At 35.5% G+C, this 72,089-nt stretch overlaps 4 protein-coding genes across 8 annotated transcripts; 2 read left to right on the forward strand and 2 right to left on the reverse strand.

Moving 5' to 3' along the window:
* Positions 1–6,929: 6,929 nt before the first annotated feature.
* LOC142554563 (pectinesterase inhibitor-like) lies at positions 6,930–7,475 on the reverse strand. Its single transcript, XM_075665225.1, has one exon. It carries the CDS (start codon positions 7,473–7,475, stop codon positions 6,930–6,932), a length of 546 nt encoding a protein of 181 aa, XP_075521340.1.
* A 15,643-nt stretch (positions 7,476–23,118) lies between these two features.
* Positions 23,119–50,843, forward strand: LOC142553724 (uncharacterized). 5 transcript variants are annotated; one of them, XM_075664172.1, is made up of 13 exons: positions 23,119–23,620; positions 24,173–24,330; positions 25,163–25,254; positions 25,800–25,913; positions 37,461–37,791; positions 38,533–38,712; positions 38,890–38,970; positions 39,136–39,354; positions 43,243–43,385; positions 48,820–48,986; positions 49,561–49,778; positions 50,004–50,096; positions 50,320–50,843. In XM_075664172.1, exons 1-13 carry the CDS (start codon positions 23,440–23,442, stop codon positions 50,515–50,517), a joined length of 2,175 nt encoding a protein of 724 aa, XP_075520287.1. In that variant the 5' UTR covers positions 23,119–23,439; the 3' UTR covers positions 50,518–50,843. The 5 variants fall into 5 exon arrangements, with proteins under 5 accessions (XP_075520287.1, XP_075520288.1, XP_075520290.1 ...); XM_075664173.1 differs by having other exon boundaries at positions 24,179–24,330; XM_075664175.1 differs by lacking the exon at positions 23,119–23,620 and having other exon boundaries at positions 25,163–25,243.
* Positions 32,886–36,576, forward strand: LOC142553725 (uncharacterized). Its single transcript, XM_075664177.1, has 3 exons — positions 32,886–35,486; positions 35,604–35,722; positions 35,804–36,576. The coding sequence occupies exons 1-3, from the start codon at positions 35,240–35,242 to the stop codon at positions 35,951–35,953; spliced, it is 516 nt and encodes a 171-aa protein (XP_075520292.1). The 5' UTR covers positions 32,886–35,239; the 3' UTR covers positions 35,954–36,576.
* Positions 50,844–67,229: 16,386 nt separating the features above from the next.
* LOC142554564 (dirigent protein 21-like) lies at positions 67,230–67,670 on the reverse strand. Its single transcript, XM_075665226.1, has one exon. It carries the CDS (start codon positions 67,668–67,670, stop codon positions 67,230–67,232), a length of 441 nt encoding a protein of 146 aa, XP_075521341.1.
* Positions 67,671–72,089: the final 4,419 nt, after the last annotated feature.

Raw genomic sequence — 72,089 nt, forward strand, 5'->3', positions numbered from 1 at the left:
ATAAAGAAGGACATCAGGCTACAGTACATCTCAACAGATCAACAAGCTGCTGACATCTTCGCTAAACCATTACCAAATGCCAAGTTTGCATATTTTTGCAATATTCTTGGCTTAGTAAATTTAAGTTATATGCATAAATTTAGGGGAAATAAAAGTGAAGCTGGTGAAACATTATGTCAAGCCGGTACACAACTCTGGCTGCTCTAGCTAGAGTTTGTGGAAGCTTAATATCACAATGTGTTCTGATCGTTTTACCTTTCTAATTATATCAAACTTTTTGAACAGTCCAATATTTTTAATTTATTTTAAATTTTAAATTCCAAATTTATTTCATATTCGGTTATTATCGACACTTTAATTGTCTTTTTAATTTCAATCGGACTAATACAAACCACATAAAGATAGTTTCAGACTTTTCAAATTTTCCAAAAAGAAGCCATTAACATGCAATCACGTGGAGTGACAATTTGTCACCTTGGAACGTTTATATTCTCAATATTGATATCTCATTTTCTTTTCAGAATAACTATAATTTCTTTTAAAATAATTTCCTTGATTTTGTGCTTCTTAACACTTCAACATATCAATTCAATTAATTTTTCAAGATGGTGGACTTCGAATGACTTTATAAAACAAGAAAACTAAGGAAGTTTTTGGGCTGCAGCACGAAAGTGTTTGAGCCAGTTCTCAAGGAAATTTTTCATCATCAAAGGGCGAGCACGACATGGCTCTATTTATGGTTCATGGCTCAAATCTGAATATCACATAGAATATGTTGGCCAAAATGTTTGAATGGCTGACCATTGGATTGACATCATGCACGACTATTCTAGAGAATAAGGCCACTAATTGGATAACTGAGTTTTTACTTTCCGTATTCTGGCCAAGGCACGAGGTTTTGACAAGGTCATTGTAGATAATTTTTTGGTAATGGCATCTATCGCATCAGGGATAAACGTCAACTGGCCAGACATTTTTTTCTCTATTTTCACTGTGATATTTAAGAGGCCCTCCTCAATCGAATGAATTTGTTGTTCTTTGTGCTATCTACTTGAAGAACACAAGGTTACTCTGGTGGATGTTCTGAAGCTCCATCCAATGAAGTTGATGAACTACAATTCCATCGATATTTTTTAAGAAGAAGAATATGTCAACATGAAGTGAGCTGTTGGAAATCAAGAAATAAAAAAGGGAAAGAACAAGACCCAAAGAATAAACTCAAGCCGACCAAGACACCATTTAGAGATACTAAAAGAAAATTTAATATCTCTTCTGTCTCTGATTTTGATGAGGACACGGAGAAGATTCCCCTATCCCAAGTTTTTGGATAATCAAAGAAAGTCACTAAACATAAGAATAAGGTATATGCCAAAGTCTCAAATGCTCAAAGCTGCAATTGATGTGACTATTCGACGGGTAAATTAGATTTTTCAGAAGAGATTGGGCTTATTTAACAATTGTTTGACTATCTGACCGTCGTCAACTTCTCGATGATCAAGGAAGAGAAAAAGATCACAATTGTGGCTGAGCTTGAAGAGATTTTTTTGTATTGGACAGAAGCTAAACTTGTTTCCAAAGCCCCAGCCAAACATTCGTTCACTCAGGTTATTGAGAAACCTTGTATAGAGGAACTCCTCACAAGTCAAGCTGATCCATATCCCATCAAGTCAGATGTTAACATTCCATTTTTTGAACAAGTATTTGGGTATTATGAAAATTAATCCGTTGATGCACTTCCGGAGGATGTTTCAATACTAATCAGAAGATCAAATCATGCATTTCCGCCTCGGTCTCAAAGACAAAATTTTCCTGAAATTCCAATAACATCTATGGACGATGTGTTGAAGTCATTATCCCAATTTTATTTTGATCAAGTCAAACCGAGCCTTGAACCCATGGAAGATTTGCATGAGCCACAACCTGAAGAAGAAAAAACTCACATAATTATTTTTTGCATTCCAACCAATGAAAAAACTACAATGGATGAGTATCTCTCTTTGCATATTCTACCCCGTGGATAACTCGAAATTAGAACTGCCTCTCCACCTCCTGAATAACTCAAACTGCCACTTCTTCACAGATTCATAATATTTATATGAGCCTGATGACCTCATTGAAGAAGATCCTTTGTATCAGCAATCGTTGAATCAATCGCAAGCGTGTCAAAGTCTTTTTTCAAGTCTCAATTTCTCAAAGACAAGGTATATTGGCAAGAACTTCCGGTTGTTAAGCACTTATCAGAATACTATGAAGAATAAATTTGCACATATGAACTCATAACTCTTTCTGCAAATCACAAGAGTTCAAAATCATATTAATGAGCGGCTCGATCAAATTCAGTCAACCCTTGGCAGCCAACTGCAAGAAATTCTGGAATATATACAGCGTGGTGATGCTGAAATGAGGAAGATTACAAAAGCTGGAAGAGCAGAAGAGAAATGCTGGAAAATCTAAATATGAATAAACCAGGAGGGCCGAAGATGAACAAATAAGAAAACAACATTAGGAGGCCAGATGGAAAAGAGGTGGTAGTAATGACAACAACGGCTCAAGTTTCAGAAGATAAGTTTTTCTTTATTGTATGTGTATTACGTTTTACTTAATTTGCGTAGTTGTAAAAATGTAATTTTATTCACTCAATAAACATATTCTCTGATTTGTGTCTGAGTATTTTTTTTAAATTGCTTCATATGTATCAAAACATCTTTTGTCATCACAAAATATAGAAATTGTTAGTTTAAAAATATTTGTTTGGTGATAACAAACAACATCGAGCTATTCAGAGTACATCTGCAATTTGCGTGTATTTACATGTTTCTAGTCGGACAACATTCTCGACAAGACTCAAGTTGAACCGTATTAAGTCAAGTTGCATCCCAATATGTTTCAGCTCAAGCTGCACTCTAACTGGATCGCATCAGTGAAGCTCAAGCCGCATACTGATCCTAGTTGGTCATATGCATTAGATAAAGTACCTTTGATGGATCACACACAATATCCAACAATTTTTGCTGAAAAGAATGTTTTTTAAAATGTACAAAATAAATAAACTTTCTCAAAAGTCTTGGCCATCTATAAAAAGGAGATTTAATGCACATTAAATAAGGTGTACTACAAAGAGAAGTTTACAATGCTCTCCTGTCAAAAGAAGATACAAATGATCATTAAAATTTTTCTATTGTTGGAAGAAATTTCAGTATGAATAGGCATATTCAAGACAATAATAAAAAAAGAAAAACATCAAAATATTGAAGCTTTTATAATCTGCTATCGACAATATCTCAAACACCCTTATTCTTTCAATTGCAAGATGCTTACTTTGCTCTCGTTTATTTTAAATATTCGATAATCAATGATATATCAGTGTTACCTTACCAACTCTAGTTGTTCACAGTTGTCTATTCATAGTTGTGTAGTATCTGTCTGAATCGAGGGTTCAATAGATAGCTTATGTTTGTATTGTAATGCTAAGAGTTTCAGTGTAGGCATCGATAAGTCTTATCTGAAGTGTATTTATACAAGCGTCGTATAAATCAAAGTTTTTTTGTGGATTCCTTCCTAAGTGGAATAAGGGTTGGCGTATGACTTGTTAATGTTCAAACATCCATAAAATCTTTGGTTCTTTACCTCGAGCTTTATCTTTCTGTCTGCTTTGATTTATTTATCAACCCACTTGTTAACATATTTCTTACATTGAATATATATCACTAGTCTAGCCAAACTGTTTCCGCATATTTTTTAAAAAAAATTGAGTGGTCCAACTATTTCTAGTCGTTCAATAAAAGACATTAACAACTAATAAATGTTAATGTCAACTCTAGATTTTCAAGAAATTTTAAAAGAGTTCATTTACTATCTCTCTAAACTCTTTTTCAATCCCAACAAGCATATGGAGTATGAAAATGAGGCAACATAGAGAATTAAATGTGAGCATCAATATTTTGATTTATTGTTTTAAATTTTATAATTAGAAAGCAAATGACAATTATATGGGGGGAAATTAAAAGTTTATATTATAATTTGAATTTTTCATTTTTTGTCATGTTATCAGTCAATTCACGTTATTAGTCCATCAAGTTGCATTTTTTTTCAATTTTAGCCCTTCTTCATCGAAGTGCTGATGTGGTTCTGGAATATGATGATGTGTCACGAACATTGTTGATGTGGTATTTAACATTGCTTATGTGTCCAATGGCGTGTCATGATCGAGCTTTCCTAACACAATAATTTATAACAAATTAATCTCTCCAAGCTACTCGATATTTACCACTAGTGTACGAGTTAAGTTTTAATATAGTGTAACATGTACGAATATCGTTCAACAGAGATTGATAAATGAAAATTTTACCTCAATTGGAATTTTTTAGTTAAGTTTAACAAAAATGTGAAATTTATTAAATTAAATTGAGTGTCGAATATATATATATGAAAGAAAGAAATATAAATAATGTAAAATGAAATATTAACAAACAATTATTATGATTTTTGTTCACCTACACCTTAATCTTATCTAATGATTGAATTTCAATTTGTAAGTCATGTTTTTGACGAAATTCCATAATTAATCAATATACTCTATTGAGCTATATTAATCTAATTAACAAAATGTAGGAACCAACTGTCCTCTTATAACATTTAAAGTCACTTGGAAGTTGATCATGCTTAGAAAATGCAATAAACACAATAACATAATCAAGTATATTTAAAAACAAAATTCAATTTATAAAAAAATCAAAACATAATTGTTTGGGAGTATGATCCCCTTAATCCCAACAAATCTTTGGTTTTTGTTTCTTCTTGAGTTCTTCATGTGGCCTCCATTCTCTCGCTTTTAAACCACATCTGACGGCCCTCATGATCGCGGCGGCTGATTCTCCCTTCTTTTTTTCCTCTTAGATTTTGTTTATTTTATATTTAGCAAATAGTCTTAACACTTCCTTCTTTTCTTGGCCCAAAAATATGTGTCAAATTTTTTTTCCTTTTTGTGTCGCACTAGGGCGGTAACATTCTACGGCCTTATCGCACAACACTTTGAATTTTTTATTTTCTCTTCCTTCAGGTCACGGTGGGGTGGTCATTTTTTAGGCCCGAGAACGAAAATATTCGTTTTTTTATTTTTTCTCTTCAATCTCACGCTCGGGCATCTACTTTTACAGGCCCCAACACTCCTAGTTATGTTTTTAGAAACTTTTTTCTTTGATTCATGCTGGGGCCGTAACTTTTCACAGTTATAGCACGACTCATGTTGCCAACACTTGTACTCCAACTCATTGAGCTCGATTTCCCATCATTTTTCCTACAACCCAATGTTTTCAAGTGAGTAGTGACCCATATGAATGAATTATTATTATGAACAAATTGTGTACTATTACACGACAAAAAATGCAACGACTCAAAAAAACGTGATACGACACATAAAATGAAAAAGTACTAAAACTAAAAAAGTGCAAATTAATCGGCTAAGACCGTGTAATAATATGACCAAAAATGAAAAGCGTTCAAATTACATGACCAAAAATGTAAATTTTCTATTATTTTCTTTATTTATTTATTTTTCATAAGAGATACAGAGCCGTAACTCCTATGAGGCGAGAGAGGCCATCGCCTCAGGGCCCGGCCATCACAAGGGCCCAAAAAAAATCATAAGTCTCATGTTATTTATGTATGCACCTAAATAGTATGTGTAATGGACATTTAAAAAAATTTGGACATTGATCCATTGAAAATATGATTAAATATGATGATTGTGTTATTGTGGATTTAATCAAATTATGTAGAGCCCAAACAATAAAACTACACGGCTCATTGATTAAATTTTTAAAAATTTTGTATGCATAAAATGGTAATGTTTATCCAATATATTTATTATTTTATCTTGTGTCAACTCATGTGTTAAACTTTTATACTTTACTTGTTGATTATTTGGCCTCTTTTCTTGAATTTATGTAGTTGGACCCATTTCAAAAAAATAAAAAACAAAAAATTGTGATACTTACCTATTTTACATATCTTTATTTTCTATTTTTTTGATTAAATATTATATTTATTATTTAAAACAAATCATATATTTTTACAATATTGGTTCATTATATTTATCATTTTGTTATTTTGATAGTTTATATTGATAAATTTCAATTTTGGCAACATATCTTACATTTTTTGTCAATTTCAATCTTTTCTCAATATAATTGTTCATATGATACTGCATTACGTTAGAGCTATGTTGATGTTGTGGCGCACGAAGAAAAAAATTGCAAAGAGATAAATATATAACTCGTAAATTATATTTTCCTTATATCTATTTTTGGTTATTTTTAATTTGCAAAATGAGCTTTACGATTATTTATCACAACAAGATTTTTTTAACATATTGCCTCAGGCCCTGTGAACCACAGGTACGGCTCTGAAGAGATACAATGATAATTTATTCGTTTGAACGATAGTCCTTTGTCTTTAAACCCTCATTTACTTGTAGATTTCTTTTCTTTATTTGAATTATTAAGGAATTGGGAAATAATTTTTGTTAAATTATATTCAGTTGTGGTTATTAATTAATTTATTGGTCTCTCTAAGATTTAATTATCCATAAACTATAACAACTTTTTTGATCACGAGTTTCTACCGATAAATAACAACTTGTTCTCATTCATCTAAGTTTTCATTGCCAATATATATTTTACTAAAATTTTAATCATTCAAAACTAAATTTGGATGAATTACTCACTCAGAACATTCCCTTTCCAACAACTTATAAAACATATAAAAGCAAACATAAATCATCCGAGAACCAACAAAAATAGTTAAAAGAACAATGTAAATTACGATATCAGAAATTAATTGTAATTTTAAAAACAAGAAAATGTAGATTATAATATCACTAATAAATATATATTCGTTGTATTAAAACTTGCACGAAATAAATAAGCAATTCAACAAAACGAAGGCCGATTGCATTCTACAAGGTTAACCATCTCCAAAGTCATGGCGCAGATGGCCCTCAACCTCTCATTCTCCGCCGATATAGGAGATTGGATCGCCGGTGGCTCTTGGAACGACAGCTCGCAATCACGAGGCACGTCACTAGCGTCGCTAATGGATCCTACCAACCCCACATAGGTTTGCGGATTAATCACTCTAAAGTCGACAGATTTCAAGTTAGAGATCGCGATACTATATCCAGTGAAGCACGTCTTAAGACTTGATACCAAGTGTGGATTAGTGGCTCTCTTCAAGAGTCCCGAAATCTTGGCAGATGTAGCGCCTGTGGTGGCCAAGGCCTTGTCTCGGAGTATGGTGCACAAGCCATTAGGGGTGGTTTTCAGGGTGGCTCGTGGGTCGGCCTCGATTATCGACAAGCAAAGGGCACCATTCGTTGTTCTCTTGCAGTACTGTTGTTCGACGTTGATCGATTCGGTTTGGTGAAAAATCAAAGCCACTGCTAATGAAAGACATAGAAACCCTAAGTTGAGCTTCATTTTATTGTTTGCAAGAAACTTTGTTGGTGCTAATTTTTTTTGTTGTCAAACATATTTGTAGTGAACATTTTACTTGACAAGATAGGAAAATAATGTTTATTTGGAAAATTTAACAATTATTACAAGAAATCTGTAAATTCTGTCTGCATGGTACTGTTTTGGGACAGAAATTATGTCAATTAATTTGAGAATTTTTTTAGATATTTTAGGATTTTTAAGAATAAGAGATGTGGATTTGAAAGTTAATTTGCATGATTTCTTCTCCATTTTGTGGATTCACCGAGTGAAGGAAAAAATACATTTTTGTGCAGTAACTTGTACATTTTCTATTTTTATATCATCTTATCAATCAATTTTCAATATTAATACTATGTTTTCAATTTATCCATTTTTCACCGGAATGTTGTCTTAGCACCGGAAAATGATCATATGACATCGGAAATGTTGACATAACACCAGAAATTTCTGACGTGTTAAATGACGTGTCACAATTCTTGGGAAAAATGAATAATTTGGAAAAAAAAGTAAGTTACCTACTAAATTCGTATTGAATGATTACAGGACTAAAAATGAAAAATATATAAGTTAAACAATTAAAAATGTAATTTTCCCCTGAGTGAATCTTGCGCCTTTTAGAGTTGCGGTGGAAGTTTCTTTTGAATGAATTCATTCATGTATTAATTAACAAAGTAATTTTGTTTATCCGGATCCTAAATTGAATATGGACTTAAAATAAGTATGAAATGCTTAGTAAGTAATACAATTTTGTTGTAATTCGATAGCTTTATGTATGAACTAACTCATCTTTTATTGTGACGAATATCGAATACAGACCGAAATCGTGGACTTGTGAATACAAGAATCACTATTGCTCGACTAGAAGGAAAAAGAAGAAATACTAACAACGCATCAATTTAACGTGGTTCAACAATATGTCTACTCCACGGACAAGCAGCACCCGATCAAATTTATTGAACTCAGAACACCGTCAATGGTGAATTACAAGTTTACAGAGATGATCTCAGTTTTACAAACGATAAAACTCAATTCATCAACAATAAACCGAAAGAAAACTCTCTATTGTTGTATGAGTTTTGTAGGAATACACAAATGATGATTGATCATCTTTTCGCAGCATTCAGCCTATATACGTATGTCTACACCATATATCAACAACCGCAAATTTTAACCACTTCACCCATCCTTGTGCTACTGAACCATCTCCACCTTAATACAACTCAATCAGGTATGAGTCAATGCCTTGAGAATTCTCCACCTTGTCTCAAGATTGATTCCAAGTGCCGCTCGCCACTTTTTCTCTCATCCTAAAGGCCTTCCTGCTTTTTAATACTAACCAATTTTAAACATTGTTGAAGCTTCTCTCTTGTTAATGACTTGGTTAACATATCAGCTGCATTATCATCAGTCTTAACCTTTTCCATTGTCACTTCTTCTTTACTAACCATTTCCCTTATAAAATGCAATTTCACATCCACATGTTTAGTTCTTTTGTGAAACACCTGATTCTTAGTCAAGTGAATTGCACTTTGACTATCACACAACAGCCTCAATATTGCATCATGAATCTCTAGTTCAGCAAACAATCCACGAACCACAAAGCTTCTTTAATTCCTTCTGTAATGGCAATGTATTCAGCTTTTGTTGTTGATAATGCCACAACTAGTTGAAGGTTTGATTTCAAACTAACAGTTGTTCCAAACATTGTAAATACATATCCAGTGATAGAATTTTGGTTATTAACGCATCTTGCAAAATCAGAATCCACAAAACCTTTCAATGCCTCCGTTGTTTCATTAGCTACACCATAAACCAAACCATACTTCACTGATCCCTTCACAAGTAATGCATTTATCAAATTCAAAGTGGATTCGACCTCAGAAAACTTACTTTTTTTAATGTCAAAAAGCGCAATTAATTACTACTCAAAACAAAATACTAGTTGATATTAAAAATACCTGATTCAAGTAGGTTGAGGTGATTCATTATCCATTTGAGAGCCTCCTAATGAGTTTTTCCAGGGTTGTCCATGAATCTGCTAACCATACTTACTACATAGGCTAAATAAGGTCTTGTACAAATCATTGCATACATGACTGAGCCCATAACACTTGCATATGACACCATAGTCATGTAAGGGGGCGTTTGGTTCATGGGATTAGGTGGGTTTATGATTTTTAAACCCACCTAATCAAGCGTTTGGTACGATTTTTATTTAACCAACTCAATCCCTCCTATAAATGATTAGGTTGTATAAGGTGTGATAAAATAATCACTCCTCACCCCTTAGGATTATTTATCCAACTCTTAATCCATCCTATTTTTCCAATTTTACCCTTCTCTTATATCCAAACTCACCGCCAAGACCGACCACCGCCGCCGTGACTGTCGGCCGACCGCCGTCGGACGACGACCGCAGACAACCGCAGGCCGATGACTGCCAAAAACCGCCGGCCGACCTCGCCTACTGCCGGCCGACCGCCGGAATACCGCAGCCGTCGCAGGTCGACCGCCACCGTCGGTCGACCACCTCTGGTCAGCCGCCGCCTACTGACGCCGACCACCGCCTCCGCCGACCACCACACCATCGCCGCCGCCGGAGTAAAGAAGGAAAAAAGGAAAAGGGCAATTTTGTCATTTCATCAAAAAATTCAAAATTATCCAACACTTAAAAATCATACCAAACAAAATACAATTTTACATTATATATTACATTTTTATCACAATCATTTCTTTTATCATTTACGTACTAATCATTAATTTATTTTATCCTCCAAACCAAACGTAGCCTAAGTCTTTTCTTCATCTGTCTCTGGTTTATGTGATGCAGTAAGTTTAAAATTTTGTGCTAAGGGTGTTAGCACTCTCTTTGCACTTAACATTCCAAACTTATCCAATAACTTCTCAATATATGACCTTTGAGAAAGATAATAAGTTTACTTCCCATGTCTCTCTTGATCTCCATTCCAAGGATCATTCTTGCTGGACCAAGATCCTTCATGTCAAATTATGTTCTGAAATGAAACTTAAGCTTGGTAATTTCCTTTCCATCTACATAGGCTATCAATATATCATCCACGTACAATAGTAGATATATCTCTACACCAGTTTCAATGTGTTCAAAATAAACACACTGATCATATTTGCTCATGCTGAACCACCCTACAACATGAAATCATCGAATCTTTTGTTCCACTACATTGGAGATTGTTTAAGACCATACTGTGAGGACCCAAATTTTTTGGCAGGTAATTATTTAATGAAATATAGACATGTATAAAAAGTTATTTTCGAGTTATAATAAATTCAAAAAGAGTTATAATAAATTCAGAGACAGACTCAAGGCTGCATAAGACCAGCAAAAGAGTTAGTCTGATCTTAATAGGAGACCAATGGAATTCACATTGGGTGAAAAAACTTATATAATGGTATCACTATTGAAGGAATCATTAGATTCAATAAAGATGAAAAAGTGAATCCTCGATATGTACGACCATTCAAAATTCTGGATAGATTGGCACGTTGGCTTACAGAATAGCATTGCCACTAGATATATCTAGAATGCACAATGTATTTCACAAGTCCAAACTAAGGAAATACACCTCGAACCCAGGCCATGTTATGGAAATTGAACTGCTCATGATCAAAGGTAACATGGGGGAAGAGCTGAAATATGAAGATAATTTTATTCATGTTGTGAACATGAAGGACCAAATACTTAGACGACGTATCATTCCCTACGTCAAGGTTCAATGGTCAAACCACACAGAACGAGAAAACTACCTGGGAGTTTGAAGAGAAAATGCACAAGCAATATCCCTACCTTTTCGAATGTCAAGTCGACTCAAGTTTCGAGGACGAAACTTCCAATAAGGAGGGAGAGATGTGAGGACCCAAATTTTTTGGCAGGTAATTATTTAATGAAATATAGACATGTAAAAGAAGTTATTTTCGAGTTATAATAAATTCGAAAATATAAATAATACATGGTATGCAGAAAATCTTCCAAGCCAATAAATACATGGAAATTGAAATCCAGTGCAAGATACACAGTAAATTAAGGTTGGATATCCACCTAATTGGAAAGAATATATCGCATATAAGGAAGTTTTCTCAATAAGAAAGCTAACAAATTTGCAATATAGTCCAGATACGTCACGAATCTGTACAAGAAAACAGTCTACGTTCATCCATCCAGTCCAGAAGCCATAAATTTGAATTTTGGAAATGTTTTATTTAGGGAATAATAATCTTACGTATATGGAAAGATTATCCCGTAAATAGGGAATGTGTATCAATCTAATTATGGTAGGATTTTATCCTACGCCTATAAATAGGAGGCCCCATAACTCGAAATTCACACCTAAGAATTTTGAAATTCTCTCTAGCATCCTCCATATTTTCGAAGCTTTCATCCTCAAGTAGCGAAGCCCTGCCGCAATCCGGACTGGGAAGAAAATTCGAATACCCAGTGCAACACCATCCACGTTTTTCTTTAGCATTCAAAACACTGTAAGTGGGTTTTTGCTATCTTATATTGGCACACTTGTCCTTCGTAAGTGTGTTTTTGCTATATTATAATTTGCACACTTGTCCTTTGTAAGTGTGCTTTTGTTATGTATATATTCTTCCGTAAGTGAGTTTTTGTTTGCCACACTTGTTCTTGTAAGTGGGTTTTTGATATTATTATACAAAATAGCACACTTATTTTATTTTTAAGTGAGCATGATATATATTTCGAAAATAAATTAAATATGACTTTGAAAATTCGATCGGCATGATATATTCATTTTCATTTGGTATGAAATTCCCTGAATTATTCGTTGTTCGATATCAGTTATAATATTTGAAAGCATGTTTGAAATATTTGAAATGCACTGAAATGATTTGATTTAGAAATGGTAAAGGAAATTCCGAACTTTGATATGCTTTGTTTAGGCCCTGATGCGGTGGGTTATAATAACCGTTCCTTTGGCCTCACCCCTTAGAGGAGTAACATATAGGGGACTGATCAGTAAAAACCATAGAAAATGAGATGATTTTCAGTGTTATATTCGCATTTTTATTAGTATTTGATTCAACATGCTTAATATTAAAATTACGATAATTTATTCGTATGTATATCCTCGATATTCGTTAGGCACGATCGGCCCCTATTTACTGAGTATTTCCCAAAATACTCACCCCTTACATTCCCACCCAGATAAGAACGAGGAACAAATCGAGGATGAAGAGCAAGATTACTTTTGGGGATGGTGATGAAGCAAATCCATTTGAGACCAGTCGAATTTATTCTGTCTTTTAATTTTATCATCATGTATTTCGCTTCCGCATTTTGTTTCCATCACATTGTAAAGACGATTACTTGTTATGAAAAAGATTGGTTATTGCGATTTACTACGAGGCTCGTTGTTTTGCAATTATGTGATTGTGAGACAATGTCGGTGTCGACTAACCCCGGTCTCGGGGCGTGACATTTAAGTGGTATCAGAGCAGCCAGGTTCATAATCCGGTTGGGGAAGGAAATTGTTCGGAAAAAATTTTCGATGGAATTTTTAAAATCGACTAATGCAGTTCCCTCCGAAACGGCCCAACGAGTAATATTCACAACTTTGTTGTGAGGCATAGTCCGAAAACGTGAAATTCCTTCGTTTAGACTTCCGAAATCGCATTCTCGCTATTTTAGGAAAGTTTCGTAGAATTCATAACTTTTCGTAGGAAACTCAGAATTTAATTCCATCAACTGTTATAGAATTCTCTCGACGTATTCTTTCTATCCATGGGTCAATGTTCAAACTTTCTACTATTGGAAACTTTCTCAAAAAATCCTGTTCAATGTGTTTCTTGAACTACTTGTCGAAATTTTATGGAATTGTATTATAGGGACAATTAATATTTGTCTATATTTTTGGGAATATATCTATCAGAGAAAAGTTGAGTTAAGCTTTTGACTTAAGATGAAAGATTTGACTCGGGATGATAAATTATTTATGAAAAACTAGCATGCAAAAATATGATATAAGAAGTATATAATAAGTTTTGGGTATTTCAATATAAAAGTTGAGTTTGTGTCGATAGTTAACTGTGTGAGCAATATGTTTGGGTTATTAAGAATGTTAAGCGCTAACTAAATATATAGGACCTTGGAATATCTTGTAAGATAATATCATCAGGTTAAAGAATTTATATTATTTTGAGATAACAAGTAGGCTGTGATCTTACGTAAATAAAATAAGTTATGAAATATTGGTGAAAATCAAGAAAATTATAGTACAATAAGTTTTGAATTTTGTCGTACTAAGAATGATTCAAAGAGAATGACATTCAATGAACTCCTTCGTGTTAGAGCGTGATAAGCTCATGGTCTTGACGAAAGTAAGATTTATTAAAAGAATAATTATTTGAGGTAACGACTAGGCTATAATTTTTGGGATTTAAGTCAATAAGATGTAGATCGATATTGAGTTAAGTTTCAATATTTTATTTGAGTTTTAAGTTTTGAGATAATAATTGAGATAATTTCAAGATAAGATAAAATAAGTATCAATTCGCATATATTCAGTGCCGATTTGATTCAACTAACTTCGGTAGATTTCGACGCCATACTAGGGGTGAACTGATTATCTAAGAGCAATAGTAGATGGCCAGAGTAAAAATGTCAAACTCTGAACCCCGAACCAAGAAAAAATCAGGTACCATAGCGATGCCAAGGAACAAAAATACATTTTTCTGTTTGCTAGACTTGGAAAGCCATAATATCGGGAGAAGAAGTTTACCTAGCAATGGTGAACAAAGTACGAGATGGAGAAATTTTCGGACGTTTTTCCAGAAAAGCTTCTTGGAATGATCTCTGACTGTGAATTAGATTTCGAAATAAATTTGGTATTTGATGATCAATGCACTGTACCGAATGACTCCAGATGAACTCGATGAGCTAAAAGAATAATTCCAAGAGTTGTTAGACAAAAAAAAAAAACAGATTAGGCCAAGTGTATCCCTTTGGGTAGCGACAGTCCTATTTGTAAGGAAGAAAAATGGAAGTATGAGATTGTGTATAGATTATAGAGAATTCAATAAGATCACAATCAAGAATAAATATCTTCTTCCAATAATAGACGGTCTTTTCGATCAACTTAAATGAGCTACAGTCTTCTCCAAGCTTGACCTGAGGACATCCTATCATCAGCTATAAGTCAAAGCAGAAGACACCCCAATGTCAGCATTCAGAATAAGGTCATGTAAGATCGAAATCAGGAGTATCGGTGGACCCAAAGAAATTAGAGGCCTATCTAGATTAGCCGAGGCAAAAGAATACAACCGAAATTAGAAGCTTCTTTGGATTACTAGGCTATTAGCGAAAATTCGTCGAGGGATTCTCTTCAGTAGTCGTATCGCTAACGAGACGCGCACAAAATAACTATGAATTCAACTGAAGAGAAAGATGTGAAAGAGCTTTCAAATATTAAATGAGAAGCTAGCATCTACACCAATGTTGGTAGTATTTACCGAGGACAAGGATTTTACAATCTACAACGAAGCATCAAAGAAAGATCTCCGAGGCGTGCTCATGGAAGACAGACTAGTCAACTAAAGTCGCATGAGCAAAACTACCATACTCACGATCTCGAGTTGGCAGCAGTGACCTTTGCTTTGAAAATTTGGAGACATTATCTCTACGATGTCAAGTGTAAAATATTCACAGACCACCAAGCCTCAAGTATTTGTTAATGCAAAAAGAATTAAAAATGAGGCAAAGAAGGTGGATAGAGTTACTCAAGGACTATGAATTGACAATAAGCTACCACCCTGACAAGGCAAATAAGGTAGTCGATGCTTTGAGTGAAAAAAAAAACATGGGTAAGATAATCTAACATCACTCTCTGCGCAACCATTCCTTCGGGAAGCAGTCAAGTTAAATCAGAATCGAGACATGACACTAGAGAAGTTCAAAGAACAAGCCAAGGAAATAAAGTCGTCAGATTTTCAAGTGGACCCAGACAGAATCCTAGGGATGAGAGGACGATTATGTGTGCCAGACATCAACAATCTTCGATAAGAAATGATGTAAAAGGTGCATAAGTCAACATTCTCAATCCATCCCGTCAGTACAAGGATGTATAGGGACTTGAAAGAAATTTTTTGGTGAAGCAGAATGAAAAGAGACGTCGTCAAGTTTATATCCAAGTGACGAATATGCCAACAAGTGAAAGTCGATCATCAACGACATGGAGAATTACTGCTACAGTTAGAATCCCAGAATGAAAATGAGACTATATTTCCATGGATTTCGTAGTAGAATTGGCAAAATCAATTCAAAGACACGACATGATATGAATAATCGTAGATAGGCTCACAAAATCTGCGTACTTTCTGCTCGTCCAAAGAAATTATAATATTGACAAGTTAGAAACTCTATACATGGATAACATTATGCGGCTACATAAAGTGCCTACAATCATAATGTTGGATAGAGATTCAAGATTTGTGTCACGTTTGTGGTTGAGCTTTCGAAAAGCTATGAGAACAAGAGTTGCTCTTAGTACTACTTATCACCCTTAAAATAATGGTCAAACGGAGAGAATAATTCAAACCCTAGAGGATTTGATAAGGGCACGTGCCATAGACTTTCGTAGTAATTGAAATAAACATCTACCACTGATAGAGTTCGCTTACAATAACAGTTATCACAACAATATTGGAATGACTCCGTTTGAAGTCTTTTACGGACGAAAATATCGATCACCACTGTACTAGGACAAAATAGAGGAGACAGTCATAACCGGGCTAGAACTAATCCAAGAGAAAATGGAAAACTGGTCATCATCAGAGACAGACTCAAGGCTGCATAAGACCAGCAAAAGAGTTAGTCTGATCTTAAAAGGAGACCAATGGAATTCACATTGGGTGAAAAAACTGATATAATGGTATCACTATTGAAAGAATCATTAGATTCAGTAAAGATGAAAAAGTGAATCCTCGATATGTACGACCATTCAAAATTCTGGATAGATTGGCACGTTGGCTTACAGAATAGCATTGCCACTAGATATATCTAGAATCCACAATGTATTTCACAAGTCCAAACTAAGGAAATACACCTCGAACCCAGGCCATGTTATGGAAATTGAACTGCTCATGATCAAAGGTAACATGGGGGAAGAGCTGAAATATGAAGATAATTTATTCATGTTGTGAACATGAAGGACCAAATACTTAGACGACGTATCATTCCCTACGTCAAGGTTCAATGGTCAAACCACACAGAACGAGAAAACTACCTGGGAGTTTGAAGAGAAAATGCACAAGCAATATCCCTACCTTTTCGAATGTCAAGTCGACTCAAGTTTCGAGGACGAAACTTCCAATAAGGAGGGAGAGATGTGAGGACCCAAATTTTTTGGCAGGTAATTATTTAATGAAATATAGACATGTAAAAGAAGTTATTTTCGAGTTATAATAAATTCGAAAATATAAATAATACATGGTATGCAGAAAATCTTCCAAGCCAATAAATACATGGAAATTGAAATCCAGTGCAAGATACACAGTAAATTAAGGCTGGATATCCACCTAATTGGAAAGAATATATCGCATATAAGGAAGTTTTCTCAATAAGAAAGCTAACAAATTTGCAATATAGTCCAGATACGTCACGAACCTGTACAAGAAAACAGTCTACGTTCATCCATCCAGTCCAGAAGCCATAAATTTGAATTTTGGAAATGTTTTATTTAGAGAATAATAATCTTACGTATATGGAAAGATTATCCCGTAAATAGGGAATGTGTATCAATCTAATTGTGGTAGGATTTTATCCTGCGCCTATAAATAGGAGGCCCCATAACTCGAAATTCACACCTAAGAATTTTGAAATTCTCTCTAGCATCCTCCATATTTTCGAAGCTTTCATCTTCAAGTAGCGAAGCCCTGCCGCAATCCAGACTGGGAAGAAAATTCGAATACCCAGTGCAACACCATCCACGTTTTTCTTTAGCATTCAAAACACTGTAAGTGGGTTTTTGCTATCTTATAATTGGCACACTTGTCCTTCGTAAGTGTGTTTTTGCTATATTATAATTTGCACACTTGTCCTTTGTAAGTGTGCTTTTGTTATGTATATATTCTTCCGTAAGTGAGTTTTTGTTTGCCACACTTGTTCTTGTAAGTGGGTTTTTGATATTATTATACAAAATAGCACACTTATTTTCTTTTTAAGTGAGCATGATATATATTTCGAAAATTAATTAAATATGACTTTGAAAATTCGATCGGCATGATATATTCATTTTCATTTGGTATGAAATTCCCTGAATTATTCGTTGTTCGATATCAGTTATAATATTTGAAAGCATGTTTGAATTATTTGAAATGCACTGAAATGATTTGATTTAGAAATGGTAAAGGAAATTCCGAACTTTGATATGCTTTGTTTAGGCCCCGATGCGGTGGGTTATAATAACCGTTCCTTTGGCCTCACCCCTTAGAGGAGTAACATATAGGGGACTGATCAGTAAAAACCATAGAAAATGAGATGATTTTCAGTGCTATATTCGCATTTTTATTAGTATTTGATTCAACATGCTTAATATTGAAATTACGATAATTTATTCGTATGTATATCCTCGATATTCGTTAGGCACGATCGGCCCCTATTTACTGAGTATTTCCCAAAATACTCACCCCTTACATTCCCACCCAGATAAGAACGAGGAACAAATCGAGGATGAAGAGCAAGATTACTTTTGGGGATGGTGATGAAGCAAATCCATTTGAGACTAGTCGAATTTATTCTGTCTTTTAATTTTATCATCATGTATTTCGCTTCCGCATTTTGTTTCCATCACATTGTAAAGACGATTACTTGTTATGAAAAAGACTGGTTATTGCGATTTACTACGAGGCTCGTTGTTTTGCAATTATGTGATTGTGAGACAATGCCGGTGTCGACTAACCCCGGTCTCGGGGCGTGACACATACAATGATTTCTTGATATGACACACTTTATCCTCAATTCCTATCATAGCAAAACCTTTAGGTTGAAGCATATAAATGTCTTTCTCTAGTTTTCCATGTAAAAAGGTTGTCCTTACATCCATCTGTTCCAATTCCATATCCCAGTCTTGCAGTGAAGGCTAATAGAATTCGAATTGATCTATGTTCTACTACTGGAGAAATTACTTCATGAAAATCAATTCCTTCTCTTTGGGTGAACCCCTTGGCTACAAGTCTTGCTTTGAACCTAGGTAGTTCAACTCCAGGTATGCCATCCTTTCTCTTGGACACCCATTTTGATCCAATCAGCTTTTGTCCTTGTGTTCTTTCTACTAAAACCCGGGTCTTGTTGCTTTGTAGTGATTTAATATCTTCTCTCATTGCCTCTAACCATTTATTCTTACATTTACTGGTCAAGGCTTCTCTGTAAGTTATTGGTTCCTCAATATTCAAACTTTGAGCTGTTAGCAAGGCAAATGAGATGAGATCTGCATATCCATATCTCCTTATTTTCATTTTTCTCCGTCTCTAACCAAGTTATACCCTCTTTATACTTCCTGTCCCACTAGTTCTTCTATACCTCGAGTGCCTTGATCAACCTGACTAGTCAACCCTTCAGTTTCCAACCTTATTCCCATACCAGTAGATTCAACTTGCAAAATAGGTCCATTTGTTGACTGTTTACTGAGATTTGTTATGTCATCTTCATTAAACACAACATCCTTACTTATAATTGTTATTTTGAATCTAGTTTCCAAGCACCAGAGTTTATATCCTTTAACACCCTTAGGATATCCAATGAATATGCAGTATGCACTTTAAGGCTATTGGTACAAGTTTGTCCCGCCTTAAATGTGCATATGCAATACAACTAAAAACCTTAAGTGCTTGTAATTTGTTGGTTTACCTATCCATAACTCCTGAGGTGTTTTGAAACCTATGGCAGAAGAGGACGTCTATTGATGAGATAACAAGCCGGCTCACAGCCTCTGCCCAGAAAGTTTTTGGTAAACTTGCAGCCACTATCATACTCCTTCCTCTCTCAAGGATGGTTCTACTCATCCGTTCTGTTGGGGGTGCCTTTTACTGTCTTGTGCCTAGTAATTCCTTATTTGGCACAAAACATGTTGAACTCGTCAGATAGGAATTCTAAGACATTCTGTTCTTAGGCATTTCACCTTCCTGCTTGTTTGATTTTCAACCAATGCTTTCCATTCCTTAAAAAACTGGAAAGCCTCGTATTTACTCTTCAAAATGTACACCCTCACCTTTCTGGAATAATCATCAATGATATTCATAAAATACTTGGATCCTCCTAATGAAGTTGTCCTTAAAACAACCCAAAGGTCGAAGTGGATGTAATCTAGAATAGCCTTGGTTCTGTGGAGTGCCATATTGAATTTAACCCTGCAAGTTTTTCCATACACATATTCTTCACATAATCCAAGATTCTTTATTTTTTCTCCACCAAAAACTCCTTGTTTGCACAACTCCATTGAGCCCTTTTCATTCACATGGCCTAATATTTAATATCATAGTTGAGTCTTTTTGGTTTCAGCATTTGCTACTGTTGCAGCCGAGTCAATGGTTATGCTTCCAACAAGATAGTATAATCCATTTTTCGTGATTACTTTCATCAGCAATAGAGCACCTTTAGAGACCTTTTATGCCTTAAACATGTATCCTCCTTTATCCAAAGTTCCAAGAGATATTAGATTTCTTTTTAATTCTGGGACATATCTAACTTCTTGGAGGATTTTCTTAGTTCCATCATACATTTTAATCCTAATGGAACCGATTCCAAACACCTTATGCCTTAAACATGTATCCTCTTTTATCCAAAGTTTCAAGAGATACTAGATTTCTTTTTAATTCTGAGACATATCTCACTTCTTGGAAGATTTTCTCAGTTCCATCATATGTTTTAATCCTAATGGAACCGATTCCAAACACCTTACACTGCCTAATTATTTTCAAGTAGTACAGAGCCGTCTTCCATTTGGTTTAGAGTTTCAAACCAATCACGATTGAGTGTCATATGATATGAACAACCTAAGTCAAGTATCCATTCCTTTGAGGAATCCACATCAGTCACAATCATCACTTCGGCTGATTCATATCCATCTTGTACAATGGTTGCATCTCCTGATTCAGATTGTTTTCCATATACTTTCTTCTTTCTATCAGGGCAATCACTCTTGAAATGTCCTTATTTATGACACAAGAATAATTTCTTTTTAGTTCTTAACTTGGATCTTGGTCTGAACTTATTTTTACTGACTTCCCTCCTTCTGATCTTCCTCAAACCATCAGCCCTTCTCTCGACTCTTCTTCTTCGATCTCATATTTCTTCTTTAGTTCTTTAGAGACCAGTGCCGTTTGAACTTCCTCCAGGGACAAGGTTTCTCTACCAAAGATCAATATATTAGCGATATTCTCATATTCTTTGGGCATGGACCTCAACAACAATAAACGTTGATCTTCATCCTCTAACTTTATTTCGATATTTTCAAGATCAAGTATGACTTTATTGCAGTCATCTATGTGACCTTCCAGGGACTTTCCATACATCATCTTGAATGTATAGTCTTTGTTTCAGATAAAGTCGATTAGCCAATGATTTTATCATGTAGAGGTGTTCTAACTTCGTCCTGATTGCAGCTGTCGATTTCTTCTTCAATACTTCCCTTAGAACTTTGTCCCCAAGATTTAAAATCAAAACACTAATCTTTCTTATCATTTTCAGGTAATGAAGAGGATAGTGCCTTCTCTCCCAAAAGTGCTTTCTCCAATCTTTGATGAACCAATAGTGCATGCATCTTCAGACGTTATAGATCGAAATCATTTTTTCCTATGAATTTTTCAACCTCATATCAGGCAAGCGCCATACTCCTTCAAGAACTTTGACTCTTGATACCACTTGTTGTAATTCAATAGCTTTATGTATGAATTAACTCGTCCCTTATTGCGACACATATCAAATACAACCCGAAATCACAGACTTAAGAATACAAGAATCACTACTGCTCGACTAGAAGGCAAAACAAGAAATACAAACAACACATCGATTTAACGTGGTTCAACAATATGTTTACTCCACATACAAGCAACACCCAATCGAATTTATTGAACTCAGAACACCGTCAATGGTGAATTACAAGTTTACATAGATGATCTTAGTTTTGCAAACGATACAACTCAATTCCTCAACAATAAATCGAAAGAAAACTCTCTATTGTTGTATGAGTTTTGTAGGAATACACAAATGATTATTGATTAACTTTTCGTAGCATTCCGCCTATATACGTACGTCTACGCCATATATCAGCAACCGAAAATTTTAACCGTTTCACCAGATTTTTGATTCTCGTTAACCCATCCTTGTGCCACTGAACCAGCTCCACCATAATACAGCTCCATCAGATAAGAGCCAATGCCTTGAGACAATATATATTCACAAATTTAAACTCAATTATTATTGAATTTATTAATCATTTGAAAAGTTCGTGAACATTGTTTCCCACTATTTAAAATTGTTATTATTATCCATTAAAATATAATGATATCTTTTGATTTAAAATTTATGTTTATTTTTCATTTTACAAATCTAGGATGTTATAAAAAAGATTATATTATAAGGAATCTATATTTGGGAAAGAAAATTGATTTATTTTGCAATATAAAAGTAGTTAATATATGGATATCACTTACACCATATTATTATTATATAAAGAATTTAACTATAATACCACCTAATTTGGTTTCTTGATATGACATATTTTTAAATGACAATATTATCTTTATCTCAACAAATAAATTAATTTTCAGATGATAATAATACCCTCACCCCACAAACAGATTGCATCATTTTTTTAAAGCACATTATGCACATAATAATTTTAGATAGATATTTAGCATGTAATTACATATAAAAGTATACATAAAAGCTCTCATGAGACGGTCTCATGTGTCAGTTTCTTGAGACGGATATCATTTTTTATCAGTCACGAACAAAATTATTTTTCATGTAAAAAATATTAATTTTAATTGTAAACATGGGTAAAGTTGATCCGTTTCACGGAAAAATCTGTAAGACCGTTTCATAAGAGATTTACTCAAAAAGATATTGCATAATATATATTAATTAGATAATATGATTAATTAGAATCAATGCGATATGTTGTCGATATAATCATAATATATATTAATTAGATACTATGATTATTTAGAATCAATGAAATATGTTGTCGATATAATCACTTGTTTTGCTGAAGATTGTTTTAATTTTATCTCCATAATGCATTACGTTGGAGGAGTTGTACAAAATTTGGATAAAAACAAAAAGATACTGAACATAAAATTTTGATTTTTCGGTTCGGTTTTTTCGGATATTTGACCAGTTTCGGATTTGAGTTTACAGAAAATTAATTTTCTGTTTCGTTTTGAGAAGAAAAAACCGAAATATTTTAAATTTTTTTTTGTTATATTGCTGCCCAAACATAAACCTAAAACTTAGAATAAGAGAATAATTAATATTGATGTATTTTAAATTCATATATTAAAATATATATTCAAATAAATATATTTTTGTAGTTCCAAATATACTCATTTGTGACTCAACTTTGAAGGGTTTTGAGAAATAAGATTTACAATCGGGCGCCTGTATTCCTCTCATTTATCTTCTCATATTATCTCCATTTTCTCCACTTTTTTTCTTCCATTTTCAGTGAAGATTCAAGAACCAAGCACACTGCACAATTTGCTGAGAAAAAAATTCAAGAAATATAAAAGATGACAGGACTGATGACCCAAGGTCAATCTGGGTTGTAGCTCAAGCATTGGCTATCTGTCTTGGCTCGGCCGCCAAAATCTTCTGCAAGGTCCTGCCATGGCGATGATTACAACTCAGAATCACTGAATTTCTAGACCAGCTGAACACCCCCCCCCCCCCCCCATGTCTTTCAGTTTATCTGTTCATTTTACGCGAATTGCTTCGCAGTTTCCCCTCTGTTCTTCTCGCTGCACCGCTCGTTTCATCCCTTGGCAACGCCCTCAATCACTCAGTTCTCGCCACTTCCGCTTTTCCCTTGCGAACCGAAGTCGTCTCTTCCATGTTTCAGCCTCTAAATCTAAAGGTAAGATTTCGTATTTTATCTTTTCAAGTTATGTTTATGAGATAACAATGTGCATTCTCGGCTCTATACCTTCAAAATGCATGCTTGTTGGCTCTCAATTGGTGAAGAAGTAGATGGGTTTCTTTAAAGTTGTACCCCGAATACACTTGACATTTCATTGGGCGGGTTTATGTGTTTGTAACCTTTGGGTTTTAGTATGTTGTTGAATTATTATTCATTTGTTAATATTTTTCACGAAAAGTTGGAAACTTTATAAGTTACCTGTTGCTGAATGGCGGGAGTTCAAGAGTTCAATATTTCGAATCTACAAAGTTAAATTGGAAATACAACAAGTTGTGTGAATTTCTTTAGCCAAGAATTTTTTAGCATTATTCTTGAGGTTATTGGACACACCCTCAATCCATAAAAGAATGAAAGTAAAAGAATGTTTCATATGTTGTTCTTCGAAGTCAAACTGTTTAATCTTAAAGATGGTTGCAAGTTGCCGATCTTGTTCCTCTGAAGGATTTTTTTACCTTTTAAGAAGTTGATATACATTTTTGTTCCTTGAAGATGCAGCCTGGAATAATCAAAATGATTCATTAAATGAGAGATACGACGTGATTGTTGTTGGAGGAGGGCATGCAGGATGTGAAGCTGCACTTGCATCTTCCCGTTTAGGGGCAAAAACTCTTCTGCTGACACTAAATATTGACCGCATTGCTTGGCAGGTTGTATTTGCAAAAGACCTAGAAGCTCAGAACTGCCTTTTTTTTTTATTTTGCAAATTATTACATTCCTTCCATATTCTGAATTGCTTTCTCGCTCCCTTTTTCATTGCTCTTTGGTATTCAGTCATACTGGAATTTTTTGGTTTAGCGGGGTGTTTGGGTTCTGCCATAGGGAACAGATAGTAACGAAGAATGGTTTTTGCTTTATTGGATTTGTAAGAAAAATTATTTTTGGACCATCTTCAGATCAATGGTAAACTATCCGGTATGACCTCAATCATGGTTTTTCTGGTCGATCTTCGTGGATATGTTTTGTTCTATCGACATTTGGTGGAATGTGGATCATGAGCCCTCAAATAAAAATCTAGTTGGAGAATTGTGTAACACTTGTTGTATTTCAAGTCCTCGTCTTTGGTTTATCTAATTGTTACGTATGAGCCATAGCCTTGTGCTAGTGGACAACCTGACATTTGAAGGTTTAAGTTGGAGCATTTGGTACTATTTACTATTAAGTTAGTTGGGTACACTTACGTATGTTGCTTTAGATGACTGAACAAGAATCAACCAGAAACTCCAGTCACTGGTAAATATGTTTTTGGAATAGATTACCCATAGCAATTGGTTAAGGCAATATAATTAAAACTACCAAGCGCATAGAGACATGAAATTTTGTATCATCTATGCTTTAGATGACTGAACAAGAATCAATCAGAATTCTTTTTGTCTATTTTCTTTTTCAGGCCCCTGGATTCAATCATTTATCAAGAAAGTTATCTATATAATGTTTCTTAATATCACACATAGTTTCTGTATTAATTGGAGTTGAATGCAGCCTTGCAATCCAGCTGTTGGTGGACCAGCAAAGTCTCAACTTGTTCATGAAGTGGATGCGCTTGGCGGTGAAATTGGAAAGGTAGCGGATAGGTAAACTAAAATAAAACAAAAAACTAGAATATTTGTCAGTACTTATATCACTCTTTTTTTTATTAAGTGGCCACATTTATTGGATTGGGTCCTTACAAATAAAAAATGCTTAAACTGTCTCTAGCATCTAACAAAGTTCTTGCTAAACATCTCAAATTCTTCTGAATTGACCTTAATCACTTCTCTGTCCTTCTCCTGTCTTTAATTCTTTGTGCATGTAAAGTTCTAATTTTCTTGTTTAGTTTATTAATTGGCCGCTATGGAGGATACCTACAGTTATGTATAGTTTAAAAGAACCTGAAAAGTTCCTGTGACTGATGATGTGAATGTCATCTAAATTAAAAATGTGTCTATTTTTTGGCTGTCAAGAGTTTGACTGTCAATTGCCCGAAAAGAAAAAGAGAAGAGGTTGACTGTCAAGAACCAAGTCAGGGCATCTTTATATTCTGCTCCAGTTTTAGTTGATATTTTGCTCTTTCATTGAGAATTTCATTTTTACTTTGTTATATCTTATCAATGAGGGCACGTGTTATGTCATCCTTCAGGTGTTACTTGCAAAAACGAATTCTGAATGTCTCAAGGGGCCCTGCTGTTAGAGCACTTCGTGCTCAAACTGATAAAAGAGAATATGCTTTGGAAATGAAGAAGATCGTAGAAAGGCAAGTTTGTTGATGTATCTTTTGGCATATATAGTTCACTACATCTGTTCAATAGTCAGAACAATATGCCTCTAGACTCAGGATTTGATTTCCCTTATTAATAAAACTGTAAAACGTATAGAAAGAAAAACATATTTCTATTCAGTGAATAATGATGTTTACAAAGATATATATACACAATACTAGGAGCTAAATTAGGAAGATCTATTATCTAATCTTAGAAAATATTTCCTTAATCTAAATCCGACAAAATCTGTGATAAATATTGACTAAATAATTACAATTATAAACATAGTCTTTGTTATTTTGAAAGTGATTTTCCCACACACCCCCCAAGTTGGGGGATGGATGTTATCCATTCCATGTTTACCAACTAGTCCTTGAAAATCTGCTCCAGCCAATCCATTGGTGAGTATGCCTGGGAAATGAAAGGGGTGCAAATTAGTCCATTTTCTAGCTTTTATTTTATGAAGTGCCTATACACTTCAATGTGGTGTACGGTCATGTTACATCGGATTATGAGCAACAGTAATAGTTAAATTGTTGTCACAATAAAGTTTCATGGACCTTCCAATTTAACCTTTTGAGTCTTCTAAAACAATTTTCAGCCACAATAACTTGCATATCCGAAGAGCCATAGCTCTAAACTCAGATTTTGCCCTTGTTCTTGCCACAACATTTTTTTACTTCTCCAAGTCACGAGATAGTCTCCCAAAAAAATACGTTAGCCCGAAGTTGATCTTCTATAAGTACAGATCCTGCATACTCTGCATCAGTGTATGCTTCAAGAGTCATTCCCTCCCCTTTCTTGAATACAATCTTTTTCCCGGTGTACTGTTCAAGTATTGAAACCCTAAGACGTGGTTCTTTGCTGTTGTGCATGAATTGGCTAACCACCTCACCGCATAGGCTATGTAAGGTCTTGTGTGAGATAAGTATATTAGTTTCCCACCAGTCTCTGATAAGAACTCTCCTCCACCGTTGCATCTTCCAAATAATCTCCAAGTTTGTGGTTGGACTCGGTAGGTGTCTCTGCTGGTTTGGCACCTAACTTACATGTCTCCATCAACTAGTCTGTTATGTATTTTTGTTGGGATATGAAAATTTCCCTTTCTGAGTATGCTACCTTGATGCCCAGAAAATATTTTAGTCTTTCAAGCTCTTTTCATTTCAAATTCTTTCATCAAACCTTTCTTCAAACTCTATATTCCTTCCCGATCATCATCTGTCACAATAATGTTTTTTTTTATATGAAACAAAAATTTATTAAAATAGTAGGCCGGATTACAAAGGAGAGTAATCCACAATTTATGTTTACATATTTAAAAAAAACAGTTCTAAACTAATATCAGTAGCATACAAACTTCCAATCCCTAACAAAATCAGAAATAAATAAGTGGTTAAATTCCGGCAATTTCGTGGTCTAAGTCGCAACCCTGAATTCGATCTTTGCCCATCGTCCAAAGATTCCGCTGAATTTGTGAATATTCTATTGTTCCTCTCCAACCATATTGACCAAAAAATGCCGGGAACTATCAAATACCAAAGCTCTTATTCATTTTCCCGGTGTGGAATACTGTCTCCATAAGAAACAAGTCTTGAGCTTTTTTTGGAAAGGTCCAGTCGAAACCCAGCTTTTGTAGTATTTTTGTCCAAATTCCAGTCGAGAAAGAACAATGCAACAAATGATGGTCTTGATTCTCCTCATGTTTCCGGCATAAACTACACCATTGAGGGCATAATGCACAGCTAGACCACCTTTTTTGCAACAAATTAGCAAGTGGGCAGTTTCTCCAAAGCCACTGTCCACGAGAAGACTTGAACCTTGTGCGGGACTGGTATATTCCAAATATTATAGTAATACGGGAATAAAGGGAAAATTGAACCCGGGAAGAAAGAATAGAAATACCGAACAGAAAAAGACCCGGAAGAGTCCCCTATCCAAACTCTAAAATCATCTGTGCCCCTCTCCAACCTAACCGTGTCTAATACCCCTAAAAGATTACTGAATTCATCTAATTCTATCTCATTTAAAGCTCTCTCCTGAAACGCACATCCCAATGAAAGTCAGAATTGACTTGAAGATCGTTGACATCTAAAAAAGAACTGATCGGTTTATTAGTCGAGGTGGAAATGTGAAACAGAGATGGAAAACGCTCTTTGAACGACAAGACCTCTCTCCCCCAAATGTCTTCCCAAAAGCAAATGATATTCCCCCCTTATAACACCGCCCTAATAAAAAGTTGAAAAGTCGAGTAAGAACGAGGGATAAATTTCCATGGGTTTTTAAAAGTTGCGTTCCTAGCCAACCTTACGTCCCACCCGTTTTCTTGTAGACCATAAATGCTCTTGATTACTCTCTTCCACAGATTCCTTTTCCACTGAGCATCTCCACCACCATTTCCCAAGAAGCGCCTTGTTCGTCAAGCAAATATTCCCCAACCCTAGTCTTCCCCTATCCTTTGGTTTACAAACTTGATCCCACCCAACGATATGGCAATGCTTCTCCCCATCGGCTCTATCCCACAAGAAATTCCTTATCATTTTTTCCATCCGTTTCGCCACCCTAATTGACACTTTGAATAGAGACTTTGAATAGAGACATGTAATAGGTCGGCATCGCACTTAACACTGTCTTGATCAACATAAGTCGACCTTCCCTTGAGAGAAAAGACTTATTCCAACTCGATAATTTCTTCGACATTTTGGATCCCACGGGTTCCAAAAGTCAACGGTCTTAGGATTGCCTCCCAAAGGAGGCCCAAGATACTTGATCGGCCAATTCTCTCTTTTGCACCCAATTGTTAATGCCAAGGCAGCAACTTCCTCTTCCAAAACATTTAATCCCAAAACCACGATTTTATCCAAATTGATTTTCAATCCCGATTTAAGACTGAAGGAGTAGAGAATTTCCACCAGGTCCATTAGATGCCTTTCAGACTGGACAAATAACAATGTATCATCTGCGAATTGGATATGTGAAATTTCAATTTTGTCTCTCCCTACTTCCAATCCTCTTATTTCATTCACTGTCTTGGCCTTATCAACCAACCGCCCCAATCCGTCAATCACTAAGAAAGAGGAAATGGGATAGTGGATCCCCTTGTCGAATGCCTCTCTCCCCATGAAATTTCCCCCGTGGTCTACCATTGATAAAGATCGGAAAAAGAAACATTCAAAACACGCCCCTCAATCCACGACCTCCATCTTGTCCCAAACCCTTTCTTTTGCATCACAAAATCCAGAAATCTCCAATCAACGTTGTTGTACGCTTTTTCCAAATCAACTTTAAAGACGCATCCTTTTTTTTTCCAGCGGTGTTCCTCTACTATTTCATTCGCGATCAGGCAGCAATCCAAAATTTGTCTTCCTTTAATAAATGCGCACCTGACTCTCTGCAATTGTATGTCCCAAAACATTTTTCAATCTGTTCGCCAAAACTTTAGCTAGAATCTTATACATATTCGTTGTCAAACTGATTGGTCTAAAATCTTTAATCTTAAGTGCTTCTTGTTTCTTTGGGATTAGGCAAATGTAGGTTTCATTTGTAATAGCATTAACAATGCCACCATAAAAAAATTCAGCAATCACCTTCATTAAATCTGCTTTGACCGTATCCCAGCACTTTTGATAGAAGACCATTGTAAACCCATCCGGCCCTGGCGCTTTGTTTCCATCGCAATCGAACACCGCTTTTTTAATCTCATCCTCAGAAAATGGATTCTCCAACTACTCTGCTTCACTCGTATCTAAGGGACTCCTCTCCAACCCGTCGAAACCCCACCTTCACCATCAGATTTCCTATAAAGATGTCTGTAGAAACTGATAATGTTCTCGATACCCCCACCCTCACCATAGATTACTGATAATGTAATCGATGATGGAAGAAAATTTTTCAAAATGCTCTCTCCCTCGTCTGATAATCGCCCCATCGTTCACACCCTTTCTCCCATCACCAACCATCGATCTTTCAACACCGACGACCACACCTGAAAATCGTGCCTGCACCGACAGCCGGACGCCGGATAACGAAGTTCAATTCAACAGAATCGAGAAAAACCTTCACCAAAAATCAGAAAAATGCTCTCTCATCACATACGCTCCTCAGATACCTTCCCGTTTCCAATCGGCACTCTCGCTTCCTGAACATCTTCGATCGCCGGTGGTCCTTTAACCTTTTCCTTCCTTTCTCTCTCCTCGCCCTACTCCTGCGACTCTCGTTTCTAAAATTTCTAAAATCCTCGATACAACCACCAAATTCTAAAATCCTCGATACCCCACTCCAACTGGACGGCCTCTAAAACCCCTAAGAGAACAGTGAACTCACACACTTCCACCTCATTAAAATTTCTTCTAAATCGCACATCCCATTGGATAAAAGAATTGACGTTACCAGCGACGACATCTACCAAGCTATTGACTGATTTGTTTGTTGATGTGGAAATCTGAAATAATGATGGAAAACGATCTTTTAACGAAACCCCCCCACCCAAGCATCCTCCCAAAAACGAATGATATTACCCTCTTTGAGCACCCCCTAACCAACTGATGAAAAGCCGGGTAAGATCGAGAAATACATTTCCAAGGGCTTCTGAAAGTCGAATTCCCCGCCAACCCCACGTCCCATCCATTATCTTGAAGACCATAAATGCTGATAATTACTTTTTTCCACAGTGTCCCCTTTTCCACCGAACCTCTCCACCACCATTTCCCAAGAAATGCTTTGTTTCTTAAGTAGATATTCCCCAGTCCCAGACCGCCCCTGTCTTTTGGTTTGCACACTTGCTCCCATTCTACTACATGACAATGATTTTCCCTGTCGGCTCCATCCCAAAAGAAATTCCTCATCAATTTTTCCATTTTTTTGCCACCCGATTTGGCACTTTGAATAGAGACATGAAGTAAGATGGCATCGCACTTAAAACTGCCTTTATCAAAGTGAGTCGACCCCCCTCAAGAGAAATGACTTTTTCCAACTTGATAACATTTTTGCCATTTTGGGTAGCTCAGGTTCCCAAAACTCCGTAGTCGTTATGTTTCCTCCCAAAGGAACCCCTAGATATTTAATCGGCAATTTTTCTTTTTTCACCCAAGTGCTAGTGCCAATCCATCGACTTCCTCTTCCGACATATTCAGTCCCACCACACCACTTTTATCCAAATTAATCTTGAGACCCGAATTAAGCCCGAACCTTTTGAGTATTTCCACTAGTGCCAATAGATGCCTCTGTGAGTGTGCAAAGAATAACGTGTCATCCACAAATTGTATATGCGAAATTTCTATTTTTTGTCTACCTACTTCGAGCCCTCTTACTTCCTTCTCTTCCTTTGCCTTATCTACCATCCGTCCCAACCCATCGACGACTAAATTAAAAAGGAAAGGGAATAATGGATCCCCTTGTCTGAGTCCTCTCTCCCATTTGTATTTACCCCGTGGCCTTCCGTTGATAAAATTCGAAAAGGATACATTAGAAACGCACCCAATGATCCACCTCTTCCATCTATCACCAAACCCTTTCTTTCGTAGCACAAAATCCAGAAATCTCCGATCAACGTTATCGTACGCCTTTTCCAAATCAACTTTAAACACCCATCTTTTCTTTTTCTTTCTTCGATATACCTCCACAACCTCATTTGTGATGAGACAACAGTCCAGAATCTGTCTTCCTTTAACAAAAGCACACTGATTCTCCGCAATTGTAAAACTCAAGACTTTTTTCATTCTACTTGTCAAGACCTTGGTCAAAATCTTATACAAGCTCGTTATCAAACTAGTTGGTCTGAAGTCATTTATCCTGATAGCATATTGTTTCTTTGGAGTGAGGCAAATGTATGTTTCGTTTGTGATGCCATTAACAATGCCATTTTCGAAAAATTCAGCAAATACCTTTATTAAATCCTCTTTGACCGTATCCCAATTCTTTTGAAAGAAAGCCATTGTGAACCAATTCGGCCCTGGGGCTTTGGAAAAGAAATCTATCTAACTGACTTCATTCCAATCCACGAAATGCCCCCTCTTCCCCATCAAACTCCCCCTCCACTCCGTCCAATTTCCTATTACATATTCCGATAGAATCTTATTATTTCCTCTTCAATCTGTCTTTCCTCAGTAACCACTGACCCGTCCTCCAATTCCACTTTATCTATCATCGCTTTGTTCCTTCTGTCATTCATTAATGAGTGGAAAATTTCGAGTTTAGATCCCCTTCCATCATCCATCTAATTTTTGCTTTTTGACTGTCCATTTGAAATCTTCTGAACAACACATTTTCCAATTCGCACCTTAACTCCTTTCTTTCCTCGTTTAGAGTTTCAGACCACACACCAGTACCCTTTAACTCGTCCATCTGTTTTATCTTGATGGTCAACTCTTAAGTCTAATGCCCACATTTCCAAATACCTTTCTGTTCCATTTGGACACTTCGTCTTTGATCCTTTTCAATTTCTTCATAAGCTTATATCCTTCCCACCCCTGAGTAGTCCCATTGTTCCACCATTCCTGAGCTAAGTCTTTGAACTTATGATGTGACAGCCAAACATTCTCGATCTAAACGGAGCCGGACCCCACCTCACTTTAGCAGTATCAAACATCACTGACAGTGGTCCGATGTAGTTCTGGGTAAACTTTGCAAAAAATTGGAATATTCTATTATCGACAAACTTCCTTGTTTAGTTGATGAATTCTTTGTCTTGATTTCATAAATTTGCGCAGTATCTCGAATTTTTGAGTATGTTGGCATCACGGCCTCCCATATGTCTCATGCAGTATTGAGAAACATGCACGTGTCACTGATTTCAGGCATCATAGAGTTCCATAACCAGGGCATTACCATGGAGTCTTGTTCATCCCATGTTTCAAATCCAGGATCTCCTTTTTTTGGGCCAGTAACGAGTAGGCCACTCAGTTAGCCTTTTCCCTTCAAGAATGTGCGAACCAATTGAGACCACTTTAGGTAATTCTTCCCATTCAGCCTATACGCTGAGTGAATGTATTGCTCCCCGGTTGACATTAGGTTGCTGCTTTCATTCGACTGGATTTCTTAGTGACTTTAGCACCACTACTCTCAGTCTTTTCTGACATTTTTGCATGCCAAATGGTTACAACTTACGAGATTGAAGAGGATTGAAGGATTGGCGAAGGCGATGTGAAGGAACTTCAAACTGTAATGCCCAGATTTTTACAAAGATTTGGTACCATGTAAAACGTAAAGAAAGAAAAACATATTTCTTATTCACTGAATAATGATGTTTACAAAGATATATATACACAATAACTAGGAGCTATGTTAGGAAGATCCATAGTTGTAAAAAGCGCTCGCCTCGCTCGCTTAAGCGCGAGGCGAGACGAGGCGCTGTAGATGCGCTTCAAGAGAATCTGAAGCGCATCAGGTTGAGAAAGCCCACGCCTCACTGCGCTTCAATTTTGTTTGCTGGGCGAGCGCTTGTGCGCTTCAGAGAAGCTGCAGGTTTTTTTATGTTTTTTTAAGACAGCCCAGGTCCAAAATCCAATTTTAAGCCCAGCCCAATTGTAAATTAAATTGTCTGAGAAATAAGAACAGCGATACGTATCTTCTCTGCCTCTCCATTCTCCAGTGGTCTGCGTCTCTTCTCTGCCGCCGCCGCCTTGGTGTTCCCTTTTCTTTTGCTATTCAAAAATTGGTAAACCCTAAGTTCAGGAATTTTGTAAAAAATTTTAAATTGTGTTTTTTTATTTTTAATAATTTAATATGTGATTTATATTTATATTTCAGTATTTAATCATGTCAAACACAACGATTCCATCAAATCGAAAGGATATTGCTTGGAATTATGCAACACTTCCGGATCCTAAAAATCCAAATATTGTATGCTGTTGTTTTTGTGCCAAAATAACAAACGGTGGGATTTTTCGGCACAAGCTACATTTAGTTGGGAGCAATAGAAATGTGAAAGCTTGTCCGAAGTGTCCGGAGCATGTTAAGGAAGAAATCAAAGAGTTCATGCAAAAAAAGAGTGTTTTGAAGAATCAAATGGATGATATTCCTCATTTAGATGATATTGTTGATTTGGAAGAAGATGAGAATGAGGATGATATTCAAACTAAAATGAAAGAGAAACGACCAATGTCCGGCCCTACAGTGCAGGGTAAAAGGTGTAAACAAGCAGGGCCTATTGATCTTTATTTTGCGAAAGATGTAGAAGAAATTGTCAGACAGAGACGTGCGAAAAATAAAGGTCAGTTTGATGAAAATAAGAAGAAATTAAGAGAAGATGCGGTTCAGAAATTTGCTACGTGGATGTATGATGCCGGAATTCCTTTCAATGCTGTTAAATACGATTTTTTGCAACCCTGCTATTGGGACTTTTGGAGTGGGAATGAAACCTCCATCATATCATGAAGTAAGAGTTAAGTATTTGAAGAAAGAGTTGACAAATACGAACATGTTTCTCAAATCCCACGAAGAAGATCATGCTAGGTATGGTTGTACAATCATGGCAGATGGGTGAACGGATAAAAAAAGTAGAACTCTTATAAATTTTTTGGTAAATGGTCCTAAAGAAACTATATTTGTTGAATCGGTGGATGCTTCAAGTTATTCTCACATTGCTGACAAGATGTATGAGTTACTTTCTAAATTTGTGAATCGAATTGGAGAACATAATGTGGTTCAGGTTGTAACAGATAATACAAGCTGCAATGTTAGAGCTGGTAATATTTTAAATTGCAAATTGAATTTATAATCTGATTTTTCGATTTTTAAAGTAAATTTACTTCATTTTTTCAGGTCGTCTTTTGGAAAACAATTTTCCACACTTGTATTGGACTCCATGTACAGCTCATTGCTTAGATTTGATGCTTGAGGAAATATTCAAAATTCCTAACCTCAAAAAATTGCATGAACGGGCATTGATGGTGAATGGCTATATTTACAATAGACCACAATTGTTGAGCATGATGAGAGAGTTTACTGGACAGAGAGACATGGTAAGAACTGCAAAGACTCGTTTCGCAACCGTTTTTTTGACTTTAAAGCGGTTTCAAGTTCAACAAGCAAATCTGAGAAAGATGTTTACATCTGAAAAATGGGCAAAAAGTCGATATTCTAGAGAGGCGGCTGGAAAACGTGTTGCAGAAGTGATATTGATGCCTTCTTTTTGGAAAACTACAGTTTTTGCATTAAAAGTTGGCGGCCCATTGCTGATAGTATTGCGGCTAGTAAACGGTGAAAAAAGGTCCCCAATGGGTTACATCTATGAGGCAATGGACAGAGCCAAAGAAGCTATCGCTGCATCATTTAATAATAATGAAGAAAAATATCGTGGTATTTTTGAAATCATCGACAAAAGATGAACGTTCAACTCCATCATCCTTTGCATGCGGCTGGATATTTCTTAAATCCTGAGTTTTTTTACTCAAATCGTGACATAGAAAATGATGAAGAAGTGTTGGAGGGTCTGTACAAATGCATAGCTAGATTGGTGCGAGGTGAAGATTTACAAGATAAGATTACAAATCAATTGGATAAATACAAAAAAGCAGAAGGACTTTTTGGTTTACCCATGGCTATTAGACAAAGTGCTTCAAAATCACCAGGTATATAATATTTAGTGCAATATTAATTTATTTCTCAAACATTACTTATAGTATAGATACAAACTTTGAATGATAAGAAATTTAATCTTATATTTTTTTTGTGTTTCAACTTTCAAGCTGATTGGTGGTCTTCTTATGGTGCATCAACACTTGAATTAAAAACATTTGCAATGAAGATTTTGTACCTCACATGCTCTTCTTCAGGTTGTGAACGTAATTGGAGTGTATTTGAACATGTAAGTCAGAAGTTTTTTTACATATTAAATTTTATATTATGGAGTATGAACCTAACTTCTTACTTTCTATTTTTTTGGCAGATACATTCTAAAAAAAGAAATAGGTTGTCTCAACAACGATTGAATGATTTGGTATATATCAAATACAACAGAGCGTTGAAGCGAAGATATGCCATGCGAGATAAGATTGATCCTATTTCTTTGTCAGAAATAGATGATAGTAACGAATGATTGTTGGGAAAGTTGAATGATAGTGATAACGAGAATGATGATAACGATTTGGTCTTTGAAGATGATGATTTGCGTTGAAGTGATGTAGCACAAGCGGTTGAGGTTAGTGAAAGTGCATATGACTTTCGATCTCGAAATGCATCTACTTCAAAAAGAGCGTCATCATCCACTTCAGCAAAAATAAAGCAATTTTCAGCTTGAACTAGTCTTGTGGATGAAGTGGATGAAGAAGAGATCAACATTGATGATGAAACTGAAGAAGAAGAAGATACCGATGGATACAAATCAAGTGATGGGGCTGATGACGTAGATTTGGAAGATGAAGATGACGATTAAAATGACATTTGATATCTCATCTATCACATTTTGAAAGACTTTTTATTTATTTTGATTTTTTTGATAATATTTTTTTTATTGTGGCGTGACGTAGATTTGGAAGATGAAGATGACGATTATAATGACATTTAATATTTCATCTATCACATTTTCAAAGATTTTTTATTTTATTTTGATTTTTTTGATAATATTTTGTTTATTGCGCTTTTTTCCGTAAAGCGTGCGCTTCGCGCTTGAAGCCCCAAGACACTTGAGCGCTTTTTTGCGCCTTGCGCTTTTGACAACTATGAGAAGATCTAATATCTAATCTTAAAGAATATTAATCTAAATTCCACAAAATCTGTGATAAATATTGACTAAATAATTACAATTATACACAATCTTTTTTATTTTGAAATTGATTTTCCCACAAAAACACTTTGGAGTATCCATTGGTTTTTATTGGAATTTGCCATGTGTTATGGATGCTCCCAAATGAGACACATTGTGCTGGATAGGTTTTCCATATTTAGTGAAACTTGTTTAACTTGCTTCTACACTGGTCCACATCCCTTTAATTTGTGAAAATCTAATTACATTACCCTTTAATTTCTTAATGTTGTGAACCTTATAAGATATAGAATCTCTATCCGTTAGATCTGTCCGGCTTATGATGTTTGTGTACAGTGTTAGCAGGTGCATGTTTATATTGGCTACAAGTCTTAACCTTAATTGCAATTAGTCGAGCATACTTTATTTGGGTAATTTATAGTAGCAGGATAGAGAATCAAATTGATTTTATTTCCAAAATATATATATATCAATTACTTGCATTACGTGATTGATTCAATAACTAACATGGTGGATCACGGAGTCAAAATTTGAAGTTGTAATTGACAAACAAAATTTCAGAGAATTTTCATTGCCAATAAGTGTGTGGAAAGGTATTATGTTTTATAACTACTGGTATTGTTTCAAGATACATTGTATAAACTATTCAAAATGAATCCCAAATTTCTGAAGTTCGAGTTTCAGTGATTCTAAGTTGTTTCTCTAGATCTTGGCTGCCATAGTATGAACCTGTCAATTTCACGATCAGTTTAGCCAAACTTCGTGGTGGGTGTAATTTTGGAATTAACAGTGTAAAATTCATTACGTACTTTTTTCTCTGACTACTAGTTCATGTTTTCAGCACGCTGAACCTTTCTATCAGAGAAGCAATGGTGACAGATATTTTGGTGGGAAATAATGACAATGTGGAAGGTGTTTGTACATTCTTTGGCATGAATTTCTATGCTCCTTCTGTTGTTCTCACCACTGGCACTTTCATGAGTGGTAAAATTTGGGTCGGTAGAACTTCCATGTCGGCAGGAAGAGCTGGTGAATCAGCTTCTCATGGTCTGACAGAAAACTTGCAGCAGCTTGGCTTTGAATCTGACCGTCTAAAAACTGGAACCCCTGCGCGTGTAGATTCCCGCACTGTAGATTTCTCTGGATTGGAACCTCAGCATGGAGATGAAGAGGTCATTTCTTTATTTTTGTGTGAAGGTTCTGTGATAGTTTTACAATACACATTGTTCCTGCATTGTTGATCAGTTTTCTCAACATTATGATGTGGATTTGATACATTAATCTTGTTTTGTTTTTTCCATTCAATATATAAGTTAGGCACCATAAATTTTTGAAGGTCATGTTGAACTTATAGGATACTAAATTCCGGGTTAGCAATTCAGCGAATTGAACAATGCTGTCAAGTGTTGATAAAGTTCCTCTACATAAAAGTTGTAATTAATTAACGATCTACCATTCCAAATGGATTGATCTGCTCCATTTGTTGGCCTTCTAAGCTCCTAACAGGTTGCCGAGGGGCAGGTTGCACCTGTGGTGAACATGCCTTGATATTGTTTACTTGATTTAGCGTATTTAACACATAATTCCTGAGCAGTTTTATGCTTGTTCTGCTTCGTTATTGTCTTGTAAAAGTTGTGGTCTAGATTACCATCCATAGAATCTTTACCATCCGGCTGCCCTTGAGAGTCGTAGTCTCAACTTTATCGCATTGGTTATATGTTGCTGTTCAGCCTATTGAACAGTAGACTTCATTCCAACCATCTTAAATTTATCGGCAGCTGTTCATGATCATGCACACCTGCTTGCCTGAATTTTACTATCACCTATACCTTATTGAGATTATCACCTTCGATATAGGGTCCACAATGATAACAATTTTGAAGTGTGGTACTGATTTTCCTATTTATCAACAGATAAGCTGGTTCAGCTTTGATCCAAACTACCACTGTGAAAGAGAGCAGATGTGCTGTTATCTTACACGAACTACAAAGAAGACTCATCAGTTAATTAAAGAGAACTTGCATGAGACTCCCACTTATGGAGGATGGGTGGAATCAAAGGGACCTCGGTACTGCCCCTCCATTGAGGACAAGGTTTTGTAGATTCTACATGTTGACTTCCAATCTTCCTTTCTCTTTAACATCAAAGGCTAATAAAAATCATGCTATGCAAATTTCTATACTTTGATTTCTGTTAGCACTGATGAAACTTCTTCAATGTTGAGGTAATGTATCTTTTCTCTATCATTCTAATATATTTTCTGTATTAAGATCGTTAGGTTTCAGGATAAAGAGTCACATCAAATATTTCTAGAACCAGAGGGTCGGACTGTACCTGAACTCTATGTGCAGGTTGGAGTTTTACCTTTTGGACCGTGTTGCATTTGTTGGTGATTGCATTCAATAGATTTTAACTCACGACCAAAGAAAAATTCTAGAGCCAGACGTTGGACTGCTAGTTTTCTCATGTACTCATGCGAAAGAACGTTGGTAATCATCCATCTTGTTGTCCTACAGGGATTCTCGACTGGTTTACCAGAGAGACTCCAGCTGCCACTGTTGCGGACTTTACCTGGACTTGAGAATTGTTCCATGCTGAGGCCTGCTTATGCTGTGGAGTATGATTATTTTCCAGCACATCAATGTCTTAGGTCCCTCATGACAAAGAAAATTGAAGGACTTTTTTTCTCTGGTCAAATAAATGGGACAACTGGTTATGAAGAAGCCGCAGCCCAGGTATTTAATGCTCATGAAAAAAAAGTTTCCAAAATACCATGCTTGTTGTTCATCCGAGGAAAAAAAAAGTTATTTGTACAATTTTATTAGTGAATATTTTGTTCCTATTATGTAGATTATTATTATGGATAGTTAATGTTTCGTAGTGTAAATCAGGATCGCTAGTTGTGTATATAATGAGGCACTTTGTATCATAATTAATAGAAGAATAATATTATTCATAGCACTGATACAATGTTCTCTCTCATGTGCATATTTTCCTTGTATTTGGTTTGTTCACATGGTATCAGAGCCCGTGAGGCTTTGATAACGCTGTTGAGAACCCTGTGAAGGAGCAACAACATCTGGGTCCTCGCCCTTCACACCGTAATAATCGTGATTCTGTCTGGGATTCGAACCTGACATCCATCTATTAAAGCAGCATCTGTGTCTGGGCCACAAATTCGACGCCCTTACATCCCAGGTGAAGAGGCTACCGTGTTTGGGCAGCTAATTCGAGATCTTGCAGACCATGAACCAGAGCAATAATGTTTGGGTCAAAAGAAGAACTGAGTTCGGAAGTCATAGAGAAGTTGTGGGCCTGAAAACACAAGACTTGTACCCGAATGGACTTGAACACTAATTGGGTTACTTTGAGCATTCATAAATTAAATGGGAAAGAATTTCTTGAATGGGCCCAGTACATTAAATTCGTAATCGATGGCAAAGGAAGGCTAGGATACTTGACGGGAGAAACGAAGGATCCTGAATAGAAAGATTCGAAGTGGAGCTCATGGATGTCTGAAACTTCCATGGCTTATAAACTCCATGGAACCTTCAATAGGGAAAACCACCCATTTCTTCCCACTGCGAAGGACGTTTGGATTCTGTAAGGGAGATATATTTTGATTTGGAGAATTCTTCCCTGATTTTTGTGCTGAAAACCAGGTTATGGAATTTCAAGCAAGGGGAAAGAAACGTGATCGATTATTGCAATTAAATGCGAGCACTATGGCAGGAACTAGACTTTTGTTACAAAGAAACTTGGGAATGGAAGAATGACTATAAAAAACCAAAAGCAAGTGGAAATTGATCGTGTATATGTTTTTCTTGCTGGACTAAATCGAGAGCTTGATGATGTTAGTGGCAGAATTCCAGGGAAGAAATCCCTGCCATCCCTTGACGAAGTTTTTGCAGAATTAAGAAGAGAAGATGGTAGCCGAAAGGACTGAGAATTACAGCAAATCAAACGGAAGCCGGAGAAGAAATCGTGCCACTTTTTCAGTAACCATGTGTCCTACAAGAATATCTCTAAATCCTATTCTAGTTTTATCTCCCAATTGCACAGTGTGGATGTTCCTAATTCTATACAGGAGACTCTAATGGTTCTGCATTGGAAGGAGGCTGTTCATGGGGAAATGCATGCCTTGAAAAAAATGAAACATGGGAGATGCTGTCGTTGCCGAGAGGAAAGCAAACAGTAGGCTACAAATGGGTATTCGATGTGAACTCCACTCTGATGGGTCATTGGAGCAATATAAAGCCAAACTTATTGCCAAGAGATTCACTCAAACATATGAGATTTGTTGTTAAGAAACTTTTTCTCTTGTGGCAAAACTGAATACAGTAAGAATCTTACTATCTTTAGGTGCAAATTTGGGTTGCGCCCTACACCATTTGGATGTGAAAATGTTTTTCTCTATGGAGAATTGGAAGAAGAAGTGTATATAAATGCTTCCCATGGTTTTGAGGATCAGTTTGAAGGAAATTTTTTAGTCTTAGACTCAGTTAGGTTAGAGTTGGGCACGAGGGATTTTCAAGTTCGGTTGGGAGATTATTCAGGTCTATTTTCTGTTCGATCTTTCTACGAAATTTCTAACTTCCCATCATTCCCCTATTATGATAATAACTGGAAAGTACCTATCCCGCAAAAGGTTCGAGCTTTCTCGTGGATTGTGGATTTGGGGAAACTCCCCACAAGTGACTCGGTGCAAAGAAGGCGGCCTGTGAGTTATGCCCGCAATGGTGCACTTTATGTCAAGCAAGAAGAAAATCAGGACCATATATTGGTGCATTGCTCTTTTTCGAGAGGTATTCGGACAAAAGTGTTGCAAGAGTTGGGATTTGAATGGGCTTTTCCGAGAAGAGCACAAGTCATGTTCATTATGGAGCCGGGCAGTCCAACTGGGATAAGATTTAACATATTCTGGTACTTGGTAATTCACTGCACTTTTTTGTCAATCTGGCCGGAGAGAAACAACAAAATATTTGAAGACTTATCGGAGACCGTGGATAACGTCTGAGAGAAGATCAAATTCAAAGTTGCGAATTGGACGACTAAGCTGACAGAGTTTAATCATTTATCTATTTCAGACTTATTTATGGATTGGAAATTTTTATGGTCATGACGATAGTCTGGTAGTGTTTTCTCGACTGTAGCAGCACTCGTTTTGCGGATTACTCGTCCGCCACTATTGTAAAATTTTTATTTTAATAATAAACTTTAGTTTCCTATCAAAAAAAATTTGAAGGAAAATTTGCAAATTAAAAAAGTCTCTATGGACTAAAACAGTCCCCACAAGCATGGTTTGAAAAATTATCCAGATCGGTTTAAAAACGAGACTGTACTCAGGGACAATCATATCAGAAAATGTTTGTGAAGCATACCAAGGGTGGAAAGGTGGTTGTTCTAATTTTGTATGTTGATGACATAATTTTAACAGGAAGCGATGAAATTTAAATAACCAAACTGACAAAATGTTTTGCAATCAGAGTTTGGGGTCAAGGACTTGGGTCCCTTGCGTTATTTCCTGGGAATGGAATATATGTCTAACAGAGAAATTATATCCTGGATCTACTTCAAAAAAACTGAGATGAGTGGTTGTAGACTTAGTGATACTCCTATAGATCCAAACATGAAACTGAGAAATGTGATTTAAGGAACTCATGTTGATACATGGAGATATCAATGATGGGTGGGGAATGTTAATTTATCTTTCTCACACACGGCCCGATATTGCCTTCGCTGTGAGTATGGTGAACCAATTCATGCGCTCGGCTTATGAAGAACACTTGGAAGCTGTCTACAAATTCTTGAGATACTTAAAGAGCACTCCTGGGAAAGGACTACTATTCAAGAAGAGTGATCAGAGGAGTATAGATGGATTTACAGACGTTGATTGGGTTGGATGAACTACAAACAAAAGATCAACTTTAGGGTACTTTATTTTTTTGTGGGAAAACCTAGTCACCTGGAGGAGTAAAAATGTTGTAGTGAGGAGCAGTGTTGGAGCTGAATCGAGGGCTATGGCTAATGAGGCATGTGAATTGTTATGGTTTAAGCTGGGCCTTGAAGAATTGAAGCTAGAAGTAGAAATGTCTATGAAACTGTTGTGACAACAAATCAGATACTAGCATTGCAAATAATCCAGTCCAGTACGACAGAACCAAGCATATTGAGATTGATAGGCACTTTATCAAGGAGAAGTTAGTAAGTGGGGTGATATGTATGCATTATGTTATGTCTGAGCAGAAGATTGCAGATTGTTTAACTAAAGGGCACTTTCTACCAAAGTTTGAAGAATTTACAAACAAATTGGGCACGATCAATATCTTTGAACCAATTTGAGGGGGAGTGTGGAGAGAGGGAAACAAAATAAGCTATTTGTACAAGATTATTAGATAATATTTTGTTCCTATTGTGTAGATTATAATTAAGGATATTTAATATTCTGTAGCCTAAATTAAGATGGTTAGTTGTGTATATAATGAGACACTTTGTATCATAATTGATAGAAGAAAAATAATATTCATACCACTGATACGATGTTCTTCTGTCTCGTGTGCAGATTTTCCTTGTATTTGATTTGTTCATACGTCTGTTACTTTTCTTGTGTATTCTTCAAACAGGGTATTGTGTCTGGAATAAATGCTGCCAGACACTCTGATGGTAAATCTCTAATTGTTCTTGAAAGGGAGAGCAGTTATATAGGAACTTTGATCGATGACCTGGTAACAAAGGATCTTCGAGAGCCTTATCGCGTGTTAACAAGGTATCAAAACTAAAGATGTTTCTATTTTTGTAATCCTCTTTGTGAGTATCCCTCCATGAATACAAGGTACTGGTGCTAGACACTACTCGGAACATCTTAGGATTGTAGGACAGAGACCTTTTATACATATAATGACAATTGACACTGTAAGGATCAGGCATATCTTGTCTCCAACCCTACTTTATATTTTATATATTTTGGAAGAAACTGAACTAGAAGGTAGTTAAATATTCTTCATTTTATCAATTTTTTATATGATTTAAGCCATTATTTTCATTAGCAATTTAGCACAGGTGGCCTACGTAGATGAGACGTCTTTGTGCTTCTACCTTGTGTTCTTCTCTTATTATTTTCTTTTATGTTGGTCCCACGTGCGGAATTTGAGATAATAAAATCTGAAAATAAAGAATAAACTGAACACCGAGATTTACGTGGAAAACCCCTAAAAATTATTAGGGTAAAAACCACGGGCAAGATGAAAAGAATTCCACTATAATATTTTGTGGTGTACAACTCATTCACTGTGTTTCCAAAGAAAACACACACTCTCTTAATACAGGAGAACAAAACACCTCACAAATATTATAGAATTAAGCACTCAAATGCTTATAAGATGAGAGAAAACTCGAAGAAGGGATGATTTCCAAATGAAGGGGGAGCTCTATTTATAGAACCTCCTGTCAGTGTGAACACGCGTTAAAAACGCGTTATTCAATCTGAAATTTCCTTCGTCAACTATGCGTACCAACCACCACGTTTTTTTTTCTTCTCTTTGGTTGGTCCCTTCATTTATTACATGTCTGCCACATGCATTTGCCAACATTTCTCCCACTTGGAGATTTGATTGAGAATCAAACACATCTCCACACCTCCTTTCAATCTTGCCATTCCCTGCTGCTTACGTCTCTGCTAGACCACTTGAGGATCTACACCACTCAAACTTATCAGTGTTCACTGGCTTGGTCAGAAAATCAACTATGTTATCCTTCGTATGGATCATCTGCATATCCACGCTTCCTTCTTCTACTACTTCCCGCACAAAGTGAAATTGTACTCCAATGTGTTTAGTCCTGGAATGAAAAGCTGGATTCCTTGCAATGTACAAGGCACTCTGACTGTCACAAAACAAAGAAACATTTTCTTGTTTGTGCCTGATCTCCTCCAATAACCTTTTAATCCATATTGCCTCCTTGCAAGCTTGAGTAGCTGCCATGTATTCTGCCTCTGTTGTAGATAACGACACAACTGTGTGCAGTTTTGAAACCCAGCTTACTGCTCCCCCTGCAAGCGTAAACACATAACCAGTAGTAGATTTTCTTTTATCAGGATCACCTGCATAATCTGAATCGACATAGCCCCTGAGTGTAAAATCTGATCCTCCATAAAATAATGCAGCATTCGAGGTACCCTTAATGTATCTAAGGATCCTCTTAACAGTGCTCCAATGCTCTCTTCCAGGATTCGCCATATACCGACTAACTGCTCCCACTGCTTGAGCAATGTCCGGTCTTGTACAGATCATGGCGAACATCAAACTTCCCACGGCTGATGCATACGGTACTCAAGACATCTCCATCCTCTCTGCTTCACTGCTAGGACACATCTCGGAGGATAACTTGAAGTTAACAGGAAGAGGGGTCAAAATTGGCTTACTATCTTGCATGTTGAAGCGTTGCAAGATTTTCTTCAAATAATTTTTCTGGGAAAGCCAAATCTTTCTGTTACTTCTATCTCGGTGAACTTGCATCCCTAGAATCTTGTTTGCTGGTCCCAAGTCCTTCATATCAAATTCCCTAGCCAACTGTGCCTTCAATCCTTGGACCTGATCTTTGTTGGGGCCTGCTACCAACATGTCATCCACATACAACAGCAAAATGATATAATCATCACCGGACCTCTTGAAATATGTACAAGGGTCTGCACTCAGTCTGTTGTATCCAAGGCTAATGATATAGGAATCAAATCTCTTGTACCAACACCTCGGCGCCTGTTTGAGACCGTACAGAGATTTGTTCAACCTGCAAACCAAGTTCTCTTTGCCTATTTCCGCAAAACCTTTTGGCTGGAGCATATAGATTTCTTCTTCAAGATCTTCATGAAGAAATGCCGTTTTCACATCTAGCTGTTCTAGATGTAGGTCAAACACCGCACACAATGCCAACACTACTCTGACTGTTGTAAGTCGAACCACAGGAGAAAATATCTCATTGAAGTCAATGCCTTCTTTCTGAGCATACCCTTTTACCACCAATCTAGCACGATACCGCTCCACTTGGTTATTGCCATCTCGCTTGATCTTATAGACCCATCTGTTACCGATGGCTTTCCTCCCTCGTGGTAGTGTAACAAGATCCCAAATTTTATTCCTGTCTAATGCCTCCAATTCTTCTTGCATTGCTATCATCCACAAAGATACATCCGAGCTTTGAGTAGCCTCGTGGAAACTCGATGGCTCACCATCCTCTGATAATAGACAATATGCAATGTTGCTTTCAGTGACATAATCTGAAAGCCAACCTGGTGGTCTTCTGTCTCGAGTTGACTGCCTCACATTGGAAACCTCAGACTCAACATGTTTTTGTTCTTCGTGCTCTGGTACTGCTTCACAAGAAACTTGACCTTCGTCTGTCTTATTTTCCACCTGAAAAATAGTAGTTTCTGAATTCGCTGTGCCTTTGTCTCCCTTTACTTTATCTTCCTCGAAGATAACATCCCTGCTGATGACAAGCTTGTGAACAGTAGGATCCCACAAGCGAAACCCCTTTACTCCATCAGCATATCCTAAGAAAATACATTTTCTGGATTTCGAATCCAACTTTGATCTTTCTTGCTCATTGTACAGAACGTACACCAGACTTCCAAATGTATGCAAATGAGAATAATCTGTCGGCTTCCCGGTTCACATCTCCATCGGAGTCTTCAGATCAATCGCCACTGAAAGAGAACGATTGATAATATGGTTTTGACTGCTTCCGCCCAAAATGACTTTTCTAGACCCGCAGTCCTCAACATAGCTCTTGTTCTGTCCAACAAGGTCCTGTTCATCCGCTCCGCCACTCCATTCTGTTGAGGTGTGTAAGCCGCCGTAAACTGTCTCTTGATGCCCTCATGTTGACAATATGCATCAAATTCGTCACTGGTATATTCTCCTTCATTGTCAGTCCTCAGACACTTGATTTTCTTTTCAGAATCAAGTTCAACCCGCGCTTTGAAATCTTTGAAGACTTGAAAAACATCTGATTTCTTCTTGATTGGATACACCCAACATCTCCTAGAGAAATCATCAATGAACGAGACAAAGTATCTCGCTCCTACTAAGGATACAACTGGTGCTTGCCAAACATCCGAATAAATCAGCTCTAATATGCTTTTGCTCCTGGCAGTAGAAGTGTCAAACTTTAATCTGTGTTGTTTACTGGTAACACAGTGCTCACAAAAGGGTAGTGACACTTTTGTAATTCCCGGCAGCAGCTTCCGTTCTGAGAGAATTTTCAACCCTCGTTCTGACATATGCCCGAGCTTTCTATGCCATAACACTGTTAATTCTTCTCCTGAACCAATTGATGCAACAGCTAGTTCTGCCTCTTTGTGTGTTCCTCCCAAAAGTACATACAGATTTGCAGCAACCTTTTCCGCCTTCATAACCACAAGCGCTCCCTTCGCAATTTTCATGATCCCGTTCTCGATCCGAGTATTGCACCCGATGTCATCCAATTGCCCTAAGGACAAAAGATTTTTTGTCAGTCCCCTCACATGTCGTACCTCCTGTATGGTGCGAATGGTGCCATCAAACATTTTAATTTTGATAGTACCGACCCCAGCGATTTCCAAGGCATGATCATTTCCCATGAATACAGATCCTCCTAAGACGGATTCATAATGATCAAACCATTCTCTCCGAGACGTCATGTGCTACGTCGCTCCTGAATCCATTATCCATGTGTCACAAAATTTGTGTCTGCCTTCTGCAACTGTTGCTGCTTCGCTGAATAATATTTCACCACTGCCTGAAGTACTGGCCACATTTCCTTGAGAGCTTTTATCGATACTCGTACACTCTTTCTTGAAGTGCCCTTTACCGCCACATTTAAAGCAGTAAATATTTTTCTTCTTACTTCTTGACTTTGATCTACCTCGCCTTTGGCTCCCACTGGAGTCACGGTCCATAAATCTTCCTCTTATCATTGGCAAAGCCTCTGCCTGCTTCGAAGTTACCAACCTGTCTTCCTTATTCTTGCGCCGGCTTTCTTCTCCGAGAACCGCAGTTAGGACATCGTCGAATCTTAGAAAGCCCATAAGAATATTGTTGGTAATGTTGATGATAAGTTGATCATATGAATCTGGTAGACTTTGAAGTAGAAGCTCCGCACGTTCATTTTCCCCTATTTTATGCCCCATGGAAGTGAGTTGGGCAAATAGAGTATTTAGTGTATTGATATGGTCGGTCATCGATGATGATTCCGCCATCCGAAGAGTATAAAGCCTTCTCTTTAGGAAAATTATATTGTGTAGGGACTTAACCTCGTACATCTTTGTCAGAGTATCCCAGATAACTTTTGCTGTTTTTATCTCAGAGATACTTGACAAAACTTTGTCAGCTATAGCCAAGTGTAAATTGACAACAACATTATCATTCATCTCGTTCCACTTTCCATCATCTGTAATCTCCACCGGTCTATCTCCAATAGCCGCCAAGCAATTTTCCTCTCTTAAAATTGCTTGTATCTTTATTTTCCACAGCATAAAATTGCTTCCATTGAACTTTGCTATCTCGTACCTTCCCGCCATTATGTCTACAACAATTTTAGTAGACCGGACAAAATAATCCCGCCTTAAATAAAAAATCTCAAAAAATCTTTTCTGATGTGGAAGATCAGTCTAGGCTGCAATCACAGAGCATACTCAGAATTTTAAGAAATTTTAAACTAAGGCTCTGATACCACTTGTTGGTCCCACGTGCGGAATTTGAGATAATAAAATCTGAAAATAAAGAATAAACTGGACACCGAGATTTACGTGGAAAACCCCTAAAAATTATTAGGGTAAAAACCACGGGCAAGATGAAAAGAATTCCACTATAATATTTTGTAGGTGTACAACTCACTCACTGTGTTTTCAAAGAGAACACACACTCTCTTAATACAGGAGAACAAAACACCTCACAAATATTATAGAACTAAGCACTCAAATGCTTATAAGATGAGAGAAAACTCGAAAAAGGGATGATTTCCAAATGAAGGGGGAGCTCTATTTATAGAACCTCCTGTCAGTGTGAACACGCGTTAAAAACGCGTTATTCAATCTGAAATTTCCTTCGTCAACTATGCGTACCAACCACCACGTTTTTTTTTTCTTTTCTTTGGTTGGTCCCTTCATTTATTACATGTCTGCCACATGCATTTGCCAACATTTTACAGTTCTAATTTTTTTCCAGCCGCTCCGAACATCGGCTGCTACTACGGTCTGATAACGCCGACAGCCGCCTCACACCTCTTGGCCATGAAATTGGTTTGATAGATGAGAGCCGCTGGAAAATCTACCAGGATAAGCAGGCTCGAATTTCTGAAGAGAAAAAGCGACTCAAGACTACCAGGATTTCAGGTTTATCTTATCATTTGTAAGAGCATATGATGGTTGTAATCTTCATTGGCCATGCTATAATTTTCATGGGAAATACGCATTTGAGGGACTGTGGGTTGGGAATCTTTTAAATTTTAAAAACTTGGATCCAGTATACTCTCGAAATTGGTTTCTTTCATTTGGCTCCTCCGTAAGTAGTTTTAATTTGGTGTTGACAAATTTCTTTTTATTACATTCAACTATTTTTCTCCGGCCACATGCTGCTCTCCCTGGTAAGCATTCAACTAGAAGCCTTATTGTGTTACATGCTTTTTGTGGACGGTATCACGGCTATGCGATGATTTATTACGTATGTTCCAAATAATGCTTGGTGGATTTTAAGGCTTGTGTTGTGGCCATCACTGACATATGCATTTCATTTTTGCTGAAAAATTGTCTTATCGAATCTGTTTGACTTGTTAGAAGCCATTCTTTGCGTATGCAGGTGTAATTGTACTGGGCTGATTTTGGAATTTACTTGTGTACTGATCATACCCGATGACTAATATCAAATTGAAAATTAATCCAATAATTACTTTCCTTGTGTTATTTTCAGGAGGAGATCTAGCCACTGAAATTACCGAGGTTTCTGGTCAACCCGTAAAGGATTCATCGACATTAGAAAGCCTTCTTAAGAAACCACATGTGCTATACAAAATTTTGGACAAGCATGGATTTGGGAATGAGCTGCTATCTAGGATCGACAAGGAATGTGTAGAGATAGATATTAAGTATGAAGGCTTCATCGTTCGTCAGCAAAGCCAACTCCAGCAGGTAGATAATTATAGAATTAAGGCTTAAATTTAAGCCTTCAGGCCTGACACTTAAGCCAGATTTCACGATACGTATGTGAATGTCTAATTAGCCAGATTTCGCCTCTCTATTAATAAACCAGTGGACCCTCACATCATCTTGATTATTGAATGTTACAATAACATACAATATGTGATATGATTGTGTTCGTGTTGTCTCGTGTTGATAACTATGTTCCTTTTATAGATGGTTCATCAACAGCACAGACGACTTCCGGTAGATCTTGATTATTATTCGATGATGACTTTGTCACTTGAAGCACGAGAGAAGCTGTCAAAGGTATGTCTGTGTAATTTGGTTGTCATCTAGCCTTTTTCTCCAAATTATGCTGTCTGTCTGTTAACCCAAGAAGACCTGGTATCATGGCTTCTCTCGTGAAATGCGATTCAATCATGCATAATTTTACCCTCATAGGGTGCAGAATTCAGATCATTGTTAGCAAAATCCATTATTGTTAGTTCCTTTTCCTCAGCCACACAACATGAATAATCCCATTTCACAGGTGAGGCCAGAAACAATTGGGCAGGCAAGTAGAGTTGGTGGAGTTAGCCCTGCTGACATTACAGCTCTCCTTATCATACTAGAATCAAACAGAAGGAAAGCCCAAGAACAGAAAAGACACCAAGTACTCATGTCTGCCGTCGAAAATGAAAACCAAGATGTTTCGAAAGACACTATTAAAGAGGCGATCAATGCTTGAACAAAACAAACAAAGACTATGCTTGCTTTGTCTTGAATCCTGAATGTATGACTCAAACTAACCCCAGAGCTCTCTTGGAACAGCTTCGGCTTATTTGCGTTGCTCTAGTGAACCCATAACAAAAAATTTCACATTCTTGGGACGAGAGTGCGCTATGGGTATATATGATGCCATCTTTCAATGAATTATAACTTTTTTGTATCCCTCTTTTAAATTTTTGGAGAATCCTAATTCTATGTAACCATTAAATTTTGGAGCAAGCAACATCAGCATTCAATAGTGTATAAAGCCTTTGTGCAATCAAAAGAGTGAGAATTTTAGTGTCATAGGGGCATTGGCATATTTGTCGTCAAATCTCAACAGCTCGTTGAAAGATATCGATATATTATCATACATGGTGTTTGGTTTTTATGTCAAATTATTTGGAACTGAAATATTTTGCTTTTGAAATATTGTCTTAAAATATGTTTCGTATGCCAGTTTTTTTTTTTTTTTTTATAACTTGACGGGAGATTTTGTGATTCGAGATGAATGATTGGTTTTATTATGTCAAAAAATTTCTCACCACCGAAGAAAAAAGAGTAGTCTCTTGTGATATGGTTTTACATTTTTATTTCTATAAAATGGGTCAATCCGATTAAAATTAAAAATTAAAAGTAGTCTTCTAGCAAAAAAATTTATTATTATTTTTTAATGAATCAGTGAAACAATCTCACAAAATTTTTTTCAGAAAAAAACAAAAATGAAACTCTATTGTTTCCATTTTGTATTTTCTTATTTTCACATCTTCAATAGAATCGAACTAACTTGAATATTATTATGAGGTTCCGTGATCTGATTAACATTAATTATGTATTTATAATTTGTAGAGCGACATATAATGTAACCGTAATAAAATTCGAACGATAAAGTGAAGAAACATAGAATTGTAAGAGATACGAGGTGAGTGTGGACATTTGTATAAAATAGTCTATTAAATTTTAAAATAGTGAATTAAATTGTTTAAAAAAATTCAAATCATATTCTATTAAATTTTGAAATAAAATAGAGTAACTACGATTTAGCCACATTTGTGATTTAAAAAAAAAATAGTGGATCTCATATACTTGTGGCTAAATCTGGACCCTAGAACTGTCCCCACATGTAGAGTGAAATATTCCCAGATTTGGGTTCATAGCAGTTAGGTAATGGAAGTACATGCTAGTAAAATGTACAGATTATTTGAAGCAAATATTTCATTGGTTTATGTTGATTTAATATTGATTATGGGATTTATGTGGTCCGTAATGACATGGTCATTTGTGGTTCTCTATTATTGATTTGTTGATATTTGAGATTTGATGACGCTTTGTCGATGCTATATATATATATATATATATATTCCTTTATGTTTGACCGGGGACGATGTACACACTCAAGCTTTGATGGTTTGATAGTTTTTTGATTGATTCTAATACATGCTCAGTGGATGGACAATTGATCTGATGTCTCTACGATATGCATGCATTGCATATCATATATCTGTGTGTATCTACATGTTGTATTTAGTATTATTGTTCTATATGGATTTACCGCTAGGGGGTTGTTATTGTCTTTTTATGTGGATAACGAACATGTACCACAAGTCATCAGGATACTAGAGATGATACTTTTTGTTAGCCCGGGACGGGGGTTGGTTGACACCGGCGTTGCTCTCAAATTTACATTCGAAAACAACAAGCCTCAGAAGTACAGAATTCAGAAACCAGTCTTTTATTCGTAACTACTGAATATTCAATGTCTGATACAACTCAACTAATAATGTTTTACAGCGGAAATGTAAAACCAGAAATACAATGTCTGAATATATGCAGCGGAATATAAAATATAAATCAGAGCTGATAAACAACGGTCTTCTTCACCAGCCCCAGAATTGAATCTGCTCTTCTTCTTCTAACTTTTCTTCCTCGTTTTTATCTGAAATTGGTTTGGTGGGTGAGTGATATGGTTGTCACTCAGTAAGCAGGGACGGGAATAACTCCCAATTTCGAAATCGTTTTCAACAGAAACAGTAATACAATAATATACAGAAACTCTTTATTTCAGAACAGAAATCAGTATTCAGAAATCAGTAATCGGAAATCAGTATTCGGTATTCAGTAATCAGAATTTAACAAGTAAGCACTGAGCACGTTCGTGAATTTCATGGCTAAACTGATATCAGTCCCCTATATGTTCTCTCCTCTAAGGGGTGAGGCCAGTAATCAGTCATCAGTAATGTTCAGAATATATATTCCTACCATTAGTTCACTAAGTTTCAGTGCTTCAAAATCAGATATCAGAAATCAAGAATATATTTTGCTTTAAAACAGAAATCATCAAACGAGTTTCAAGATATTTCTATATAAGCCCACTTACCATAATTTGCTAGAGTTTTTTGGTTGAAGTCTGGAAATCTGCTTGCCTCGCTACTGGATTTTACTGCTTCGAAAAATGCACTCTCTTAGCTCTAATTTCAAGTGATAACTCAAGATTTTGGTAACATCAATTCAGAGATTGAGGGTGCTATTTATAGGCCAAAATCTGACTGTTAGTCTTCCAATTAATGATCATAATCTGTCATTAACAGCCTTTATTCCATGTTAAATGCTTCAGTTACAAGTCCTGAGCAGAACCAGTAGCTATCTGCTAGAATCTCGCTACTGAACTCTTCTGCTGCTGGATTCTGTCTGCTAGATTTTTGTCTGCTGGAAAAATACCATCTTCTGAAATCTAAGTTGCTGCTGGAATTGTTAGCTTCTGCTGAAATTTGCTAGCTGCTGCTACTACTGGAATTTCAGGTTCACACATCCCTCCCCCCTTATGAGAAGTTTCGTTTTCGAAACTTGGCTATGCATGATCTTCAAAGAGATAAGGGTATTTTGCTCGCATCTTTTATTCCAACTCCCAAGTAGCTTATCTTTCGGTATGGTTGGACCATTGTACTTTGACATATGGAATAGTTCGTCGCCTCAGTACTTGGTCTTTGTTATCCACAATTCGAATTGGAATCTCTTCATATTTCAGTTATTCATTTAAATTTCCCTCAACCAACAGTGGTCCAGCTTCAAGAATATGACTAGGATCGGAAATATATCTCCTCAGCTGCGAAACGTGGAATACATTGTGAATTCTTGACATGTCGGGTGGAAGTGCTAATCTATAAGCAAGTGTTCCCACTTTCTCAAGAATTTCAAATGGTCCGACGTATCTGGGATTCAGTTTCCCAGCCTTATTGAATCGGATTACACCCTTCATGGGTGACACTTTCACATATGCCTTTTCTCCAACTTAAAATTCCACGGGTCGTCTTTTCTGATCAGCCCAGCTTTTCTGTCGATCTTGTGCAGCTTTTAATCTCTCCTTGATCAAAGCGACTTTATCCACTGTTTCTTGGATCATATCGGGTTCAACAATGGCTTTTTCCCCTACCTCATCCCAATACAGTGGCGATCGACACTTTCGTCCATACAGAGCTTCGTATGGTGCAATTTCAATACTGCTGTGGTAACTATTATTGTACGCGAACTCAATTAAGGGCAGATGTTCGCTCCAATTACCACTGAAATCTAGAGCACATGCTCTCAGCATATCTTCTAGAGTTTGAATTGTCCTCTCTGTTTGGCCATCGGTCTGAGGGTGATATGCCGTACTAAGAGTAACCTTAGTCCCTATAGCTTGTTGAAAGCTCTTCCAAAATCGAGATGTAAATCTAGGATCTCTGTCTGATAGTATGCTAGCTGGTACTCCATGTAATCGCACGATCTCGTTCATGTACAAGGTGGCTAGCTTGTCCAAATTATAATTCATGCGGACAGGTAAGAAATGCGCAGATTTTGTGAGTCTATCTACGATTACCCATATTCCGTCATGACCTTGTCTCGTCTTTGGTAAACCCACTACGAAATCCATAGAAATATGCTCCCATTTCCATTCTGGAATTTCTAGAGGTTGCAAAAGTCCTCCAGGTCTTTAGTGCTCTGCCTTAACTTGCTGACACACGTGACACTTGGAAACAAATATTGCCACGTCTTTCTTCATTCCACTCCACCAAAAATTTTTCTTCAAATCTCTGTACATCTTGGTACTGCCATGATGGACTGAGAATTTCGACTTATGTGCCTCAGACATTACTTCTTGTCGAAGGTTATCGATGTATGGTACGCACAATCGTCCTTTCATCCACAAGATTCCTTTGTTATCCGTCTCGAAATCTGGTGATTTCCCTTCTTTAACTTGCTCTTTTAGTTTCACCAAAGCGGAATCTCTATCTTGACTTATCTTGATTGTCTCTCGAAGACATGGTTGTGCTGAAAGTGATGTCAGGATCACCTTACTCATATTCTTTTGACTTAAAGCATCGGGTACCTTGTTGGCTTTGCCTGGATGGTAGCTTATTGTCAAGTCGTAATCCTTCATGAGTTCGATCCATCGTCTTTGTCTCATATTTAGTTCCTTTTGTGTGAACAAATATTTGAGACTTGGTGATCGGTGAAAATCTCACACTTGGATCCATAAAGATAATGTCTCCAAATCTTTAGTGCGAATACCACTGCAGCTAGTTCGAGGTCGTGCATTGGGTAATTTTGTTCATACGGCTTCAACTGCCTTGATGCATATGCAATCATCCTTCCCTCTTGCATGAGTACACATCCTAAACCTTCTTTAGATGCATCACTGTAGATGGTGAAGTCTTTGCCTTCAGTTGGCAATACCAACATTGGCGTGGATGTAAGCTTCTTCTTCAAAGTCTCGAAGCTTTGCTCACATTTTTCACTTCATTGAAATTTAGAGTTCTTCTGTGTGAGCTTGGTGAGGGGTATGGCTATTGAAGAGAATCCTTCAAAAAATTTCGATAATAGCCTGCTAGTCCCAAAAAGCTTCGAATTTCTGTCACATTCTTTAATCTCGGCCAATCTGAGATTGCCTCTACTTTCTTAGGGTCCACAGATACTCCTGCTGCTGATATTATGTGTCCCCGGAATGTGACGCTCTCTAGCCAAAATTCGCATTTCTTTAACTTGACGTACAGTTCATTTTCTCTCAGTGTCTGGAGGGTGAGACGAAGATGTTCCTTGTGGTCTTCTTCACTTGACGAATACACTAGAATGTCGTCGATGAATACCACAATAAACTTGTCAAGAAACGGTTTAAACACTCTATTCATGAGATCCATGAATAATGCCGGAGCATTTGTTAATCCGAACGGCATCACCATGAACTCATAATGTCCATATCTTGTTCGGAAGGCTGTCTTCGGAATATCGTCCGTCTTGACCTTGAGTTGGTGGTAGCCTGACCTTAAGTCGAGCTTAGAAAAGACCTTAGCTCCCTTGAGTTGGTCAAACAAGTCATCTATTCTTGGAAGCGGATACTTGTTTTTGATTGTGATCTTATTCAGCTCTCTGTAATCAATACACATTCTCATCCTTCCGTCCTTCTTCTTTACAAATAGGACAGGAGCTCCCCACAGAGATGCGCTTGGTCGGATTTGCTTCTTATCCAACAATTCTTGAAGTTGTTATTTGAGCTCTTTCAACTCTGCTGGAGCCATACGGTATGGTGCTTTTGAGATTGGTGTAGCCCTAGGAATCAAGTCGAGCTCAAAATCCACTTCACGGTCGGGGATTGTGCCAAGGAGTTCTTTGGGAAAGACGTTCGGAAATTCCTGAATAACTGGAATATCCTCTATCTTTAGAGTAACTTCGTTATTTACCTCGCTGATCGATCATTGCTAGTTAGACTTTCTAGGTCTGAGAAGTAGAAAGGAAGGATTTCTGTTCCTTATCTTTACCACGAAGTACGATTTCTTCTTGGATTGGGGTTTGGCATTTTTACTCCGACAATCTACCATTGCATGATTCTTGTCCAACCAATCAATTCCCAAAGTACACTGTATAATATCGGCACTGAATATATGCGTATCCATACTTATTTTATTCTATCTTAAAATTAACACGATTACTAACTCAAATCTTGAAACCAATATAGAATCTTAGAATATAACTTCTTATCAGCCGATTGCTTCAAGTCCCAATAATTATAACTTAGTTAAAATTCCTTTCAACCTTGAACGGAAGAAACTAAATCCTCAGACAATTCTTCTTTTACTAAATCTTTCCTTAATCAAGATTATGAGTCCAACATGTTTTAACACAAACAAGTCTCATTGGATGTCTTTCTCTTGGCATCCCAAATTTAATGTACATACCATTAATTATTGACAAAAATTTTACTCCTACATCTGAATTTCAAAGCTTATATAATCCTTATCTCATATTTTCATAAATAATATATTATCCGCGAGTCAAACAATTCATCTTAAGTCAGAAGCTTATCTTTGATAGGTAAATTCCAAAAATGTAAGTCAACTTATATCAGATAGGTGTATTATCAAAATATAAGTCACTTATATATGATACGTACATCCCAATATGATTCAACTTATCTTGGTACATTCCCAAAGAATGTTACACTTATTTTTTTTCGTATGATAATACCAATCTAGTCTACCTTATCATCTCTCTATTATCACTGTTCTTTTTCCACTACATCTATAGGTACTTCTTCTTCTTTAAGCTCTTAATGTAGCTACTCTGATCAGTCATAAACTTCATCCAAAACAGGAGAGTGAATGTTCAGAATTGATCTCAAGAGTACATGTTGAGTTACAGACAATTACTGGAATGAACAAAATCAGTATTGTCTATGCATTCAATGAAAGAAAATAGCTCAAAAAAATTTCGGTCTCGGACTTCCTTGAAAAATTTACTAAAAATCATTCACATCAAGAACATGAATGGTACCAAGTTTGGTGTAAAAATGCTAAGCCGTTTGGAAATGAAAATTCCTCAAAGTTTCGAAAAGTTGAAAAATTTTACAGAAATGATGATATCACTATCTTAACGAAGAATTTTGAGGTTCGTCGGCGGTGCTAGAACCGATTGAATCGTTCAAACGCCTACTTTTAATAGTAAAAATTCCTCCTGGATCAAAAGTTATGGCCGTTTGAAGTTTGCGCGAAAAACACCTTAACTTTCATGCCATTTGCAAGGTCTACTGCATGCGCCTACTGGAATTTGCGGTCTACTGCAATTCTGATGCTATTGCAATCAGTCTGCTGCTTTTCCAGCATTGTTAGAACCAGTCTGCTGCATTCCGAGTCTACTGACCCAGTCTTCTGCATTCAGATCTACTGGTTTCCGTCTACTGGTTCTGATTTCGGGCTACTGGTTTTGGGTCTACTGGTTTCCATCTACTGGTTCTGGTTTCGGGCTACTGGTTTCTCTTACTGATTTTTCTCAACTGTACGTAGTTAGTCTATATTTTCAGTAGTCTATTACAGTAGTAAATTTTCAGAAGTCTATTACAGTAGCTTATTTCGGTAACTTTCAGGACTTAATTTCAGAAGTCTATCAGATCTTATTATTTCTAGTTCCTCCTCCCCAGATTATGAAACCTGATTTGCTCTGATACTACTTCAATGTCACGCCCCGGGACGGGGGTTGGTTGACACTGGCGTTGCTCTCAAATTTACATTCGAAAACAACAAGCCTCAGAAGTACAGAATTCAGAAACCAGTCTTTATTCGTAACTACTGAATATTCAATGTCTGATACAACTCAACTAATAATGTTTTACAGCGGAAATGTAAAATCAGAAATACAATGTCTGAATATATGCAGCGGAATATAAAATATAAATCAGAGCTGATAAACAACGGTCCTCTTCACCAGCCCCAGAATTGAATCTCCTCTTCTTCTTCTAACTTTTCTTCCTCGTTTTTATCTGAAATTGGTTTGGTGGGTGAGTGATATGGTTGTCACTCAGTAAGCAGGGACGGGAATAACTCCCAATTTCGAAATCGTTTTCAACAGAAACAGTAATACAATAATATACAGAAACTCTTTATTTCAGAACAGAAATCAGTATTCAGAAATCAGTAATCGGAAATCAGTATTCGGTATTCAGTAATCAGAATTTAACAAGTAAGCACTGAGCACGTTCGTGAATTTCATGGCTAAACTGATATCAGTCCCCTATATGTTCTCTCTTCTAAGGGGTGAGGCCAGTAATCAGTCATCAGTAATGTTCAGAATATATATTCCTACCATTAGTTCACTAAGTTTCAGTGCTTCAAAATCAGATATCAAAAATCAAGAATATACTTTGCTTTAAAATAGAAATCATCAAACGGGTTTCAAGATATTTGTATATAAGCCCACTTACCGTAATTTGCTAGAGTTTTTTGGTTGAAGTCTGGAAATCTACTTGCCTCGCTACTGGATTTTACTGCTTCGAAAAATGCACTCTCTTAGCTCTAATTTCAAGTGATAACTCAAGATTTTGGTAACATCAATTCAGAGATTGAGGGTGCTATTTATAGGCCAAAATCTGACTGTTAGCCTTCCAATTAATGACCATAATCTGCCATTAACAGCTTTTATTACATGTTAAATGATTCAGTTACAAGTCCTAAACAGAACCAGTAGCTATCTGCTAGAATCTCGCTACTGAACTCTTCTGCTGCTGGACTCTGCCTGCTGGATTTTTGTCTGCTGGAAAAATACCATCTTCTGAAATCTAAGTTGCTGCTGGAATTGTTAGCTTCTGCTGAAATTTGCTAGCTGCTGCTACTACTGGAATTTCAGGTTCTCACATTTTTGGAGGGGGCTACATCTGAGTTGATGGTTGAGTTGTCGATTCTAGTGTATATATTTATCTCTCCGGAGATATGAGTTGTTCGTATGTGTTTGATTTCAGTCATGTGTGGGCATGTTGTATGCTATGATTTGTTTAGACGAAACATTATTATATATTATTTTTAGTACTAAGATCACATTTATCACGTTTTTTGGCTCATTATAAAGAAAATTTGAGCTATATTTTTGCTGTAATTATGTAAAATCTAATCAAATTGCATGTTAATAACGAGTAAAAGTTAAGACTCCACGATTATTATACTCATAATCATAAGCAAAGAATTCAAACCAAACTCAAACAGGCACGAGCATATTTTTACTACTGAACTATTCATTAATCTGTCAACTAACCAGCTTATTTATTAATAGGAATGTTCACGTGCGATGCATGTGGGTGACTGATAATGAAAAATATTATGACGAAATTTAGATAATGTTTACAATCGTTTGAATAACATCTTGTTCATAAATATTTATCAATCTAAATATATGAAAACACAACAGATAAAAATACATCATGACAATAAATAATATATATTCATTTATTTATTCATATGAAACTTTTCAATGTGATTTTAACATAATGACTGTCTTTTCAAACTAGAATTATCTTAATAATGTTAAAATAAAATAAAAATAAAAATAACATAATAGTGAACTTTACTGAAATCAAAACCATAATGTACTTAAATGGAGTACACATAGACAAACGATTGTCAAATAAAATTCTCTTAATAAACTAAATTATCTTAATAATGTTAAAATAAAATCACTAAACTTGTTATTAAGTTAAATATCAATTGTGATTTTGCTAACTTTTAATCCCCTATGAATTTTGTTTAACTATCTCTGTTTGTTTTTAGAATACATATTACAGATAGTTTTTTATATCAGAATGGATCATTTGTAAATTAATATCGATTATAATAATTTAATGTGAAATAAATATTAAAATAATACAACTCAAATAAATATGTTTAGTAAAACACATATATAAATAAAATAACACAAAAAAATTTGTGAGACGATCTCACTAGTCAATTTTATGATACAAATCTTCTATTTGGGTCACTAATGAAAAAATATTACTTTTTATGACCAAATTATTAATTATTATTATAAATATGGACATGGTTGACCCGTCTCACGGATAAACGTCTTTACTGATCTTTATCCGTGAGACCGTCTCACAAGAGACCTACTAATAAAATACTACATAATACTCAGTTAAAAATATCATATATAAATTTTTTAATATCTAGCAAATGCTAATAAATTATCATATCATTCATATTTAATATAAGAATTATCTTGATCAATAAATTATAAGGATTATCTCATAAATTTATTTCAAAAGTATAGAGTAATTTTCAATTTTTTTTAATTTCTCATTAATTTCTCTTTCTATGAATAAAGTCGAAACAAATCAAATTATACTGCAAATAAAATATTAGAAAAATTTGCAAAAGAGCATATAGAATGTATATGCTCTCAATGTCTATTTTCACTGGAAAATTACAATAAGAAAAATGACATTTACTGATATGTTTTAATAACACTTGTAGAAAAGTGTAAGTTTTAGATATATATTGAGACATTAATTAAATATCAAAATTTAAGAAATTAAAAATAAAATAAACTATTATATTAAGGTCTTTTGTAATATTTTTATCCAAGTCAACCAAATAATAAAATAAAGTTATTGGCATTTCCAATCTCAATCCCAATATATTTTTCTCAAATAAATTATAAAAATATTTGAAAATTTTCATTTATTGTCAGACTTAATTTATTTAAGGAGAATTTCAAATTCATACTTTATTAATTTAGTTAAGTTAACATAATATTAATCGAGTTATACTCGATCACAAATTAAATGATCTCACCCGAAAGCAAATCAATATATTGTCGCACCCACGCTTTACCTTAATTATTTTATCATGACAAAGTTTACATACCTTCCATTTAATAATAATAATAATAATAATAATAACAATAATAACAATAATAATAATAATAATCTTTACTATATTATAAAATGTGAGATCCTTAGAATAACTACCTCAGAGAACACCCAAATATTTAATTCCATGATTACCCTTTTTACCCTACTAAAACCCTCATCAAGTCATTCCATATTTTACATAAAAAAATCTAAGCAAAACATCCTTTTTAAATTGAACAACTCTTCTAAATTGAAAATAATTTTGTGCTAATTGTTTAATATTATTTGATCAAATTAAAAATAATAATAACACATGCAACGCGTGTGTATGCATCTTTTACAAATAATATATTATTTTTTAGTAACCATTACTTAGTTAATGTGGTACATAACAGGTTTGTCATTTAAAAATTAGGTTAAAAGTTCTATATATACAAATAGGAATAGTTAGAATGAATGAATAAGACACCATTGGAAGATATTAGAGAAATGAACAATAAAAGTTAAAATCATTGTAGGGAAAAGAACTACTCAAAAATTTTCTATATGTAAAAAAATCTTCATAAAATAGATATTTATGTTTTGTGAAATAGTCTGCTAAGTTTTAGCATATTCAATTTTCATATTTAAATGAAGCTACAGGACCAAATACATAGGCGTCAAAATAAAATAGGATCTTAAAAATAAAGCTAAAATAAATACATACTAATATATAATTCGGAACAGGAGAGCTCAAAATTACTATCAAAATAAATCATTGGTGACTAATATAATCTCATAATTTTGTGAAAATGATAAGTATATTATATAGATTAACTAAACAGTAAAAAAAGATTTAAAAAAATGGAAACAAAAGACGAACCATCGATAAATTAAACTAAATAAATTAAAGAAACCAACGTAGCGATAAATAAGAAAGTAAAAAAAAATCATAGAATTAGGAAAATAGATCATAGCTAAAATAATGACCCGAACTCTGAAAAAAAGACAAGAAGAAGCCATGTAAAATCACAAGTGGGAAAAGTAGGAATAAATTCAATTTATTCAATGAATATTAATGCCTATATATATAATTCGGAATATCAGAGCTCAAAATGACTATCTAAATAAATTCTTGGATAATAATATAATATCATAATTTTGTGAAAATGATAAGTATATTATGTAGATTTACCAAATCGTAAAAAATGAATAAAAAAATTGGAAACAAAACACGAACCATCAATAAATTAAAGTAATTAAATCAAGGAAACCAACGTAACGTTAAATAATTAAATAAAAAAACTCATAGAGAAAGAAAATAGATAATCACTAAAATAAAATGAAACCTTAAAAGATTCAATGCATTAAAAAAGTTAATGTAATAAAACTAAAATAAATATAGACTGATATATAGTTTGGATAAGGGGAGCTCAAAATAATCATCAAAATAAATATTTAGAGACCAAGATGTAATCTTCAAATTTTGTGAAAAGTGAAAAATATATTTTACTAATTAATTAATCGACTCTGGAAAAAAAAAACAAGAATAAGCCATGTAGAACCGTAAGGAGAGAAAAATAGGAATAAATTCAATGTATTCAATGAATACTAATGCCCATATATTAAGAATTAGTCATTGATATGATCCGGGTAAATCAGGTAAGCAAAGTCGGGGCAATCTATCGGATGATGATATAAGTGTTGTGTTTAGGAAAGTGAGCAAGGAAATACAACTTGTGATGTAGTTATTTTTCTGTAATATGGCTTCAACTGCAACCTGCAGACAATGAAATGAACTCGTTAATGGGCGCAAGAGGAGTTTTCGGCGTATCCACTCCGATACTTAAGTCAACAGGCAAAGAAGAGTAAAATGGCTGTATATGTGGTGATATATGTGAGTGCTTGAGAGTTCAAAATTCCAGAATATGTAAATGAGAAGTATACATGCTATTTATAGAATTAAGGAAATCCCATGATCACCTAATTTTCAGTGTCCACTTGCTAAGTATGTAAATGTGGTGTGCTTCTCGAGGTAGCCCGAGTAAAAGTTCCCGGGAGCTTGCACGAGAGCCTGGGCTCCTGATTGCCCGGGGAGAACATACCTCGGGTATTCCCATGCCTGGCTGCTGACTTTGATTCGTGCTACCCATTTAGTTTCCCGGGTCATCAATGGCTCGGGCTCTTATGGGGGTATCACAAGTCATTATTTATTTAAGATAAGCAAAGAAATTACAAGTTAACTCATATAAGAAATCCTTTTAAACTAAATAGAGAAATAGAAACATGAAAATTCACAATTGGATGTTGTATATATATATATGTGTGTGTATGTAATTAAGATTTATAAATATTTTATAATCATGCTTTATTTTAATGGACTTTGATTATTAATGTTGAAACAAACAAATCAAGCCGAACATGAGCTTGGATTAAAAAGAAGAAGCAGTATTAGTCAAAATTTGATTTGTTACATGCACCCTTAGAGCACACAACGAACTCCAACTCAGTTTGATGTCAAAAGGGCTTAGAACTCCAGCAAAGTAGATGTTCACATATTTAAATGAAATACAATGAGAACTCCATGGGAGAGGTGATTCGTTCGTTCAAATGTTTATAAAATTGTTTTTTCTTGCAGTATTACTGGTTTGTTCTTTTATTGTTGTTTATTGAGTGAGAATAATAAAATAAAAAACACAAAAACATCAGGATCTTAACGTAGTTCGGTCTAATATTAAATTTGTGTTTTTTACTATTTGTCATCCTCAAACAGATGATCAAACTGAAGTTGTTAATAGAACATTAGGAACTTTGTTGCATACAATAAAAAAGAAGAACTTGAAGAGTTGGGAGGAGTGTTTACCTTTTGTTGAGTATGCATTTAATATGAGTGCTCATTCTACTACGAATTTTTCTCATCATGAAATTGTGTACGACTTTAACCCTCTAACTCCTATGGATATATTATATTTTCTTATGAGTGAAAAGGTTGAACATGGACGGTAATAAAAAGCTGAGTATGTTCGCAATTGGCATGAGAAGGTCAATGTCAACATTGAGAAGAATAACCTGCAATATACAAAGCAAGCCAACAAGGGAAAAATGTTGTTTTTTAACCAAGAGAGGTGTTTGAAGCTCCTACCAAGGGGTGATGGACCATTTCGAGTGACCGTGAGAATCAACGAAGAGGCCTACATATTTGACTTACAAGGTGAGTATAACGTGAGTTATACTTTTAATGTTAGTGATATATCTTAATTTGATGTAAGTGATATCAAGGTTTGAGGACAAATCATTTTCAAGAAAGGAAGGATAATGCAATAATGGATGGTCCTAGATGTAATCAAGCACCTAAAAAGGTGTGAGATCCATTTGACTTTCCAAAAGGACCAATTACGAGAGGAAGAAGCAAGAAGTTTAAAGAAACACTTCATGGACTCATGGTGAGCCACCAAGAAGTACTTACAAGCATGACGTCCCCAGCACAATTTTGGAGGAGCCCCGCGTGCCTATTGCACGCCCCAAGACCGAGTTTAGTCAACACCGACGTTGTTTAACAACCATACAATTGAAAACAACAAGAATATAAATCAACAACCGGTTTATTACTCATAATCGATCATAGAATTGTCTTTACAACAAAATACTTAAAACGGTAAAAATATGCAGAAGCGTTTACAACAGAAAAACAAAGAAACTTAAAACGATCGTAAACTAAATCAACTTATTAGTTGTTTCGTCCATCAGTAGCCCCAAAACTGGTCATGTTCCTTTTCCTCTATCTGCTCTTTGGACTTATCTAGGGAGGGAGAGTAAGGGATGCGTGATATAGTCGTCATCTAGAAAGTGAGTACCGTTCGAGCACATACATAACAAATACACATGATTTTTGAAAAAAAACATATCATGCATTACATAATTCATATCATCATCATAAACATAAACATATTTTGGCCTCGGAACTGAGACTCATCTACTTCATATGGTTTACTGATATAAGTCCCTAATTTTTATTCCTCTAAGGGGACGAGATCATATAATTGTTACATTCCCACCATGTAAGGGTCATAAACATATTTCATATTGGGATTCCCACCCATATCTAGTTAAATTCTCACAGTGCCAAAACATAGAACATATGATAATCGTATCAAGAAGGGGTAGAAGAACAATTGCACTCGACCATAACTTTCGAAAAAACGAAGCAATGCATAATCGAAATTAATACTTCTAAAACAAGCTCACTTACCTTAGATCTGGACGAAAACGTGAATAACAAATTTGTTACTAGGATTTTCGAATCCTCTTTGGATCTAGACAACAACAGAACTTCGATACTCAGCAGAATGTGGAAAAAAGAACTCGAAATCTTGTGAGCACTTTTAGAGAAAATTTTTGAAATTTTGACTGAGTTTTTTGGTGTGAATTTTCAAATGTCATAGGGTTGTCTTTTTAGGTGATAGAGGTGGAAATCTTACCATAATTCGGTTGATATTTTTTACAAAATTTTGAGATAATTCTTTCATAATTCGATATGATTCTACCATACATAATATCATATTATACTTGGGAAAACGTGTCATCAAGTATCCCTAAATTTTTGAAATTTTATGTTGGACTGGATGGTTGAATGTAGACTGTTTCTTGTACAAATTCATAACGTACCTAGGCTGCATTGAAATTTACTAGCTTTTTGTTGAGAAAAACTGTCTTGCATGTAATATTCTCAACCAAATTTGATGGATATCTCAACCTTGATTTTCGAGATTAATACATGTCTTGCATTGGATTTTGATTTTCATGTATTTATTGACTTGGAAATTTTGAATACCCGGTATTATTTAATATTTTTGAATTTCTTTTTAACATAATACCAGGATTTCGAAAATATAATCTTATATATGCCTTAAATAAATAGTTATATTTTCGAAATTTGGATTCTCCACCACGATTCGGAGTTTTTTTTTGTTATTTTTACACATATATTGATGTTATTGAACGAAAATACAACAATTTATTCATTTTTCAGAATATATTTAAAATTTTGGTTTTGTTCGACACTTCTGTGTGTTCCTCAAATCAAATTTATCGAAATTTAATACTTTATGGCGTTTGTCAATTGTTCTTCACGAAAATTGTCAAAGACGAGTTTTTTGAAGGTTCTCTTGATAGCGATTGTTTTTACTATGTTATTTGTTACAAAACAACATAGTTTAGGTGTGAATTACATGTTACTTGTTTCAAAGATTGATATAGAGCTTCTACAAGAATCCCTTTATTCGTTGAATTGAGGATGCGACTACGTCCAGTTCGTGTTTGGATTTCATGCATAAGAATAATCACATTTGGCTAACTTGAAACCCGTTAAAACAAGGAAATAACAACTAAACTCCGAAATCGTGCAATGTTATTTGTTATCACCAAAACAAATATATTTTCAATCTAACACAATATATTAGTAGGTAGAATGAAAGTCAAAAAATGAGTAAGCAACTTACAAATTAATTATTATAATCATCATATGATTTTTTTTTTCTGGCTAAACGTCACAGTACAGATAATATTCCACTTGGAGAAAGAATAATTATTGGTAAGAAGAACACATATACTCCTGCAAAAGTTTTTGCAAAGTTTCCACCAACATAACTTGAGTGGGTTTAACTTTGTATTTTTTTATTTAAATACCTACCAGTAAACATAATCATAACTAGAAAAAAGAGATGGTGGCTGGATCGGCCAAAGAAAACCAACCAAAATGATCACTACACTACTTACAGAATCGTAAGAATTGAAGTCCAAAATTCTATGAAATTATATGGATTGAGCAAGGTAACATGTTTTGCTATAATTGGAAAATCAAAGGAAAAAATCGAGAGATATAACCAAATATTGCAGCATAAAGAGTAGCTATCATAGCAAACCATAAAATCATGACATTTTTACATCCAAACTCATCAAGCAAAAAAAAAAAAAAAGAAAGAAAGAAAAACCAAGAGAAAACATAGATGTCGAATAGTTCGAGTCGACTCGACTCAGTTTGAACTCAACATGATTCAAGAAACCATGTCTTAAAGATGTTGAACAAAAACATTGTACTCAACGATAGCATCACCAGTGGTATCAAACCAAACAGTATGGGCCAATGCATAACCCTTACCCAACCTAAAAACCCCACTTCCCCCAACAATAGACATTTCCCTCACATCATCAATCACATGATTCCTCCCCATAACACTAATGGTACTCCCATTATATCTCCCTTCCACAAACACAAATGTCATCATCATCAAAAGTGCTATATCGTTTTGTGCTGCAATTGAATACATCCCCTGTGCTCTTCCGATGATCTTAGAGTCGCGCTCCGGCCCTTGTCTCAACGCATCGTCCATGATGAACGTAGTGCCGAATCCTAAGCCATCTCCTATGACTTTGATTGCTGTGGGATTCTTGCCACTTTGCACATCGTGGAAGTAGAAGTGTAGGTGAGTCGTTTTCTCCGTCCGTGTCATGGTTATAGGTCCGAGCCGTTCTTCGGAGAATTCGGGATTGGATGAAATGGTTGAGAATGTGAAGAGGAAGAAAATGAAGGTGAAGGTAAAGTGTGTGTTGTGGAATAAAGTAGCCATTGTGAGTTTGGTTGAAAGATGTGATATGAAGAGTTCAAATACCTGAAACTATATATAGGTATGAGATAGAAGAATGGTTTTGGACCATTTACATTTAGTGTTGCAAAGAGGGTGGCAACAAAATTAAATATATATCAAGAAAGCAACACTTGTGTTTTAAGTCGTGTTACACTTTGTTCAGACAAATCTCGTTTGCACAAATTATTGAAAATTAAACGCATTAAACACCATGGAAGAACAAAATACAATTAATCGATGATAAAACATTTGATTCATCTATTTAAAAAAAAAAAAAAAAAATCGATGTCTCAAACACGATAAATTATTAAAACAATCTATTGATGATTTTTTAATTTAAAAAATAGATGAATAAAAACACTGATTAATTGTATTTTGTTATCATGATATTTAATGTGTTTAATTTTTAATAATTTCTGCAAACGAAGCTTGTTTGAGCAAAACGTAATACTATTTAGAATATTAAATTTAACATATGATTTCGTTCTCGCAATAAACACAAGATGCACGCTCGAGATTTTTACGATTTTGTGTTTGATGTCACACAATTTGGACCAATATTAAGTGTCTTGCAAAGAGGGTAGCAACTATATATTAAATATATTTTTCCTATCTAGGAAGAAACTACTGCTTTCCATTTACCATCATCATTTCTTTAGATGGAAAATTTAGAAGTTTGCTTTCTTTTGTAGAATTTTGCTTTTTTTGTTGCTTTCTTTCGGTTCTTTTTTGTTTAAAAGTGATCGAAACTGACGCGTTAAGTACACTACTCTCTGTACATGAACGTATACGGTTAATTATATATATCTTCCCGAGATTTGTAATAATTACAAAATTATCCACTTTGCTTTAATTTGACATTTACATATCTGTATGTGTAATTGGACAGGGTATGTGTACATATAACTTACATTAAAATTTTAACATTTTATTAATATAAATAGTTATTAAAACAGATCATGACACCAAAGTTAGTTACTAAGTGACTCAAACTTAATAAAATAGTATAGATATTTGATTAATTGATTTTCTGACGGACTCCACGTGTAATAATAAATGTCCACTTTTAGATGTATCTTTGAAGTAATCCGCTAAAGATAGCTTGTAGCGTCTTATTTCTCGTTGGACCATAAGTAAAAACCTATGGGGACATGCATATGATATTTAAACTTTTGGGAAATAAATATAAGATTAATACAACATTAGGAGAAGTACTATATATATTTCTAAAGTTAGCTGGTTTTTTTTTTTAAAAAAAAATTATTGTGAACCTCATAATTCGCATACTTGAGAAAACTGAAATTTTATTGCAGAACTAACTCTCTTTGGTTTCTTTTTTCCCTTTTTTGAAGTTCTTTTAAAGAAAATTTATAAGTCAATAATTCTTTTTTTAATGATAGAAATTCCTAGATTTGATGATGTCTAAAAAAACGTTAAAATTGAAACTTAGAACTAACTCAATCCTAAAAGCTAGCTCAAGAAGGAAGGATTGTCCAAGACCATATATACAACTTCCAGGGATTTTATCCAACCGATGTAGGACAACTAACACAGCATCTCACGCCCAGAAATGAACATCTGGGATGTGAAGTTTACAAATGATTTAACTATGTGCAGGACAGATGGCCCAATTATGAACAATCCAACATATTACGGTAAAACTTGAGCTTTGATACCATGTTAAAATTGGAACTTGGACATAACTCAACCACAAAAGCTAGCTCAACAAAAGAGGATCGTCGAAGATCATATATATACAACTCTCAGAGATTTTATCAAAAAAAAAAACTTAATGGTAGGAGTCGATTGGCCGACAAAAAAAGTAAGCATCAACGGATACATAAATACACTAAGGCAACCCAAATTACTGAAATAAAAGAAACGATAAAGACAAGGAAAACGATTGAAATTGAAACATATAAAACCAAACAAACTTGGATTAACACATGTTTGGATTGACTGTACGACAACAAAAAAAATGGTTTATTGAAATATTCGAAAGGGGAATCAGATTGAATCCCATTCTTCAAACCGAGTGGATTATACTCAAAACTAATCTTTTGAGCTCCAATCTCTGTAAGAGGGAAGTTTTGAAATATTGTGATTTTAAGATTTAATAGTGATGTAAGCCAAATAAAAATGTTACCTGAATTAAGAAGATTCAGGCAAACGTTGAAAAGTAGAGTTTGAGTGTTCAGTTGTCGTTCTTATGAACCCAAAAGAGAAAATGTACATTGTGTCACAAACAAAGCGTTAGACGGTCATATGATTATCCGATAAAAATTCTCCGTCACTCAACTCAACGATACCTCGAGAGAGAGGAAAATACTTTGCATGATGATTATAACTTTTATATCTTTTGGAAAAAAAAAAAATCTAAACTTAATGATCTTCGAGATGCTTTGGGGTGTCGCGAAATGTGTCTGTTCCTTGTAGTGTAATTACTTGTGGTGTTTCATTGGCATAATATTTATTGCAATTGTAGTTATGAGCTTTTTTTTGTAGTGTGTGCCTCAGTATACGAGTTTTAGCTTGTATGTGTTTATTAATGTCAACAATTTTCATTATTTCCTCATACTGCCTTTGCATTTCATTTGACATAGAAACCAGTGTTAGAGCAGTGTCCTGTAAGTCAACTGTTGGCTAGGGATTTTATTGACTCAGTTGTAATAAACAATCTTTATTTTAATATAATTCATTATTTCATGGTTTGTTATTTCTTTATCTGTATACCCATGTTATCAAACATAGATAAAGACCTTGATTATACTTCAATACAAATGAACCGTAATTCGATGTTGAAACTCATTTGTAAACACTGTATGATCTAAATTCGTTCCTAGTCGATTCAGCCGCATAAAACATGGATAAAGGTCGCTTGAGCTCGAGACTAGCATCTGTGATGTTGTGTACTGCGTTTCTTGGTAAGGACATATAGATGTCCAAACATGCAGATGGGTAGTCATATGATGATTATACCGAACAACCCTCCCTCGGACTTTCCAAGTGGTTATCATTCATCGAGAGGATAAGTCCGTGGTTATGTCCTTACGACCCGGAACAACACTGAAGCTCTATATGCTAGGGTTGAGCTTTGACTCGTTTACCGGCTCCAGGAGAGTCATCAGGTGGCGAGGTTGGGTACAGTTGCGACACATATAGGAGCCAGTGCATTGTAGTCGGGGATTCACCGCTCACCTACGAGTGTGGATATCCTATGTGATCTGATGAAATAATAGTGCGTGGAATCTCTGGCCAGAGTATAAGATGTACATTGGAGAAGGAGTTCTCCAATGGTAGATGCGATGCCACTATTTATATTTATCACATAGTTGTAGAATTATTATGCAACCCTCGATGAACCAATGATTGCAGATTCGATCGGGATATATGAGATGAATGGACCGTACTGTGCACTAATCATAATCGACTGGTTCTTGCAGGCACTATCAGTGATACCTAGGGAATCATGGGGCGATGCTACTAGACGCTCTTACCATGGTTCGATGGGTTTAATCAGAAATATGATTTCTGACATTCTTATGATCAATCGTTGATACATAGAATGGGGCAAATAGAGTTGAATTTATATAATGATATAGTAAATTCAATGAGTTAAATTTATGATATTTAAATTTTTAGAAAATAAATTCAAGGAGTTGAATTTATAAGATAGTAAATTCAAGAAGTTGAATTTATGAAATTTGGAGAGAATAAATTCAAAGGAGTTGAATTTATAAAATTTGAGGATTTAATTTATTAAGCTCAAAAGTTGAGTTTATTAAATATTAAATTTTGGATGTGATAAATTCAAGGAGTAGAATTCATAATTTAAATATTAAATTCAAATGTTGAATTTATAAGAGATTTAAATTAAATGTAATGAGTATATGTATAATGGGCTTGTAGGAGTACAAGACCTAACATACATATTATTAAAGTTCTTAATTGGACTTTAAAAGATTAATAAATTAATTAAACTAGTTGGAATATAATAATTAATTGATTAAGCTCATTAAGTATTTAATTTATTAATGGACCATAAGCTTATATATATGTGTATTAGGCTTAAGGTTAAACACAATTCATTCACAATTTTTGAAAAAAACCCTAGCCTCCACTCTCTTGTGTTTTTTCGAAAATCCTATCCCCCAAAGTCTCTCAAATTTCGATCTCCAACGTCAAAACTTCTTCCAAATTTTCTGGTGCAATTTGGAAGAGGAACAAATCATCTAGTCGTGAACTTGATTAGAAGAAAGAAGTTCTTGAAGAAAGTTCGTAGGG

The sequence above is a fragment of the Primulina tabacum genome, chromosome 8 (assembly GCF_025594145.1).
Source record: "Primulina tabacum isolate GXHZ01 chromosome 8, ASM2559414v2, whole genome shotgun sequence".
Taxonomy (NCBI): Eukaryota; Viridiplantae; Streptophyta; class Magnoliopsida; order Lamiales; family Gesneriaceae; genus Primulina; species Primulina tabacum.

Excerpts from the sequence above, each read along its gene's own strand:
- LOC142554563 (XM_075665225.1), bottom strand. The coding sequence starts at position 7,475 with ATGAAGCTCAACTTAGGGTTTCTATGTCTTTCATTAGCAGTGGCTTTG.
- LOC142553724 (XM_075664172.1), top strand. The coding sequence starts at position 23,440 with ATGTCTTTCAGTTTATCTGTTCATTTTACGCGAATTGCTTCGCAGTTT. Across the intron at positions 43,386-48,819 it reads CCTTATCGCGTGTTAACAAG|CCGCTCCGAACATCGGCTGC; the intron begins GTATCAAAACTA and ends ATTTTTTTCCAG. Across the intron at positions 48,987-49,560 it reads CAAGACTACCAGGATTTCAG|GAGGAGATCTAGCCACTGAA; the intron begins GTTTATCTTATC and ends TGTTATTTTCAG.
- LOC142553725 (XM_075664177.1), top strand. The coding sequence starts at position 35,240 with ATGAACGTTCAACTCCATCATCCTTTGCATGCGGCTGGATATTTCTTA. Across the intron at positions 35,487-35,603 it reads AAGTGCTTCAAAATCACCAG|CTGATTGGTGGTCTTCTTAT; the intron begins GTATATAATATT and ends TCAACTTTCAAG. Across the intron at positions 35,723-35,803 it reads ATTGGAGTGTATTTGAACAT|ATACATTCTAAAAAAAGAAA; the intron begins GTAAGTCAGAAG and ends TTTTTTTGGCAG.
- LOC142554564 (XM_075665226.1), bottom strand. The coding sequence starts at position 67,670 with ATGACACGGACGGAGAAAACGACTCACCTACACTTCTACTTCCACGAT.